The sequence below is a fragment of the Cenococcum geophilum genome, assembly GCF_001692895.1.
Source record: "Cenococcum geophilum 1.58 unplaced genomic scaffold K441scaffold_64, whole genome shotgun sequence".
Taxonomy (NCBI): Eukaryota; Fungi; Ascomycota; class Dothideomycetes; order Gloniales; family Gloniaceae; genus Cenococcum; species Cenococcum geophilum.
The window spans coordinates 716,213-780,475 of record NW_027137622.1 but is presented as its reverse complement, the minus strand read 5'-3'; the positions used below and the strand labels follow the sequence as shown (position 1 = coordinate 780,475).

The following is a 64,263-nucleotide window of genomic DNA, read 5'->3' as shown; positions in this document are numbered from 1 at the left end:
GGCCTATTAGTGATTCTTTATACTAGCGCTCTGTCCCTTATATATCCCAATATACTAGATTTCTTATCTAGTTTCTGTTCTTGCCATATAATAATTCTTTGCCTAAACTCTTCTATAGTTTCCTTTAGTTTGCGTCTTACGCTTAGATCCTTAAAGTTCTCTTACTTCTTAATTTTAGTATCAATTTTTTAATCTTTAATCTAAACACTATATTCTATTAGTAAATCTTCTAGGTTTATATATTCGTCTCTTAGTCTAATTACTGTTTATACTATAGATTCTCTAATCTGTATAGAAGCCTCTTGCCTCTTATTTATAGGTGTCCTTATTTATACTCCAAATTCTTAACCCCTTTAGATTCTTAATCCCAAGCTTACTTCTATCTTAAGCTTTGCTCCAGCCTTAGTTTAACTAGGCTTACTTAGTGTTCTTATCTTATCTTAAGAGTCTTAAATCTCACTTATTTTATCTTAAGAGTCTTATATCTTTAGGAAACTTCGTCCTAAGCTTATTTATATATTACTAAACTAAGCCATTACTCTGCTCTATCGGTTATCGTCCATTATAGGTCCTTAAGCTTGCCTTCTCTTATCTTAAGAATCTTAAGCCTTTAGCCTTTTACCTTTATCGAGTGCTAAAGTAATTCACTATCCTACTTCTCTTATATCTCGCGAAGCGATAGATATTATATCTAGTGGGGTTTTAATCCCTACTAATATTCCCTATTCTATAGTGGAATTATCCTCTACCTCTAGTATAATATCTCTAAGGTTTGCTCATTCCTAGTAAACGGCCCTTATTACCTTATCGTTATAAAATGTTTCGCCTACATTAAATTTATCGTCCTTAATGTCCGATTTATAAACTAGTTTATTAGTTCCTCTATATCCTATAGGTGCTAGCTCTTATAGCTAATAGCTTACGCTATACTTAGCGTCCTTATAAATTTAGTATGCGTTGTTATAATAAAACGCAAAACTTTTAATTAAACACTCTTTTGTTCCTTATAGTATACTATTATCCCTCTATATATATATATCGTCTACTAGTCTTATACCTTTTACTATATAGTAACTCTGCCTACTTCTACAGTCTCTAATATAATAACCCTATTTTCCGCAATTTATATAAGCTCCTTCTTTAAACCATTTTTCTTACTATAGAGTCCGCCTAAACGTCTTCTACTACTAAGATCCCTAATTTGGCCTCTGCTCCTTAGACCTTTAATTACTTAATCCTTGTCCTCTAGGTTTCTACGGTTTCTTACTCTATCCTTTATAGGCTTCTTTAGTACCACTTAGGTCTATTAGCTTTGCGCTATACTATAGTTTCTAACTTGGCTTTTATTATTATATACTCTACGCCTTATATAACTATAGAACTCTATCCTAGCCTTTTTTAGCCTGCTCCCTTTAGTAGATCTAATTGTTAATCTTAATTGCCTAATCTATTAGTTCCCTTAGGGTGTCCACATCTTCTATTAGGATAATCGCGTCCTAGACTTTAGCCTTAAGTTCTTGTTTATACTATACTATAAGCGCCCTATTATTCCACTCTACTTGCGTTACTAGCGTTTAGAACTACGTTATATACTTAATTACTAAGGTTCGTTACGTAATATCTTAGAGTTTTCTTTCCGCTGTGGTTACTGCCTTTAGGTCTCTAAATATTTATATAAGTCACTCTACAAATCTATTTTAGCTTAAGAACATAAACCATACCTTTTAGTTAGTGGTCGTTATGCCGTTCGCTTATATCTCTATAAGGTAAGGCTTAAACCATTTAAGTGCTCTTCCTGTCAAGAATAGTCCTATATAGGCTATTTAATCTATAGGTGTTGCCAGCTTTGCTCCTTCCTGTGCTACCTTAAAGTGCATTTATATAAGGAATCCTTTAAGCTTCGATCTCTCTCTTAAGTATCTTTTAATCGATAGTAACTTAACCTTTACTGCGCCTATCCCGTTAATCCTATTTTCTAACATTATATTATTTTCTATTAACTAGTCAACTATCTTTTATAGTTGTCCGACTATTACAGGTTGCTATAAGTTAGTGTCTACTATACTAGTATCGTTACCTAACCTTAAAGTAGTTGCCGCCGTTAATAGCGTCGTGGCTGGTGCTTTTAGTGGCATGTTGTTTAACTTTCTATACTTGTTACCGTAACTAGGTAGTAATTATATAACGGAACCTTGTAGCAAGAACTACGATGGGCTTATTATTGGGCTAGGTATATAGGTAAAGCAAGTTAAAGTTAATAAGTAATAATAACTGGTGGAGTGGTTGCCTAATAGATTAACTCTAATTATATTCTAAGAATTACTATAAGGAGGAAACTATCTAGGTAGGGACTAAGGGTCCTTAAATATACAACCGTACTCCTATAAAATCCTTCTTATATATAATATATATATGCTCTATCTAATCTGTTACGGATTATACAGATCCTATAGATTATATAGATTACCCTACGTGACCTCGGTTACTATTCCTCGTTATATAGCTCTACCGGCTCCATCCTGGACCGTGCTTAAATTAACTAACTAGCTTCTTCCGACTTCTCTCCTAGTAGTCGTAACATTGTACTTAAAGCGTCCGTAACACTTATCAGTAAGATTACTATTTAGATAATACCGTTAAATAAGCTTAGTGACGAGCAGTTAGATAATATTAAGAAGATAGATAGGTTTAATTCGGTTCTTATTAATGCTAAGATAAGAAGTTAGGAGAAGGATCTAATTACAAAAATTTAGAAAGGGGTGTATACGCATATACTTCTTAAACCTAAGTAGGTGTTAACAAAGTCATTTTAGGACGCCTTAAAGGGGCTAGAGCTATAGTCTTAGATTAGGCTAGTTGCAATTAATAAATATTATCTAGTAAAGGATTAGGAAAGCTTCTAACTAGCCTATTTAATGCTAGGCGAGCTACGGATAATCCTCTGTCTAAGTATTATCCGGTTTACCTATTCTGCGACACTTAACAAAAAGGTAGAGAGATTAGTCCTATTGCGCGCTAAGTTCTAAGTAGTTAGCGTTTATCTATACTAAACCGAGGTTATAAGAATATCTATTAATTATTTAGACGTATTTATATATATACAGCTAATTTCTAGGCAAAAGATAGACTTATAGGAGAACCTATATTTTCTATTAGATAACTATATAGACGGCAATAGAATACCTATACCTATACGTATACCAAAGATAATAGTCTTTATTAATAGTCAAATTTCTATTTAGGACGTAGCAGAATACCTCTAGAATATACTACTCTAGAAGTCTAAGGCGTATATAAAAGGGGCCAATAATAATAGCGAGGCCTTTTATATTAGTAGCGTAATTTAGAAGTTTACCGCTACTATATAGGAGTATAATCGCAACTAACGGTATGCAGAGTTTAAGAAGCCTTCTTCTATTATCTAAATTATAATAGCTATAACCTCCTTTAGCATAGGCGTAAATATTACTAATATTAAGCGCGTAATTGTTTAGGGGTTTCCAATTATAAAGAGCCTAGGTAACGCGTGGTAGCGGATTAGTTAAGGCGGATAAAAAAAGAATCGCACTAGTATAGGCTTTATCTTCTTACTATACTGGGCGTTTAATATAAAAGGAGTAAATAGGCTAGGATAGAAGCTACTACCACTGCGTATAAAGCCGCGGCCCACTTAAGCGCCTTAGAGAGGATATAATAGCCTACCTACTAGATATAGACAGAGTCAACTTATCTAGAGTTATACGCCTAGTGATATTAGTAATGTAAAAAGTATTGCCTTAGAGAAATTAGCTATAAGTTGCGATTCTATAGCTAATAGCGACCTTCTATTTTAGTTAAAGGCTAAAATAGCTAATTGCGAAAAGATATTAACTAAATGGAAGGAAATAGTAAATAGTAAATACCATTAAAAGGCCTTCCTTACCTTTTTAGGAGAGGATAGGTTACCACTAGCAGTCTTAAACTATATTATTCGCGCCCCAACTAATTAGTGCTGTAATCGATATAATCCCTTATTATTTCCTATATTTACGTCGGCCCCTAATACTTAGGCACCGCTTTATTAGCTAAGGGCTAGCACCCAGCCTAATATTATATTAGGGTTTATTAATAAGTAGGTAGTTAAGTAGGTAGAGTTAATATACGCTAGCAAATATTAACGCTTCCCTATACTATTATCTATGTTTATAAATAAGAAATATCGCTAGCAGCTTATATATCTATATAATAGGACCACGCCTAATACCTTCTAGGAGATACTTACGGCGGGTTTACTAAAAAGTGCGGCTCCCCTATTTATCTTATGGCGATATTATAATACCTATAGTAATTAGTTAATTAAGTGATTAAGGAGTATAGTTAAGACGGTTAGGACTACTTACGAAAGCAATTTAGCGTAAAAGAGACGGGTAAAAGCTACTTAGGGCGAGGCCTCTATAGTATATAAGTTGCTAAAGTAGCCGTCCATACTAGCAGAGTATACTGCGCATATTTGGTGACGGGATAATAGCCTTACCATCTAGGTTGCTATATAGGAGGTAGCGCGGAGCGTAATAGATATGCCAGCTTCGCTACTTAGAAGTTAAGTTACTAGTAGGATTAGCGCGCTAGGCTCTCTATCTAATACTCCACTTCTAGCTATACTAGAGGGTATTAAACGCGCAGCGTAAGTACTTAAGGATATTTAGAGACTAATCTCTACACCTATAACGCATAGTACGTCTACTATAGGCTCTTAGGATGTCGCTGCTCCTAACGCTTAAAATGCCGCAGTTCTTAACTCCTAGGATACGGCCGGTCTTAATTCTTAAGTCGTGGCTATTCTTAATTCTTAGCCTACCGTTCTAGTTGCATCTCGGTTATAGGTAGTCCTAACGCCTAGCTAAAAAAGATAAGCTAGTAACTAAAGGGACTCGCCTACTAAATATTAGATAGTTATATAAGAGAGAGATATAAATATAGATACTATACTTATATTTACTTTAAAAACTAGATCTAGGCGTATTAGGAAAGCTATACTAAGGGGTAAAAAGAATTTCCTTATAGAATTATAGATAGAGATAGCTTAGGGTTTTATATAATAGCGTGTTTTAATTAGTCTAAGAGTTAGCAGAAGTTAGTAAGAGTTAGTAGAAGTTAGCAGAAGTTAGTAGGAGTTGGTAGGAGTTTATATAGTAGATTTTATATAGAATCTTACCTATTAACCTGCGACCTCTACTTAAAATATTATAATATATTCTAATTAGCTTAGGAGTTTATAGGAGTCTTTTAATTAGTCTAAGAGTTTATAGAAGTTTTTAGAAGTTTTACGCTAGTGACTTAATTAATAATATAAGGTAAATAAGTGTTAAATTGCAGTAAATATTTATAAAAGTAAAGTAGATAAGCTAGTACTTATAGTTATCTACACCCCTTATTTCTCTCTAATACCAACACTAATAATTTTTTTAAAAATTGTTTATAATAACTTCCCCTATGGCCTAGGTGCTTTCGCACCTAGTAAACTTTCTAATTAATAAGGAGGTTATTCTTACCGCCGCCTCTATACTTTATCGCGGAGCCCTACGTTTAGGTCGCGTCCGGCGTCCTCTATAAGTATTTTCCTATGCTAGGTAGTTAATTAAAGCTTTAATAAATTAACCTAAGCTTCTAACTACTTCCCTACTTAAAGAGGCCGTTTACTAACCAATTCTATAGCCCTCCTCCTCGCCCTCGCCACACTTACGCTCGCGCTCCCCCTGTCCCCGTCCCCGTCCCCATCCCCATCCCTTATCCCCCTCTTATGCTGCCTCCTGGCAATAATAATAATAATAATAATAACGACGATGATAACGGTATTAGCTAGTGGCCTAATCTACTATATGTTTTATAATACCTTATATCTTAAACGTTAGCTAATATAGTATATAGATTACTATTACCATCACCACCACTACCGCCGCCGCCGCCGCTGCTACTGCCGCTGCCGCCGCCACTACCGCTCGCGGCCCCGCCGCTACCCCTTGCTTAGGCTAGCTTCGCGGCCGCCTAGTAGGCAGACTAATAGCAGCTTCTATGGAACTAGGCCCTTTATAAGAAGGCCACTGTTAACTATATACCTACGGTCGCGGGCAAATAGTAGTTAGACTTCCTGGCGTTGGTGGGCGCTAAGAACACCTTTTATATTAGGAGGATTATAGAGATAAAGCTAGGTAAGCAGCTGATGGGAGAGAATTAGTACTTAGCTTGCTAAGTAAGGGATAAGGAGTACTAGGCCTATTCTAGAAAGGGTTCCTAGTAGGTAAATAGGCCCGGTAATACCTATGCTTACTATTATATAGCGGCCCGCTCTAGTAAATATAGTTTATTAAAGCAGCGTAAGTCCTAGAGAGGCTTACGGTCGCTACCTCCTCCCCCTTAGTCTCTTCTTTTAAAGGGGCCGCTGCCGCCTCCTCTGGGAGCTAGGGGTTTAGGTATAATAGCGTAAGAAGGTATAGTATAGGATTAACGGCTACAGCGGAGACTGGTATCTCTTTATAGGTAAGCTTTAACCTTATTTTAGTTGGTTTAAATCCTATATAGGTAAAGAAGCCAGTGTTTTAGGCGGGCCTAACTGTAAGTTATCCTTTATAGGCAACTGTAAGGCGTTATAAAAGCCCTTATTCTACTTCCTATCTAGGTTTAAGTTAAAGGGGTAGATATAGCAGCTTTAGCATATCCTTTATAGGGTAAGCTTTAACCTCGTTTTAGTTAGTTTAGATCCTATATAGGTAAAGAAGCTAGTATCTTAGGCGGGCCTAATTATAAAGTATCCTTTATAGGTAAGCTTTAACCTCATTCTAGTAAAAGCTAGTGTCTTAGAAGGGCCTAACTATAAGGCGTTATAGGTTAGGATAAGTATAGTGGGCCTTTATCCTAGGGTAGGATAAGTAAAAAGAGTAAGTATAGCGGGCCTCTGCTCTGGTATAGATAGATAGAGAGAGTAAGTATAGTAGGCCTTTACTTTAGTGTAGATAAATGGAGAAAGTAAGTATAGCGGGCCTCTGCTCTAGTGTGGATGGATAAAGAAAGTAAGTATAATGGGCCTCTGCTCTAGTGTAGATAAATAGAGAGAGTAAGTATAGCGGGCCTCTACTCTAGTATAGATAGATAAAGAGAGTAAGCATAGTAGGCCCCTACTCTAGTGTAGATAAATAGAGAGAGTAAGTATAATAGGCCTTTACTTTAGAGTAGTAGTATTAGAATAAAGGTTATCTTTATTCTACCGCTTAAATATGCTATAACTATTCTTACCTACTTAAAGTATATAAGCTTATAGCCTGGCGCGTGCTCTAATTAGTCTAGAAGTATATAGCAGTTTACTAGGAGACCTTAGGGAATAATAATAATAGTAGGAAACTTAGCGCGCATTCTAATTGGCCTAGGAGTTTATAGTAGTTTGCTAGAAGACCCTAAGGAATAATAGTAGTAAGGGGCTTAGCACACACTTTAATTGGCCTAGAAGTTTATAGTAGTTTACTAAGAGACCTTAGGGAATAATAATAATAGTAGGGAACTTAGCGCGCGTTCTAATTAGCCTAGGAGTTTATAGCAGTTTGCTAGAAGACCTTAGGAAACAATAGTAGTAAGGGGCTTAGCGCGCGCTCTAATTAGCCTAGGAGTTTATAGTAGTTTAGGTAATATCTAGGCAAGGAGCTTAAGAGATATCTAGCTCCTAGCCTATATTTTAGTCGGAGGTAAGATCTACCTTATCTAACCTATCGCCAATAATATTAATAAACTCTTATATATCTATAAAGCTAGTTAGGTCATTAGTATCTAGAAGAGGATAGGAGGTAGTAGCTGAATGCGGGTCTTATACGTGGAGCTGGTTAAACTGCTTAATCCTTTCCGCTAAAACGTCTATACTAGTACGGAGAATATTATAAGAGTTAAATAGCTATAAGCCTGCTAGCTGCCCGGGGCTTCACGGTATAGCTAGATCACTTAAATAGATTGTATAAGTAAGTAGGAACATATTAAGTTCTATAGAAGCCCGCGTATAAGCACCCGATATCTCCTCATTATATATATACTTTATCTTACCACGCACTATCCTAACCGTCGCGTTTAATAGATATACTTAATTAAATATAATATTAGTATCGTGGGTAGAGTTCTTATAATACTTTATCTCAATTTTATAGCTACTATTTAGGTACTCTAGTCTAAAATTAACGGCCTTATATATATTAGAAGACCTAAGCTAGTTTATAACCCCTAAAGCTAGTATTATATGCTAGAGTTTAGGCGAATTTACTAAAGTAAGATTCTACCGATAGAACAGCATCTCGCGGCCATAATTATACTATAACGCGCCAAAGAAGTAGACAATAAGGGGGTTAATAAGCCGTCGTAGTATACCCACATTAGCATGTTTAACGGCATGCCAAATAGTAAGAAATAGCTCGGCTTCTTAAAGTAGGTAACACATTATCTAAAACTTAATATCGCTATACGCGCGCCTACTTAAGTCCACGCCGCTCTATACTTTAATAGTAAAAGTAGTAAACTAAATATCCTTAACTATTTCTAGGAACTACTCTAGTGTAAGGCAACTAATTGCCTAAGTGACATTCTCTATACGTTCTGACGATAACGAATTAGATAGGTTAAATAGTTTAGGTATTATAGTAAGGAGACCTTAGCACTATATAGCCGTATAGAAGAGGGCTATTATATACGCTATAAAGCCCTACTTAATAATTAGTACCACTTAATAGTACTTAGCATTCTCCCGTGTAAATGGTGTATAATTTTATAGAGTAACGTCGGATCTTAAACAGTAGTGCGCCTCCTCTTAATAGTCCTTAGGCGCTAAATGTGTGTATATAATAGTATTGTATAGATTTATCTCAATATAGAACTATGTAGGTATACTAAGGAGCCAGTTCTAATAATTAAAAGGACAACCCGCGTAGGCCTATTTTTATTTTATTAACCTAATATAATACGCAGTAAGCTAGTTACTATAGGCAAGCTAAAGCCGATTGGTAAAGTCGTTATGCGTAGAGCTATAGGGGTTATCTAGAGCCTAAAGTCCAAGCTAGTTAAGGAAGATATTCTTATAGACGCCGTATATACCCTAGATAGTACCCTTATCTTTTATTATAGTACCAAACTGCCAAAACTTAGTCTTCCTAGTATTAATATAGTATATACTTAGCATCTAAGGGAAAAGATCACTTTTAGCAAAAACGCGCTCCACCCTATATAGATAAACCCCCTTTATTACATTGGCGATAAGGTAATAGCTAATCTTTACTATTAACTCGTCTCTAATAAAGCCAGGTGACCAGAAGATATTATTAAGTTATAGCGGTTTTATTAGATTATATATTAACTAGCGTAGCCTAGATAAAGGCAATTCTGGATAGAATATAATAGTAGCAGTTATTAGCGAATGCATAACAGACGTATAACTAAGCAACTTATCGCGTTTTATGTCCTTAAAGTTTATATTATTGTATATAACCACCGTTTATAGGTTATACGCTAGAGTTTTGAGATGCCTCTATAAATATTAGCCCCTAATTAGCCTAGGAGTTTATAGAAGTTTATAAAAGCTAATCTAATTAGCTTAGAAGTTCGCAGAAGTTTATAGGAGTTACTTTTAAATAGAGATAAGACAGTTAACATACCTCTACCTCTTCTATAATACTGCCTATAATGTAATTTACTAAATAATAACTATAATATAGTCTAAAGCCCAATAATATTTTAAACACCCTTCTTTTTACACTAGAGCCTATAAGATAGATATCTACAAGCGAGATAAAGAAATTAGACCGCTTCTTTGCTCTAAAAGTATAGATTATACTAGTAATAGTATATACCCGCTTAGCTAAAGCGTCCTAAACTATAGCCTTCTAATCTCCTACTAGATAACTTGCTTTATATATACGCTAGTTACTAAGCAGCTGTAGTAAAGTTATATACTATATTAGGGCAACGTCCTATATAGTACAGAAGGTGACTTTAAAGTCTAGGTTCTTTATATTTAATGTCCTATTAAATATAGTAAAATAGGGTTCCTAAATAAGGCAATCCAACTCTATAATAAAAGACTCTGCTAGTATAACTGCCCCTTAAATATAACTAAGTTGCGGATTATCCCTAACTGCCTTTAATAACGCTTATCGTTAATATTAAACGCGAGCGTACCGGCGGTGCCTAATTATAATCTCCCTATCTCTTCTATTATTTACTCTAACCTAAGCAGATAAGAATTGCCCAAAGCTCTATTACATTCGTTTTAGTATATTAACTATAGCTTATAGCTTATATATACGCCCCTACTATCTCTTATATTAACGGGGTAAAGGAGGTTTAGGCTTGTTAGTATTAGTATTAGGTCGGCTATTATTATCTATTTAATTATCGCCATTAGATAAATCCTTAGATATATCGCTAAGGTTTACTAGCGGGCTAGAAAGGCCGGATAGAGGGTTAAAAAGGCTAAATAGAGGACTTTAAGCGTTCTGCTCGGATAGAGGCCCGTTAGGGGTACGGTTAGGTTCTATATTAGATGCAATATATAGAGTAAGAGATAAACTTTTAAATAAAGGTATTAGTAAGCTAACTAGGGCTATATTAGGGGGCGATATACGGCATTAAAGGCAAAACAGTAGTTGTCTACTAGTAAAAGTGGCACACTCTTACAAAACGCAACCATAATCCCTTAGACCCTCGGAGAGAAATCCACCTCGGCGCTCTGTAATTGGCTACTGAAGCTAGCGCAAGCACTAACGCCTACGGCGTATATTAGGCTGTAGCGCCGGTCGCTAATTAGCTCAGGAGTTTATAGGAGTCATAGGGGTTACAGAGGTATGGCGGTGCCAGTCGCTGATTGGCTTAGGAGTTTGCAGGAGGTGGATTTTCTCTCCGTGGGTCTGAGTCAACTGAGATAAACTCCGCCGTAGAGCTCCCGGGCGTGCACCCGAGTAAGGGTCAAAATAACCCTTACAGTAGGCCGTTAATAACGTTCTCATTTAACAGAGCTTTTCGTTTACTATTACCTCCTAAGAGTATTGTTCGGTTACCCCATAATACCCCATGTTGATGATGATGATGAAGTTTATTCCGCCCGGAGGCACTAAGCCTAGAGGGCACTAGTACTATATTACATAACTTCGCTTCTTTTAGTCTTGCNATATTCTCGCATAAGCCCATACATATGCCTTATTTAGTACTCCCTAGTACTATTTATGCCTTATTCTACGAGATCTCGTGGGTAGTTAGTAGCAGGTACTCCTGGGGGGCCGTTCCTCNAAGTNTTTAGTGTCCTATCTTCGGCGACTAAAGCGNGATCTGCTGGTGCACGAGGGTGCGTGGGTTAGTTACAGTGTAGGGGTATAATATCGCTTAGACCACGTCCACTTATAAACGCTGGTAGTATATATAATAGGAACTGTGCAATTGACTGAGCTGCTAGTAGTGGTAGTGGTAGTTATGGTTGTAGTTGTGGTTGTAGCTGTTGGAATTGGAATTGGAACGGAGACGGTTTACCCCGAAATCGTGCCATAAGGTCTTGAACTGTAAGTACTAGGCCTAGTGGTTTCTGGTGAGGTTGAACTGGTTATAGGGGTGAGGATGATGCTAGTACTGAGGCGTATGTACGTGGTTGTAGAGGTGGTAGGTAAGGCGATTGTGGCGATTGAGGTAGTGGTCTGCGTTTTGGTGATAGCCGAGGTATAGGGCTTGGAAGCGGTTTCTGAGGTATCTGAGGTATCTGAGGTATAGTAGGTGTAGGCGTAGGCTTAGGTAATAGCTGAGGTATATTAGGTGTAGTAGGCGTAGGCGTAGGCGTAGGCTTAGGCTTAGACTTAGGCTTAGGCTTAGGTGTAGGCGCAGGCATAAGATAGTTGTGGAAGTCGGCTTTGAGTTTTGGCCACGAGCAATCGTCGTCATGCTCTGTTATTAACTCTTCGATAGAGTAGTCTATATCGTTCCAGCTACACTTCTGTATACCACAGAAAGGGCATTGCGTAAAATCCTTATAGTCGTCGTTGAAGATTAGATGGTAGAAACCGGCACTAGCGAGTTTTATTGGGGAGAGACGTTGATGGGGCTAGTTTGTGTATGAGCTTATACGGGAGGATATCGTTATAAAGCTAGGGGCTAGGTTTAGTGAAGGCGGAGGCGAAGGCGAAGGCGAAGGCGAAGGCGAAGGCGAAGGCGATGGCGAAGGTATTAATGGAGGAGATGCAGCTGGGCATGGTGGGAGCGGCGATTTAGGGGGGGGGGTTNGAGTTGGAGTTGGTGAACGAGACGGTAGCGAAGGCTGTAAAGGAGGCTGTAATAGCGGAGAGAAAGGATTCAGGTCGTCTGTAAAAGAGGTCCGTTCCTTCTTCTTTCTCTTCCGTTCCTTCCTTTCTGTAGTCGCCCGCGTCTTTGGAGCCATCTTTCATCATATACCCCATGTTACCCCATGTGTTGGCGAGCAAGCTCACAACTATATCACGTGATGAGGCTTGGCGCCAAATGAGGAGGAACCTCGTCTACCACCTATAGAAGATAAACAATAACAGAGCTTTAGCCACATAACCTGCCAATATCAACACCATGGTAACCCCCGTGGTGCTCTTCTGAGACATCTCTACTTGCAGTTTTGAAGCCGCACGCGATAACTACTTGCCGCTTTGGATCGTACTTATCCGATCTTCCATTCGCAAGGCGCCCTTTCAAGTTCGCATCCAGCCGACCCGGTTATTGAGAAGAGCAATTGCCGGTGGATGAATGCTGATTGCTCAATGGGCGGCAGTGGCATTCATGCTCCAACTATCTTTTCCATGTCTATTTGGAAGTCTGTTTTACAAAGTGAATTACTTACACCTTAAGGTCCGAGCTGTTGGCTATGGCGTCATATGGCCCCCAGCAGCCATCTCACTATCGGCCTCCGACGCCAAGCAATCCTTTCCGTGCGGTGCGTAGGCGAAACCGTGGCGTCCAAAACGTTCGGCTGCTTCCCTCCCGAGCCCCACCGCTGCAGACATTGACGCCGAAAGGGCCCATTCCATGGTTAGGTCTATCCCCCATCCCATCTGTTGAGGCTTGCCCGAAGTGGCTGTCTGTAGCGAATTCATCTTCCTAAGCGCGCAATTATCTTGAACACCCCCGTCATAGTGAACCTCACAGGGCCGGCGGTACTGTCACTCATCGAGATGGCCGACATCGCCCATCATCCGACTGCGCCCGGCGGCGGGAGAGGCACTTCAAGATTTACTAGCGGGCAATTTCCGCAGCTTATCACTATGACGGGATGATGCAGATACAGGATTGATCAGGGTAACTCCACCAGAAGCCTCAGGTGTCGGTGCGCTGCATATACGAATCGATAACGGCTGATCCCGCCCGTCGAATGTACAGCGCACGCTCGTCGGAAAGTTTCAAGCCTTTTACGAATGTCTGCAGCTCCTTAGATGTTACAGGCAGGAGACCAAAAAAGCAAGAGATCTGAAAACAACCTGGGGAAATTTGGGGGCCCTAGAAAGGCTACGAGAATTAGATAGATAAATACTGTTCGCTGGTTACAGACGAAAATACCCGCGCAGCATATACTAAAGTATTCTCAAATTCAATATGTCATCCACACCACCACACCACGAATGGCCCACTTCATTGTCCCAAGTTCCGTCTGAAGGACCAGGCCAACGGACTCCTAAACTCCGTGCCTCCTGCGATTCCTGTGCCGCTGCCAAAGTCAAATGTGGTAAAGAGCATCCGCGCTGTGCTCGTTGTGTCTCATGCGGTACTACGTGTGTTTATGGTCCTTCCAGAAAACATGGCAAACCGGGTCGGCACCGGAGACGAAATCCAGATACAGGAAACTCGGCCAGAGGGATCGCGCGAGGAGTCTCTTCAACGTTGAATCAAGACCAGTATCCTGAATTGCAGCTAGCTTTCAAAGGGCTTATGCAGGATGTGGGTCACGGAGGGTGGAATCTAAACGGCGTTAGCAACATGGCGACCGACGGCCATCTTGGTGGATCTGCCTTCTCTTTCTTGGACGATGGCTCGATGCTCATTCCAGACCATTCAGCCGCCGGACGAATTGAATCCCTTGACACAGATTCTAGCTCAATCAAACATGCCTTCACAAAGTGCGATGAGTCTCAAGGCGGATTGTGCTTTTCTCCGGTCTCGATGGATTTCCAGGACTTTAAGACTTTCATAAACACAGACGCAATTCAGCCAATGGACACGTCCCTGGATAGGCCACATATTCTAGAACCTACCCAAGGCCACGTTGATTGCCTCTTCAGCCAACAGTTAGGAGGTGGCGAGGGCACCAATACCCATTGCTGCTACAACCTCGCCTACACGACATTAGAGAGCCTGCACTTCCGCTCATTAGGAGCAGGCAGTGCCAGCACTAGTAGTACCACTAGTAATGCATCTCCAGTCTCCCCCACCTCTTCTCCATTCTCGAATTTCTTCCATTCAGCTGCGCCATCCGGTCAAACGCTCGACAGTGTGCTCCGCAACAACAAGACGGCCATTAGCAATGTCTTGCAGCTGCTGACGTGCCCTTGCGCTCGCGATCCACACCTGGCCATGTTATACGCCTCGATAGCCTCCAAGATCTTGATATGGTACCAAATCGCCGGCGGGATTAAACCCTCGTACTCCACCCCTCCAACGATCCACTCTGCCTCCACCCCCTCCTCAATAGGTTCGGCAACCGGGTGTATGGGTGGCTCCACACCCACATCAAGAAGCGGTCTTGGATCTTCCACCCCTGCAGCGATTGCCCTCATGCCTATCACAATTGGCGCGTTCAGTCTGGACGAAGATGATCAGGAGCCGCTGAGGAGACAGTTTCTGTTGAGCGAGTTGCGGAAGGCTGGACAACTGATTGACGCACTAGCTACGTGGCATTCAGAAGGTGGGGATGAGGTCGATCACCTTTACGGGACCTTAGGCACTTGGCTTAAGTCGGAGCTGTTAAGAACGATAAGGGAGGTCAAGGAGGGACTGGGGGGCGTGGCTGGTGGGGGGGCTTAGTATGGTTTACTAGTGGTACATTGGATATTTTCGGCCTTGGTTGAGATTGGTCGGTAAACGCATTTACTTCGCACAGGTTTTTTTTTGCTGGTGATATCGGATATATGCGACAGATTATTGAAGCATGTGAGAAAATCTATCATTAGCGGGCGAAGCTTTTCTTGAGTTAGATAGTAAGCATATTCTTGATGTATAGGACCATTTGTGATCACAATTTTATCTGGAAATGTGGTTGAACGAGCCTCCAAGCTGGTGATAGATTTGTGGTGTTGATGAATGAAGCTTTCCACGAGTCATTATGACAGGGTAAGCAAACACCTTGTAATGGGCCCGAGCTCAAAATAGTCATATCACCAAGACGGAATTTCTGCAAATGAAATTCATGTCATGACTTTACTTGATCCAAGATTCCTTTAATATGAACGTAATTCCACTATATAAACTACTCTCAAGTGATTTGTTCCACTATGCCTTAATGTCACCGCCGTGACTTAATGTCACTGCCTAGTCTCTAAAATGCAGACCGCACTGCCGCAAGTTAGTTTAATTTGCCTTATTCTCCGCAATGCACGCCTATATTGGCCATCTGCTGATCTCTCTAGCTGCTCCAGGTTTGTCTGCTTGGCAACAGCACCCTGCAAATCCGAATACGCGATCGGTGCGGGAATAAAACGTTGGCGCATCATGTTCTTCTTTTTCACCTCTTCGCATCTCAAACTTGTACTCGAGGTATGGAGCAACCGTGTAGGTGCAGCCTTGGGCGCACTGACCGTGGTAGGCCTGTACAATCAAATTCAACAAGTCGTAGTGTCTTCATTTACAACTCTAGGTTTAGAAAGCACTTACCCTGGCGTAGAAGCATTGGCCAGCAATCGCGATGAGAACAAGCCCCTGGGGATAGAGTAGCGCAGAGATAGATGCATGGAATTTAAAGTTCAAACTTTGTCTGTTGCATCTGTAAGAGATACCCCCACGATGTTCAATCGTAGCCGCAAGATGCAGTATGCAACCATATCAGTGAAACAGACAACCAAAACTCTAGAAGCGGAAGGTTGGTGCTGGAGCAGTTTTAAGCACGACGCTACATCATTGGAGACACTCATAATTGGCTGATATGTATGAGAAGCTTACCTAAATCCTACTTAGATGAAAGTTGAGGAGCCATCAACGCACAGTGAAGCAGAGCGGCGGCACGTCATTCGGAACGGCCCAGCCACAACTAAAACAAGATTAGAGCGGAAAGAACAGTAGCCATCCTAGAGGAGATAAAATCCATCAGTGGTAGCTGAGAACCCTTTGCCGTAATGTTTTCCATCTTTGCCATGATCTGGAAGATCCTTATCGAGGGCATTGATTGCGATGACGAGCTGGAGGCTTGTTGGGGGTGTGGGTCTCACAGTTAAGATCGGGATGTCGGAGTCATCTTCCGGCTTCTCTTGTCGATCAAGGCTGCCCTCCATCCACCTTTTCCTCTGATGTCCAAGAGCCCTACCCGACCGACAGTTTCAAGCATTCCAAGCTTGTACCAGCCATCAGGGGATCGTCAATTCAGAGATATAGCGACGAATCCAAACCGCGAGAGTATCGATTACCCGATAGAGACCAGGTCTCACACCACATCGCCCTTCCAACGCACTCCCATGGCCTAAGGAAGGTAATTGCGTACCGCCTCTACTCCGAAACCACCGAGATGGTGCCAAGATGAAGTCCTAGCCGTTCGACCCACCTATGCTCACTGTACTGTAAATTTGCAATTGTATATCGCATTGTTTGGGATATTCTTCCTCTTTCTCGTGCGAAGCCGGCGCTATTGAGAGAAGTAAGCGATAGATGGGCGACGCCATTTTTAGTGAGATGTTGACAATGCAGATGCATTGCAGCTTACCAACATGTAGGTGAATGCAAGGGTTCTTCGGCCGAAGACGTATATCCCCCGACAATTCGATCAGATGACAGTGCTAATCAGTTCGCGCTGTAGGAGCAGGTGGAATGGGCTTTCGGCCGAATGTTCTCTGCCCGAGGGTGTCCTGCAAGGCAATTCGATCGTCGGTGCATCTTAAACGTCGAAAAAAATCCTGGCCGTCTATCACCCCCACTATTTCTTCCAGGGAAAGCTTCGGGCCCTTCGGACGCTCCCGTAGGCTTGGTTCTGCCGCTCTCAGCTTGGTCCACTCTTACCCACACCTCCTTCGGTTGGCTCTTCTGACAGCAAATCGCATGCGAAATGGATCCTGATGTTCAGCCTGTAGCGTGGCACTCTGGGCAAAATTGTTAGCTCCTGCTCTTGCAGCGCTAGCCTGATGAACTTGACGTCATCGACGATTGATAAAGATTCCGACGTCGCGCTATGTGCCTTGCATGATCGTGGTTCTGAGTCTCTGATGACCCCACACTAAAACCGAGTGGGCACCATCTCATGCTGAATAATCTCTGACAAAAATTGTCGGCCCTTTTCGGTGCAGTTCAGCTCGCCTGTGGATTCAGCTTTCGGTCTTCCTCATCCATGGCTTGAATCGCTCTAACGCTTTACTGGCTGTTAAGCAAGGACTTTCCATGACAAGAAATAATACGTACTCGTCCACGCACTGCGAGAGCTTTTTCGCTCGTGGGTTTCGGGAATCGGAACAAACGTATGAGGTGATACTGCATTGCTTCGTAGCAGGCCATTTTTAGGAGATCTAGTGGACTTCCATCTGAAACAGTCTTTACTCAAGGACCTTCGCTGTCGGTGTCGGGTCTTTCACGGCAGCAAGTATCCGAACAGGTCTCGTCGAAATCCCTGAGGGCATAAGCTCATGCCTTTCTCCCATATTTCTTCCGGGACACTGAAAAAAGAACCTTAATCATCTAAATTCGGTCTGGGTTATAACGGACACACAAGAAATATCAAATTCTACTGCATAGCTGATAATAGTGCTTGATGAAACCTCACAGTGTAAGGAGAGTTATTGTTTTCTCAAGACACAATCCGGAGAGGAAGCCAAGAAAGTACCATACCTGCATTCACCTTTCTCCTTGGGTGATATTCGCCTCCCGATATGGCACTATCATCACCCGAGCAATCGATCCGAAAGCCTGGCGCGATGCAGCTTCATAGACTCTTGGATCACTGACCCGAAGGCAATTCGGAAGTGATGTCGCAATGATAACTCCAAGCATGTTGATGCCTGCATGTAAATGCGAACCAAGATTGTGCACCATCGAAAGCTGGTCGACAGCACCTCTCCACTCTCGTTCAAAATTATTCGGAAGGCACCCAGAAACCTTGTGAAGTTTACTGTGGCACCATACCCCTCAGGACGCGTTGATCCAAGATTGAATGTCGTCTTGTAGTGCCCGAGGCCTGATACATCTTTAAGTTCGGTGATATTGGTCCACGATTATAGGCTATCGAGTTGAAGGCTGTGCCTGACTATCTTGGTGGTTGTGTTCGTTGCACCGGGCTGCCAGTCATCCACATCTAAGGACCATTTTTTCAGTTCCTGCGCAACGGGTGCTTTCCCAATACTGTCCAAATTTTCAAGCCGCTATCAAGTGTAGTTGTAAAAGTTCCGGCAACAGATGATCTCACAAGCAGATTATTCCCGTTACAACGCACGACAGGAGCGGTGCTTGTAGTTGCACACCTAACAAGTAGGTCACTCAGTAACCCAGGATTTGCGAGTATTATGAGTGTGCTTTGATCCGTTGCAAGACTCAGATTGAAGGCAGATACGGTCATCTTTTTCAATATTGTAAAGCGGGGTCTAAACAATCGAACACGGACCAAGGATCGAGAATAAACGGAGCTGCCCGACTGTCCGTCCGAGGGATCATGACGTCGGCGTCTACATATACAGTTGCGGATGAGCCCGAAAAAAAGCAATAGTCTATGCCGTTCTCAACCCGACGCAAATATAGAAGTTGACATTGATTGGAGTATGTGACACCTGGCTGCATGCCGAGTTTAGCAATCCCGGCTTCCATATCCACCCGAGTGACTACATTGACGACGCTTTTCTGTTTCAAGAGTTGTGCCACTGCGGATTCGATCTGCTTATTCTCCGATTGCTCCCCGTATCTGTATGCCGTAGCATTAGACCGATCCCCAGCAACGAGCATGGGGAGATCATCTTTTGCATATGAGAGAAGTTTCGTGGCAGAGTCTAGCGTGAGCACTGTTGCTCCACTCGCAAAGGAGTCTCCCTCAAAGCGCAAAAGCCCAAAGCCTAGCCCATCAGGTGCGAGTCTTTTGTTGCGGACATAGGCCGAAGGTAGTCGAAGCAAGCTTGGAGAAATGAAATTCAAGCTCCAGCCCTCGAACACTCCAGGAGTGGTAAAAAACGAAGCACCAGAACCTGACCCAACATAGCCTTTCTGTCGAAAAAAGGCTACATCATGCTTTGGTACCCCTCTACGTATGATGTACTGCGCGCGACCGATGTAACCGGATATGCCGGCTGCCATTAGCCACTAGGATTGCCTAGGTCCCCATGATTCGGCATAGCCAATGGCCCCGCTGTATAGTGTAAAAGCGGCAAAGCCAGACCATGCAGCTCCCTCCACATCTAAATACGAGAAACCATGTAGTACATGTTAGTTAACACCGGCAGCAAAGGTCGGATTAAGGGTCCGGATGACTTCCTCGAACGTTGTTGAATACGCTCCATTAGCAAACGCGGTAGCCTCGTTCGAGATGATCGTCTTAAGTACCATATTCACTCCACCAGCCAAAGACCGATAATCGTCAAGATTCTTAAATCCGAGAGATTCGCCTTCGGCAATAGTAAGGCCGCAACGGCACCCATGGCATTCATCGATAAGCCGAATGGCTGTACTCTTAAGCTCAGTCCAAATTCATTTGCCCAAGATTCGGTTGAGCCGATATGGTCGTTAATATATAGCTGGCCAAACACGTTCCAGTAATTTAAGGGCACCCCTCGCCATGTCGCTGTCAGCAAAAGTGAAGGGTTGTTTCTCTTTTTCGCGTATAATCACCGGTACACCATTCAGCACATTGTAGCCCATCCGCTCGACGAATTCTGCAGAGAAATTCAATGTCCAAAATGTTGTCGCATCTAGCTCGAGCGAATTCTCGAAAATTGACCTTCCAGTAGATTTCAGAAGATCTCGCATCTCGGAATTCATAACGATTTTATCCCAGTAGCCCGTTATCGAAGCACTACCAACTTGAGAGAAGTGATCAATCACGTAGCTTGGAGGGCCAGTGTGGGGGCCAGCTTCTAGTTGCTGTCCAGTACCATGCGTCCAATATGCCAGGAGAATCCAAGCGTTTCGGTTGGGGGGAAATCCATCGTAGGCTGACGTTGGTGACATTCGCAGTAAAGCCGACAAGGGTTTCTTGACCTAGACTCACAGTCTCCGCCGTCGAACTGCTTGCATTATTCATGCGTCACGCTCGGACTGCAAAGAGTGATTTGTTTGTTACCCCATCTCTCAGAGCTTAGAAGGAATCCGGGACTTTGCCATCAAAGATAGAACCGTTAATACCGACTGCACGGCCATCAACCAATTCCTTTGTGGCCCCTTTACTATCAGGCGTAATGGAGGGAACAGCAGCAGGCCAACAAGGTCCAATGGCAATATCGATATGCATTCCCCGGTCTTCGGCCTGCTCTAGAGCCGCAATAATTACATTTATCCACGGCGCTGTAGCCCAGCCATGGCCATTCAGATCGATCGGATCGATAATGCCGCTGCTGTGATGGACTGAGGATCTCCGTCAGATTATGTATGCAAAGCTGCCACATTATGGCACTACCATCGTCAATCTCTGCGCCTTCGAATCCTACGTCTACCATCTAGTCCGATCTCGCCGGCGGTTTCCGCTGTAGACCAGCCCTGGCAATAATCAAATAATCATAATCACCAACCTGATTCTAATTATTATATAATCACCGGCTTTCATTCTGATTGATTATATTAATTGTATAATTATACCTTAATTACCTAATATAGAAGTTGGTGAGGGTTTTGGTAAAAAAAGGGCCTTGGAAGTCTTACTAAAATACTTAACGCTGCGTGCCTACCTAATTTCCGCATTAGAAAGTCGGCGATAGCTTTCTAGAGTTATTTATACTCTAAATCCTTATTTGCTGCCTTATCTACTACCTTATTATTGCCTAAATCGTTATCCTATTCCCAATTAAGCCCTTTTTTAATAGCCTTTATTGTCACGGCACTGACCTAACGCATACTGTTTTATACTACCTCGTACTATCTCGTACTGTTTTCTACTATTGGCTGGCCCACCACTAGCGCCTTGGCGGCTGGCCCTACTAGGTGTTACGGATGCTTTAAGTACGATGTTACGACTACTAGGAGAGGAGTTGGAAGAAGCTAGTTGGCTGATATAGGCACGGTCCAAGATGGAGCCGATAGAACCATGTGACGAGGAATGGTAGCCGAGGTCACATAATATGCTACGTATTAAACGAGAGGAACGAAAGGAACTTACGTACCTTACGTACTATACGTACATCACGTACAAGGAGGATTTCTTAGGAGTACGGTCGTGTATTTAAGGAACCGCAGTCCCTACCTAGATAGTTCTTTCCTTATAGTAAATCTTAGAATATAATTGGAGTTAATCTGTTAGGTAACCACTCCACCAGTTATTATTATATTGTTAACTTCTTGTTTACCTATATACTCAGCCCAATAATAAGTCTACCGTAGTTCTTGCTATAAGGCTTTGTTATATATTTACTACTAAGGTTACAGTATTAATAAAGTTAAATAACGTGCTACTAAAAGCAGTAGCTAAAACGGCGTTAACGGTAGCAACTACCTCGGGATTAGGTAACGATACTAGTATAATAAACACTAACTCTTAGCTAGTTACCATTAGACAGCTATAGGAAATAGTTAATTAATTAACAGATAATAATAGGATATTTAAAGAAAGGATTAATAGAATTAGAGCAGTAAAGGTTAAGTTACCCTTAATTAAGCGATTCTTAGGGGAGAAGTTAAAGCTTAAGGGATTCCTTACGTAAATGCACTTTAAGGTTATGTAGGAAGGAGTTAAACTAGGAACGTCTATAGATTAAGTCGCTTACGTAAGATTATTTTTAACGGGAAGAACACTTAAGTAGTTTAAATCTTACCTTATAGAGGTATAGGAATACGGTATAATAACCACTAACTAGGAGGTATAATATATATTTTTAAGTTAAAATAGGTTTATAGAACGCTTAATATAGATATTTAAAGACCTAAAGGTAACTATAACGGTAGAAAGAAAGCTCTAAAACCTAGTATAAAGGACTTTAGTAATTAAGTATACGATATAGTTTTAAATATTAGTAATATAAGTTAAATAGAATAATAAGGCGCTTATAGCATAGTATATATAAGGGCTTAAGGCAAAAGTCTAAGATATAATTATCCTAATAAAATATACGGATACTCTTAGGAATTTAATTAATTAAGTAATTAAGATTAATAATAGGATTTACTAAAGAGAGTAGACTAAGAAGGGTTAGAATAGAGTTCTATAGTTGTATAAGGCGCAGGGCACGTAATAATAAAGTTAAAGTTAAAAACTATAGTATGGCGTAAAGCTAATAGACCTAAGTAGTACTAAAGAAAACTAAAAATAAAATAAATAACTATAGAAACCTAAAGAATAAGAATTAAGTAATTAAAGGTCTAAGAAGCAGAGGCTAAACTAGGAATCTTAGTAGTAGAAGATATTTAGGCGGACTCTATAGTAAGAAAAATGGTTTAAAGAAGTGTTAAGTAAAACCTAAGTAGATAGTTATATAGCCGCAAGGTATAGGCGACCCTAGGGCAACCTAGGGGTAACTTGCCTATAAGGTATGTGCTCTATATATACCTAGGGAAAACCCTTCCTACCTTATATATAGACTCCTCCTTTTCCCTTAAGGATTTGTCTCTATCTATACAATATACCTATTATTTTATTATTGGACTTCCTATCCATATTCTTACCTTATATTTAAATTCTTACTAATCCCCTTAAAAGGATAGCCGGTTTAATTTTTCTATAATACCTTTAAAAAGAAAACTAATACCTAAACCTAATAGTAATATACTAGCGATATAACTACAGAACGCCTTAAGATTTAGTATAAATGAAACCGCTAGAAGTATACTAGTAGTATTTAAGCCACCTTCTAAACCTTAAAACGATTAGATATCTATAAATACTAAAGACTAGTTTAATTTATATACCTAGGCTTAATAGGAGCTTAGTAAGGTTACTAGCGTCCTACCTAATACCGCTAATATAAAGGAGCTAGATAAGCTAGCTAAGAAAATAGCCAACTTATAAAGTATTATTAATTTAATAAAGCCCTCCTATTATCTCTTTAGTAAAGAGTATAAGTTATATAGTAAACGCATATGCTAATTAAATCTTAACGCCCTAGTTAAGAAGTCACTACCTAATATTAGCGGTACTACTTAACAGCATTTTAACCGGTAAATTATTGTAGTTAAGAACCGATTTAAGGTTAATAACGCTAACTATAACTATAAGCGACGTACGCGCTAGGCCATTAAAGGTCTTATAAAAGAAAAGATAATTACCTAACTAGTTTATTGCCGGTTAGGTACTAAGGATAAGGGTCTTTTACTATAGGATAAGTTTAAGACTATAGTCCAAGACTAGATTAGGAACCCTATAGTAAGACGCTTTAATAACGCTATAATATACTATATGGCTATTATAAAGGAGAACTAGAGGTTTAACGTCTTCCTAGTCCGTATACGTAGCTTAAAGGACCTCTTCTTTTATACCCCTTTTATTAATCCTAAATAATAGGTAAACTTTTAGTTCTTATATCTTCTAGCCTACCTATAAGTAGAGCTCTTTTGCTAGAACTTTGCCTAATGGGTAAGAACTGCTAAAGACCTCTTTAATAAAATCCGCTATATAGAGTAATTACTTAATACTATAAAGCTTGTAGAAGATCGCGTAAGTAGTAGTAGCAAATTATCGCGTATAAAGCGCGGTCGTAGTATAGGCTTTATAAACTTAGGCTTAGGAAATAAAACCTAAAAAGGGCGACGCTTTTTTAAGTAAACTCCTAGGGAGATTACCTAAAAGCTAGATAGCTTAGGGGACCCCCTAAACGCTAGTACTACGTAGGCGAGTTAAAGGACCGTAGGTGGCTACTATAAGGAATACTAAAAGTAGGCTAATAAAAAGAAGTTAACCCAGCCTTTAGAAAACCTAAAGCCCTAGTAGTATATCTCTCTTAACTATAACTAGGGCCTAATATGTTACGGACGCTTTAAGTACAATATTATGACTACTTAGAGAAGAGACGGAAGAAGCTAGTTGGTTGATATAGGCACGGTCTAGGATAGAGCCAATAGAACTATGTGACGAGGAATGGTAACTAAGGTCACATGATGTGATCTGTATAATCTGCGTAATCTATGGGATCTGTAACAGATCAGATAGAGCGCACGTACATTATATATAAGAAGGATTTTATAGGAGTACGGTTGTGTATTTAAGGACCCTTAGTCCCTACCTAGATAGTTTCTTCCTTGTAGTGATTCTTAGAATATAATTAGAGTTAATCTATTAGGCAACCACTCCACCAGTTGTTATTACGTTATTAACTTTTATACTTGCATTTCCTACACACCTAGCCTAATAACGAGCCTATCGTAGTTCTTACTACAAGGTTCCGTTACACAATCACTACCTAGTTACGGTATTAATATAAGAAGTCAAATAATATGCCACCAAAAGTAGCCACTATAATACTATTGACGGCAGCAACTACTTTAGGGACAGGAGGTGATACTAGTATAGTAGATACTAACTTATAGTAACCTGTGACGGTCGGATAGCTATAGGAGATAGTTAACTAGCTAACAGCTAATAGTATAGTGTTGGAAGAAAGACTTAACGGGATAGGAGCAGCAAAGATTAAGCTACTATTAATTAAGAGATTTATAGGAGAGAGGTTAAAACTTAAAGGGTTCCTTACGTAGATGCACTTTAAGGTCTTACAGGAAGAAGTAAAGTTACCTATACCTATAGATTGGATAGCCTACGCAGGACTATTCTTATTAGGAAAAGCACTTAAGTAGTTTAAACCTTACCTTATAGAGATACAGGCAAATAGAATAATGACCACTAACCAAGACGTGCGATTTATGTTCTTAAGTTAGGAAGAATTTATAGAGTGACTTACGCAGATGTTTGGAGACCTAGAAGAAACAATTATAGCGGAAAGAAAACTCTAGAACCTTATATAACGAACTTTAGTAATTAAATATATAATATAGTTCCAGATACTAGCAATATAAGTAGAGTGGAATAATAGGGCGCTTATGGTATAGTATAAATAGGGACTTAAGGCTAAAGTTTAGGACGCGATTATCCTAATAGAAGATGCGGATACCCTAAGGGAACTAATAGATTAGATAATTAAGATTAATAATTAGATCTACTAAAGGGAATAGGCTAAGAGAGGCTAGGATAAAGTTCTATAGTTATATAAGGCGCAAAGTACGCAACAATAAAAGCTAAGTTAGAAACTATGGTATGGTGCAGAGCTAATAGACCTAAGTAGTACTAAAGAAGCCTATAAGGGAAGGAGTAAACTATAGAAACCTAAAGGATAAGGATTAAGTAATTAAAGGTCTAAAGAGTAGAGGCTAAATTAGGGATCTTAATAGCAGAAGACATTTAGGCGGACTCTATAGCAAGAGAAATGGTTTAAAGAAGGAGCTTATATAAATTGCGGAAAATAGGGTTATTATATTAGAGACTATAGAAGTGGGCAGAGTTACTATATAGTAAAAGGCATGAGACTAGTAGACAATATATACGTATAGAGGGACGATAATGTACTGTAAGGGATAAAAGAATATTTAATTAGAAGTTTTGCGTTTTGTTATAATAACATATACCAAATTTATAAGGACGCTAAATACGGCGTAAGCTATTAGCTATAAGAGCTAGTACTTATAGAATATAGAGAAACTAACGAACTAGTTCGCAGATCGGATATTAAGGATGATAAATTTAACCTAGGCGAAATATTCCGTAATAATAAGGTAATAAAGGCCGCTTACTAGAAGCGAGTAGACCTTAAAGATATTATACTAAAAGTAGAGGATAATTCCACTATAGAATAGGAAATATTAGTAGGGATCGAAACCCCACTAGATACGATGTCTATCGCTTTACGAGACGTAAAAGAAGTAGGATAGTGAACTACTTTAGCACTCGATAAAGGTAAAAGGCTAAAGGCTTAAGATTCTTAAGACGAGATAAGAGATAACTAAGACTCTTAAGAAGAGATGAGGCATACCTAAGGACCCACAACGGACGAAAACCGATGGAGTAGGGTAGTAGCTTAGTTTAAAAATATATAAATGAGCTTGGGATAGAGTTTCCCACAGGTATAAGACTCTTAAGACGAGATAAGTGAGATTTAAGACTCTTAAGACGAGATAAGAACACTATGGACGCCTAGTTAAACTAAGGCGGGAGCTAAGCTTAAGTTAGAAGTAAGCTCAGGATTAAAGAATCCAAGGGACCAAGATTTCGGAGTACGAATGAGGACACCCATAGGTAAGAGGTAAGGAGCTTCTTTATAGATTAGAGAATCTATAATATAAACAGCAGTTAGACTAAAAGACAGATATATAAACCTAGAAGACTTACTAGGGGAATATAGTGTTTAGCCTAAAGATTAAAAGTTTAATACTAAGATTAAGAAGTAAGATAACTTTAAGGATTAGAGCGTAAGGCGTAAACTAAAAGAAACTATAAAAGAGTTTAGGTAAAGAATTATTATATAGTAAGAATAGAAACTAGATAAGAGATTTAGTATATTAGAACATATAAAGGATAGAGCACTAGTACAAAGAATTACTAATAGGCTAAAAGTAGGCATATTAAGAGCTAAGTGGCTTACTAAACTAGAAAATAAAGAGGATCTAGGGATTCTAATTAGGTTTAAGAAACGATATATAAAGGGCTGTTATAATATAGTAATAAGAAGATACTTCTTTATGGACAAGCTGTATATACTCCAGTAGCTGTACTAAAAGTAGTATAGGTAGAGGCATAATAATAAATGGAAAGATTTCTATATATAGTTGGATAAAAAAGTTATCTAGGACTACCTAATTATAGAGAAAGCTATAACGCATATTAAAGGAGCCTTAATTATAACGGTAAAGGATCTAAAGGAACGTTTAGAGGACTAGAGAAGCAAAAGACGTATCTTAATACCTGCAAATAAAGTTACAACGTTTAGATTAGCACGATAAAGGTTTAAACTTAGGAATAAAAACGAGTTAAGAGTTAACCTAAAGCACCTAGTATACCACACGTTATTATAGATTACGTATATAGACGATATATGCGACATATATAAGAATCCAAAGGAAAAAAATCGGAAATACCCTATAAGGATGTACTAGATAACGAATAAGTAATAGTATAGAAATGCTAAATATATACATAGATGGCATCCAGCAGAGGTCTAAGAGGAAGAAAGTTTAGTACTTTAACTAGGAAGATTCCTTACGGAAGAATGCTTAGACGGACAATAGTAGTGGGAATGCCTAGAAAACACATATTTATAGTATATTAAAGATAAAAAGCGAACTAGGTATTGGCTAAAGAACGAGCCAAGTGCACTAGGATTAAGTAGCTAATAGTTAGGAAAAGTAGAGGCTTATGGGACTAGAGGGAGCTAGTAGTAGAGCCTTAGACCCTTAAAGGAATTTAAGGACAACACCTAAATTTATAAATTAATTAGCAAGATTAGCAGTTTAAAGCGCTAATAGATAGTGGAGCAACACGAAACTATATCTTACTAGTAGCAGTTAAGAGAATAGGACTACCTTACAAACAAAAGGAGCAACCTTACCTATTAGTTACGATTTTAGGAGATCTAATAACCTATAGAGGAGGAATTATTAATCTTGAAATAGGACCTATTTAAATAACTATTAAAGGGAGATAAATTAAGATGTCTTTTAATATCCTACCATTAGGACGGGATAAGGTAGTATTAGGCATGCCTTAGTTATAGGAATATAATTTAAGGATTAATTAGATTATAGGTTAGGTTAATATTAAAAATACTTAACGCCGTAAGATGCGATAATAAGCTAAGTTGGTATAGTACTAAGTAGGAGCAACCTATAAAGAAATAGAAAAGGGACTAAGTTACGTACTAAAGAGATACTATAAGTATAGTAAAAAACTATAGTTACCGGAAGGCGAAAAGCTGTTAGAATATGCAGTATAGGACTATAAGATAGAGTTAAAACCAGGAATAAGTCTAAGGTTCTTTCCAATCTATAAGCTTACCGAAGAAGAAGGTAGAGCGTTAAAAGAGTTTGTTTAGGAAAATCTATAAAAGGGATATATTAGACCATTATAGTTATTAGCGGGTTATCCAGTACTATTTGTACTAAAGAAAAATGGTAAACTAAGGCTATGTATTAATTATAGATAGTTAAACAGCATTACTAGGAAGGATAGGTATCCTTTACCCTTAATTAGCAAAATCTAAGACAGGATAAGTAATACGCAAATCTTTATAAAGATAGATCTAAGATAGGCGTACTATTAGATTAGGATTAAGGAAGGTAATAAATAAAAGGCAGCCTTTAGGTTAAAGGAAGGACTGTATAAACTATTAGTTATGCAATTTAGGCTTATAAACGCACTAGTAACGTTCTAAAAGCGTATTAATAATATGTTAGGAGAATACTTAAATAAATTTGTTATGGTATATCTTAACGATATTATTATTTACTTAATAATAGAGGAAGAATATAGAGAATATGTTAAATGGGTTTTAAAGAGACTATAAGAAGAACAGATGCTAGTAGCAATTAAGAAATACGAGTTCTTTACTAGGAAGACCGATTTTGTTAGATTTATTATTAAACTAGGCTAACTTAATATAGATCTAAAGAAGATCGAGGCTATAGTGAATTAGTAGGAACTAGAGAACGTTATATAGTTAAGATCGTTTTTAGGGTTTTATAATTACTGCAGAAGGTTTATAGCGTAGTGGTTAAAAGATATTAAGCCATTTACGCGGTTAATAAAGAAAGAAAAACTATGGGTATAGGGAGAGGAGTAAAGGGAACTCTTTAAAAGAGTTAAAAGGTTATTTACCTAGGAGCTAGTTCTTAAGATCTATTAACTAGGACTAGAGACGGTTGTAGAAATAAATACATTAGACTATATACTAGGGGCGTGCTTTATATAAAGGTATTAAAACGGATAGCACCTAGTAGTATACTATAGTCGGAAGATAATACTACTAGAGTTAAACTATAACATCTATAATAAGGAGTTATTAGGTATAGTTATAGTATTAAAGGAATAGAGAGTATTCTTATAAGGTATAGAGAAACTATTTATAGTTAAGACGGATTATAAGAACCTAATAGGATTCCTAATAATAAAGGAACTTAACTAAAGACAGGTTAGATGGGCAGAGATGCTTACGGAATATTATTTTGAGATTTAGTATACTAAAGGTATAGATAATACGTAGGCAGATGCTTTAAGCCGTAAAGCTAAACTATAAAATAAGGAAAAGCCATTAGGGGCTTTATTACGAAAAGATACAGATAGATTAATTAGGTATAATCATCCGAAAATCGCAGCAACTTAAGAAAATAATAAACTAGAGAAAGTCTACGAGATACCGGAAAGCTTTTAGGTATAGAGAATTCTAGAAGTATAGCTAGAAGATCTATAAACGGATATATACGAAAATTAAGAAGTAAGGTATATCCTAAGAAGCATAGCAGAGTAGTTTATAGAAGACTTCTATAAGGGACTAACTTAAGGACACAATAGAGCTACGAGCTTAGTGTTAAGACTTTAGGAGGAGTACATTATTGACGGAATCTGGAGGATAGCTAGAAAAGTTATAAAGAAATGTTTAGATTGCTAAAGGAATAAACCGATAAGGTATAAGCTATATAGAGGGCTATAACCTGTCAAAATATTAAAAAGACTATAGGAGGTTATATTATAGGACTTTATTATTAAGTTACTAAAGTTAAAAGATCCTATTACCGGATAAGATTATGACGCGATCTTAGTAATAGTGGATAAGCTTATAAAGTAGGGATACTTTATAGCATGTACAGAAGAAATCTTAGCGGAAGATATCGCTAGAATCTACGTTAAAGAAGTGTTTATAAGATATAGAGCACTAAGTAAGATTATATTAGATAGAGATCTAAGATTTATAGCAGTATTCTAGGAAGTGTTCTTAGCGGAGCAAGGAGTTTAAGTAGCAACTTCCACTATATATTATTTATAGACAGACAGTTAAACGGAAAGACTAAATTAGACACTAGAATAGTATTTAAGGTATTATATTAATTATATACAGAACAATTGGGTATTATTATTACCAGTTATACAGTTTATATATAATGCAACACCTTAAGAAGGGATAGGCATATTACTATTTAAGGCAAATTACGGATATAAGCTAAGGACATCATTATTACTACGGTAAGCGAAGAAAACGAGTAGTACAGCTAAAGAAAGAATAAAGACGTTAATGAATCTTTATATAGACCTTATGGAATTAGTAAAGAAAGTATAAAAGAGAATAAAAAAGTACTATAATGCGAAGAGATCTAAGGGACCAGATTTTAAGGAGGGAGATAAAGTATAGCTACTACACAAAAATTTTAAGAGTTAACGACTAAGTAAGAAATTGGACTACGTTAGACTAGGACCTTTTAAAATTACGCAGAAGATTTTATTGGTCACGTTTAAGTTAAACCTACTAGCTAAAATGAAAATCTACCCTATACAGCATATCGCAATGCTAGAGCCAGCATATAGGAATGTTAAGCCACCGGTCTATAAAGCAGATATATATAGAGGATAAGAAGAAGACAAATAGCAAGTTTCGAAGATCGTTAGTTATAAGGATATTAACAATAAAACATGGTACAAGGTTAAGTGCATAGGCTACACTAAAACTACCTAGGAGCCACTAGAGAATTTAAAGAATGCTATAAGAAAGGTATAGGAGTATTAGAAGAGATTAGGTTAGGTAGTATTAATAAAGAAGGATTACTAAAGAATAAGTTACCTAAGGGGGACCTAAGAAGAGTAGTTGCCGAACTACTTAGATCTATTTCCTTCTCTATTAAAGGAGAATCCGTTCTTTTATTACCTAGTTTCTGCAAACCTTATTTTATAAGTTTCCACTCCTTAAAATAAACCTTCTTATATACCTTCTTAAGATAGATTAGCCGAGTGGACGCTGCCAAACGAGACTTAAGAGCTCGCTGCTGAGCATTAGCAGCCTCCTATTTAGCATTTTAAGATTATTACAATTTAGTAAGAGCAATAGACAGTTTATTATCTAGCCGCGTAGCAGTAGATTAAATATAAGACCCTAAGATAAATTAATTAGGGAACCAGACGACTATTAAGAGTAATAGGTTGCGTATATTTAGCATTAGAAGTAGAGCGAACGTTATAGGATAAACGAATATTCGCTTTAGTATACTCTAAGCAAGAGGACAGTTGTCGCGAAGATAGGTTTACTAACGCAATATAGACTAACCCTTCTTTCGAACAATGGGAATATAAAGACGGTATAATCTTACTAAGAGACAATATCGCAGCAATAGTGCGAGCACGACGAGCAGTTAAGGAAGAGGAAATTGCTTTAGATATAATGAGTAATAATATTAACTAAATTAATTAGACGGATATTATACCTCTAGTAAACGACTTAGAGATTTTTTAAATCTTTAAGGACAAAGATAAAGAGGAGGGAGATGGTGTTACGGACGCTTTAAGTATAATATTATAACTACTTGGAGAAGAGACGGAAGAAGCTAGTTAGTTAATATAGGCACGGTCTAGGATAGAGCCGATAGAACTATATAACGAGGAATAGTAACTAAGGTCACATAATATAATCTGTATAATCTGCGTAATCTATAGGATCTATAATAGATTAAATAGAGCGCACGTATATTACGTACAAGAAGGATTTTATAGGAGTACGGTTGTGTATTTAAGGACCCTTAGTCCCTACCTAGATAGTTCCTTCCTTGTAGTAATTCTTAGAATATAATTGGAGTTAATCTGTTAGGCAACCACTCCACCAGTTATTATTACGTTGTTAACTTTTGTACTTGCATTTCCTACACACCTAGCCCAATAACGAGCCCATCGTAGTTCTTGCTATAAGGTTCCGTTATATAATATAAAGGGAGAGAAAAATATATTATGGTATATATTGCGATAGACACGCCCTAGGGTAAAGTCCGCCTATATACTTTATATAATAATAGGTGCCAAATTAACCTTATTAATTAAGACATTGTCTATAGATTTAACCTGCCTATATACTACGCGCTATATTTACGTAAACCTATTATACGTTTCCTTAGTAACAACTAGATAATAATTTAGGATGCTTATAATCTAATAGTTACCACTAGCGACTCCTAGGGTACCTTTTGCACTATCGGCCCGTAGACCATTTAGGGTGGCTTATTTAATAGTTACAATATAGTCCTTAAATAGGATTAGCTCGCGGAAGCAGATCTATTAATTAGCTTCTATTTTAGATAGTTTATCTAAGGTACTTTAGACCTTAAACGCCTCTAGATAATTACCCTTAATGCTCTTTTACTAGATATTAAGGTTAGCAAAATAGTCTATTTACTATAGCCAGAAGACTCCTTTTCTATACTAGTTATAAATATAATAGAGGGCCTATTGTTACTAGCAGCGAGTACCTATATAGACCCTCTAGACGTAAAGACACTAGTTATAAATATAGTAGAGGACCTGCCGTCACTAGTAGCGAGTACCTATAGAGACCCTCTAGTGCCGGCGCAGATTACCTATATATAAGGGGGAGGTAATTAAAACCCTAAAACTATTAAGTATACTATAGTAGAGCTATATACACTCTTAGTATAAGTATACCTACGAAACGTATATTAGCTATATCCTTCTCTTTACTAGCTCCTAGAAGTATACTACTATATAATAGTCACTTCGACCTTTATAGCCCCTAGCCTACTAAATGTATATAAGGAAGTTCTTAAGTAGGTACCTATATATAAGCGCCTATCTACTACGCTAGCTCCCGCTATAGCGGGTTTAAGAGCAATAGTAGGATAATTTAAAGGTCTAGATATTAATTACTACTAGTAGATATAATAGGTAAGCGTAAGACGCCCCGTCTATATATTGGGTAAGCTATAGTTCCCTTACTCTATCTATAGCAAAACAGTCCCTAAAGTAAGCGTTTAACTTAATATTTAATAGACTATCTCCTAGACTCTTTAGCCGATAATTATTTACAGCTCTAATAAGGTTCTTTAAATCTAAAATTATTCTTATCTTAGTAATAGAATCCTATTAATACTAAGCTAGTCTATATAATTTTTTTTAAATATAAATAGTGCTCTAAATAGTAGTGGAATGGGTTTAGGAACTTATTTATAGGCGTAGGAATATAAGTATATGGTTTTATTTATCGGTTAGTACTATTAAACTTCTTAAGTAAGTGGATTTTCTATTTAAAATCGAATATTTTCCTATACGAAAATATCTATATCTGGCGTAAAGCAATCTAGAATTTGTAAAGTCTCCCTTAGAAGCTCTAAATATGACTATAGTTACTCTTCCTTATCTAAAAAATATTGTAAAATAATCTATAAGACCTATGCCATCCTAAACAATGTTATATTCTTAGAGGCTGATTTAGGACTATATATATACCTCCGCTTAACTATAGAACCTACTAATACTTTCTCTTTAGCAAGCCTTTAGTATTCTATAGCACCTAGATATAGGTCTGCTTTATATCACTATATCTATACCTTATAGCCTATAAAAAGGCCTATAATATCGCACCTATATAGCTCCTAGTAATAGTTGTATTAGCACTTATCTAATTGCCTCTATATCTACTATATATAAATACGCACTTTTTTTTAGCCTTCTAGTCCTTTATAAAGTGCTCCTTACTAAATCTATCCTTATTAATGGGGTTGTTTATACACTATAGGCTTTTAAAGAAGCTCTACGCGCTAGTAAGTAGCTTATGCGTATTATTAACCTTGTTATAAGTAAAGCCTCCTTTAAGGAGATGTGAAGCGGTAGATATACGGTATATACCCTACTTAACATTATTAACTAAATTAATGTTACCGTCCTTATTAGCGCGATATATAAAGGGTAACTTAATAGCTAAGCTGGAGTAATAGTAGTTAAATATAATAAAGAGCGTGCTGCTTAGTGGTAATGCACTAACTAGATAATAGTATAGGGTATTGCTATTAATCTACCCGTTTATCTCGTAATCTACCGGTATAATGGTGTCGTTAAAACCCAAGTCTTAATTACCGTCCAGATCCTAGACCTACCCGCCGTACCTACTATAGCGCAGGAAATAGTATGTGTTAGGCTCGTTAACAAGCCAATCCATAGTGGCGAGGGTATTACGGCCAGTGGGGAAGAACGGGCCTCTTAGGTCGCGGTCGTTACTTTAGATCGCAAGTCGGTAGGGTAGCTTTTTTTAGCCAAGAAGGAGAGCATATTATACATATCTTGGTAATAGCCTTAAAGTTAGTAAGATGAGCCGGTGTAATCTGCTCTATATATAAGTCATCAGCTAAAGGACAGGGTGGGTATGGGAGTAAGCGCACTAATGCCAATAAGTAGGGACTTGCGGCGCATTATTGGATGTTTATAAACAGATATAAAGCTTTCAGGGTCCACGAGGAACAAGAGATGGCGTACTGCTGTTTTGGGACCGGCCTACGTATCAATAGTAGATTACCAGGAGCTTTGGGTGGATTGGATTGTGGAACCTGGTGTATTTCAACACTCTCCGAGTCTCGGACTCCGCCCAAGTCGTCTAGAGCTTGGTGCTTCATTAGCGTCTTGGCGAATTTGGCTTATCTGGTTAACTCGGTTCTAGGATTCCAAAACACTTTCATGGCGGAGGAGGTTCCGTGGAGTTGTTCTTCACTGTCAGCATAACTGCTTATGTGCTCACCACCAAGATGACGCCACTTATAACTCATACAATTATGTAACGTCGTTGGTAAGATAGTAGGCATCTATATAGCCCTTTCCTTGTTCTCTGCGCGGAGATTATCGTTACACCCTCGGCAATACCTGACACCGAATCCATCCCACATTTCATAGATGATATTCTAAATCCTTCGTCTTGCTGTTCACCAGAGCAAAAGTCTTTGATAAAATCTTCTTCTCGCCTTTCTAAGGATCTTTCCGCCTAATATTTCAAATTAGCTTTTCCCTTGGACTTCTCGAAATATATTTCCCGGATAAACTCAACCCGCTTGCATTTAGCAATTGGCGTTCTCTTCGGTCTGCCAGCAATTCTATATCTCATAAACTTCAACTGCTTGCATACCGCTAATAAAAACTCTTTGAAAATTACTGGAATCAATGTCTCGTATTCTCGCCAAAAGCTTGCAATGGACTCAATCTCCGCTAATCATTAATGCCCCAATGGGCGGTTTCGCAGGCGGAGACTTAGCTGCTGCAGTCACTAAGGCCGGAGGGCTTGGAATGATTGGTGGGGTGTTCGATATGAATGAATTGCATGACAATCTTGCAAAGGCGACGGCAACACTCCATGTAGATCAAAGTCTCGACTCCAGCAAAACCCTTCCTGTAGGTGTTGGACTCCTGCCATTTGTTTCGAAGCTCGAAGAAGCACTGCCGGTCATTAAGGAGTTTAAGCCGCACGTTCTATGGCTCTTTGCAGCGAAGGAGTTTGAAGACTATACAACGTGGGCTCAGCGGATCCGAGAAGTCAGCCCCGATACCCAGATCTGGATTCAATGCGGAAGTGTAACCGCGGCACTGCACATCGCAGAGGCGTGCAAACCAGATGTCCTGGTCATGCAAGGCGTAGACGCTGGCGGTCACGGCTTCGAAAAGGGCGCCGGTATCATCTCACTCCTGCCTGAGACAGCCGATGCGCTGCAGAGGCATGATTTTGCGCACATTCCACTCGTAGCAGCGGGCGGGATCATGGACGGCCGTGGCACAGCTGCAGCTCTTGCGCTAGGAGCTCAAGGTGTGGTAATGGGCACTCGCTTCCTCGCTGCAAAGGAGACCATCGTGCACGGGAAGTACCAATCTACCTTACTGGATGCGGAGGATGGTGGGCAGAGTACTGTTCGCTCGAAACTGTTTGATGAGTTGAGGGGCCCAAACATTTGGCCAGAGGCTTATAATGGGCGGAGTCTAGTCATCGATAGCTATAGGGATCACGTAAATGGAGTTGGGATTGAAGAAATTAGAAGATTGCATGGAGAAGCAGTCAAGGGAGAGGATGCAGGGTTCGGTGAGAGTAAAAGAGCTGCGATATGGGCTGGGACTGGTGTTGGGCTTGTCAAAAAGGTGGAAGGAGCTGCTGATATAGTGGTTGAAGTCAGGAATGGCGCGCGCGAGGTCCTGCAGAGAGCGGCTAAAATCTAAGCTTCATAAATACATCTCGGTCCGCGCTTCAACTATACCTGCAGTGTCAATTTTTATCATTTCACGTTAAATAGCCTCGCCACTACGCAAGCATCCATCGACGTGACTTCGGCAGCTTACAAACTCCGTCTTACAGCTCCCCAGACCGGAACTCTCCACCGAAGTGAGCGAGTGCGACTACGTATGTCCACAGAGGTAGAGAGTAGATAGTTTTATCATGGATATTGTAGGCTGCATATGCGCGTACGATAGTTGAAAGGAGTTTCCACGTGCCAAATAGACACAACGCGAGAGGTGTTTATCCCAGTTGACTCATTACCTCAGCAAAGCTCATTACCTCAGCAAGCTCAGACCATAGAATCAGGTATTGGAGGTCTGGGTTAGGCTTGGTATAACCTTGGGTTACGCATGACCCCCTAAGGTCCGCGACATATCGTCTAAATATTACCCCCCCCCTTTGGTGGTGGCCCCTACTTTTTAGACGCGTTTTTGAGGCCTAGGTTAGTACTAGGTTAGTATAGAGGGCCTCTACGCGCCTTTAACCTCACCATTGCCTTAACAATACATTTTCCAACCCTCTCCTATCTTTATGCCCGCGCTAGCTCGCGTAGGGCTTCTGATTTTATATAGAATGGCCTATCGTAATTCTAATTGTATAATATAGAGCCCTCTTCTTCTCCTTCTCCTTTAATATTTACGCGTTCGGTGACTTTATTTACCTACGCTACGCTTACGCGTCTCCCCCCTTACCTCTTGCGGATATGGAATCCTTTAAGAATCTCCTTACCCTATAGTCTACTTTATGGTCAATAGAAGCCCCCCTAAGCCCTTTACCCTATAGCCTTTAGAGCGAATTTAAGGCCTAGATAGTACGGCTATAGAATATTTATAAGGCCTAGCGCTTAAAGAATACTATAAGGGCGTACGAGCTAAAGTAGAAAGAGTGGGAAGACTAGTGTATAAGACTGGAAGGTAATATAGACGGCGCCTAGGTAATAGAAGATAAGCTTTACTTATTTTTAGAGTAGTAAGTTATTAACTAAGAATTGCAGGCCGCTAGCTATTAAAAACGGAAGTTAAAACGGAAAGAGATATAGAAAGATAGCGAGTGGGTAAAGAAGAGGTAGAAGACGGCTAGCTGGCCAAAAGGGCAGCTAGGGGGGAGGGTAGCTATAGGGGTAGTTATAGGGGCAGCTATAGCCGTAGAGGAAGCTATAAAGGATAAAGAGGAGATATAGGATAAGGACGCCTTAGACGCCCTATTTAATAAGACGGTCCAATACTTAGTTATAAATAGCTACGTCTCTACTATTACCGAGCTTTACGTATAGTAGTTAGAAGGTAAGGCCTTATAGCCACTGCGGGGGGCAAAGCTCTTAGTGATACTAGACAGCGTCTACCGCGATAAGGACTATATTTAACGCGTTAACTTTATTAATTAGGGCCTATTTATAATTACTAGCAGCTATAACGTTAAAGGGCTTAAAAAGGCAATTACTTAATACTAGGAGACGGGCTCTAAGATGCCAGGTTTAGTTAAGTCTTACCTTTAAACTACGGCTAAGCATTTATTAGGTTTATATCCCGTCTATATAGCTACCGTTTTCTAACCTATTTATTAGGCTATAGTACTGTTACCTAGGGTAAAAGTAGACGGGACGTTTAGCTTACTAATCTTATCCTTATTAAACTAGAGAATAAAGGGCCTAAATTAGATAAGCTAGCGCTGTATATAATTATATTAATAATATAGGGGAAGCAGAATTAATACGGTAAGGTTAAGTATATAGGCTATATACGCAATACTGACCCTATTCTCTACCCTCTCTCTATAATAGCCTTCTACTTTTTTAACTACTAGGGTAAAAATAGTGCTAAGAGCTTTCTATCCTTTTAGCAGCTAGAGAACTACTACAACCTATATATCTTCCCTAGTAGCATTAAAGTACTATAACGGCCGTTAAGTTATTATATGCAGTTTAAATAGAATAAAAAGATGTTCTAGGGGGTAGGAATTTACTTAAAGGAGAAGACCTATAGCGCCTGTAAGTAGAGCGTTTGGTATGCCGAGCTTAGCGGCGTTAAGGAAACCTAAATTAGATAGGCTAGACGCTAGAATATAGACGCAATAATAGGAGCCTACCTTAGCTATCTACTCTATATATTTATACGGTTAATTACTAGCTTCCTAAAGAAGGGAAAGGGCTACTTTTTCCCCTACGCGCGAGAGGTGCTAGAGAAGGCCCTTTGCTTAAAGATATAGCCTAAGACTAATATCTAGCTAAAATATATAGAGACCTACTACCTAAAGAGGGCCGATAATAAGGTCGTATGGCTTAACCTTATAGGCTTAGGATTTCTATACCTCCTTTATACGCTTAGGGTAATCCTATTATAGAACTTAGTAATCCTATATAAGCAGTTCCCGCTCTACCCCCTATAAAAGGACTCCCTCTTTAGCTATAAGGAGTACTAGAGGTTTACTACGTAGGTAAAAAGCTTACTAGCTAGCATAATTACGCTAAATAAGATAATAATACGGAAATACTGGCCCGCCTATAAGGCCGTAGCTAAGCTAAAATATAAGGCCGCAATCTTAGAAATAAAGGGGGTTTAATTACGCGTATAGACGATCTTAGAACGCCTTAGTAAAATAAAAAGGTTATTAGCAATATTCGCACCTATATAGATCTAGTAAGGGAAGATAGGTATCTAAATAGGGCCTATAGAGTCTATATAGCCGTCTTTAGACGGCCCCATACCCTTACCTTTGCCTATACCTATACCTATACCTATACCCGCGTCCGTTCCTAAACGTATTAATAGCTAAATTCCGTCTTTAGATAAACCCTCTCCCATATATCTAACCCCTAGGAAGATACTAAGGGGTCCTTAACTATCTACTGCCGTAGAGCCTACTTAGCCGTCTACTATAACGTCTACTATACCCCTCTAGCAGCTGCCGCAAGCTTTTACTATACCCCCGCCGTAGCTACCGTAAGCTAACACTTAACCTCTCCCATTTATCCTTAACTTATAGGCACCGCTAAAGAAATATAAGATGCTTTAGGGCGGTAATTTAGTATTCTAGCTTTAGGTTAAGTGGACTTTAGGGCTAGCAAGTAGGCCGTTAATTAAAGCTCTTAATCGCTGCTAAGGGGCGCGCTAGCGGGTTAACGGCGAGGCTATATTCTATAGCCGTCGCCGTAGAATAATTAAGGATATAAGACGGCGCGTAGAAGACGGTATGGTAAAAGATAAAAGATAGGCTATTAACCAGCTGGAACAGCTACAGGGTTAGCATTCTTTAAATTGGCTTTATAAGAATATCTAAATAGTTATTTTACTATAGTAACTAAAACGCCTTAATATACAACTATACTAGTAACTAAGACGCCTTAATATATAACTGCATTGCAGTAACCAAGACGCCTTAATATAGGACTATAGTAACTAAGACGCCTTAATATAGGACTGTAGTAACTATAGTGCAGTCTTATATTAAGACGTCTCGGTCACTAGAGTATAGTCCTATATTAAGGCGTCTCGGTTACTATAGTATAAGTATTTTAAATTTAGAGCAATATTACGCGACCGCCTAAAAGTATTAATTAAACTTAAATTATATACCTTTTCGCCTAAAATCGCGTGCAAAAATACTTGGGGGCGGTCGCTACATGACCTCGTATGGGGTTCGGGGGCGTTATTAACAGGGGTGGCCCTAACCTCGTATTAACCCAGGTCGTAACCGCGCCAAATAACCCCCCCTAATATATAATAGTTATTGGTATAGGTTACTACTAGTGGGTTACTAGTAGGTTATAAACCTTAGTTAGATGGACCTTGGTTATAAATAGGCCTATTCTCTAATATATAAACAATCTGCTTAGCTAGTATAGAGTAATAAACTAGGTTTAGGAAGGGTACTTTTTAAATTAAGGCTGCAGTTCTTACAGCAATTATTACTTATTCTTTAATCCCTTAGGATATCCTCTGCTCCGCTTTAATATAGGTTATATTTTAATAGCGGCGCTTATTTTTCGCCTGCGCTTTAGCTATAAGGCTAGGGTATTTTACTTACGGTACTCATCTAACAGTTATTAACAATTCTTAAGTTCTATCTCGTATTTCCATTTATTATACTTATTTAGCCATCCTAGCTATTTAATAAGGTACTATAGTTGTCTAGCACAATCCTAGTAGGCGATAATTACTTCTACTTCCCAGCTGCCTTCCTTAAGCTCTTTTACTACTAGGGGTTAAAACCTAGAGCGTGACCTATAAGGCTCTAGTAGGGAGATATAAAAGACTAGGTAGAGCCGTACTATAGTAGGTAAAAGCTCTAACTTATATACTTACTACCCTATACGCTCTAGGATCTAAAATAGTCCTATAAACTTATAGTTAAGCTTTTTATAGGGACGTTTAATATAGATATTCTTGGAGGAGAGTAGGACTTGTTTACTGACGGCAAAGTATTTAGCTAGGTAGTAACGATTATAGTATTTTACCTAAAGCTTTTAGGCGTGCATTATTAACGCCGCCGCTGCCTTATATATAAGGCGTAGGCGTTATAAATACATCTCTACAAGTTGGATATTTGTTAACTTAGACCCCTCCCTACCTTACTAGGCGTCTTAGACGCTATCTAGGACTCCGTCCGGGACGTTTAGTAGCTAGCTATAGGCGAGCTTAATAGGGGAATGCTTTATTATAGTATAGACCTTAGAGTTATAGGTAAAGGCTACTTCTTTAAGTAGGGAGGCCTAATTAGACTGTTCCTAGTTTATAAATATACACAGGTATACCTTAAGCTCCTAGTTCTAACGCTCCATCTAACTATCTATCTATAGGTAGAATATAATGCTAAGTTTATATTAAACGCGGAGATAGTAGCATATAGTGCTCTAGTACTCGCTTATAAATATACTACCCCTATTAGAGACGATATTATCTAAAGGCCCTATTTATACAAAGACTCTAAATAAGAGTTCTGCGAGTTGCGTAGTATCAATTATCTTACACACTAGATAGTAGCGTATTAGCTTCGTAAAACGGTCTATAAGGATAAGGATAGAGTTATACTCTACGCTATTAGGAGTCTTAGACTTTAAAAAATCTATAATAAAATTAAGTAAATAATGCCGCTAGGCTTAGGTAGGGGCCTAAAGAGGCTATAGCTTACTATAGGGTTTATAGCGGCGCGATTTAGAGCGTTAGTAAATATTATAATTATCTAGGTATTTACAGAGGTCTTAGGTAAGGCTATTCCAAGCATACTTTTATATAATTACCTTAAAAGTATAGTTAAAACCATAGTGGCCGCCTATAGGATCGTTATAATTCCGCTTAAGGATCTCCTATTATAGTAGTATATAATTCAGCACCCAGACCTTATTATTTTGCCTTAGGAGTCCTTAATTATTAAGGGTATAGTTCTTATTACCGGCAGGAACTCGTTCCTAGGTCAACTAATTATATATAGAGCGTATAAAGGCGTCCCTTTTTTATACTCTATAAATAAAATTAACTAGTAACTTAGGGGGTTATTCCATAAACGCTGTTTCGGCTAAAGTAGCTACTACTACTTCTTACTATAGCACAAGACTCTACGCAAAGTTAGTGCCAATAAAGTAATATATAATGCGTAGGTAACTCACCAAGTCATTACGGGGGACCGTAGCCTAGGCTAAGGGGTCTTCCCTAGGGTTAAGCGCTATTAGGTTAGTTGGAGTAGTCTTAAAGAGAATAGCAGGACGCTCTAGTCCGCCGGCGCTAAGTTTATAAAAGTCGCTCGTATACTACACACATGCTACTTACTAGTTTGGTATAGTAGCACTAGGGCCGCCCACAAGGCCTATAACCCGTAACTTTTGCTACAATATAGGCAGTATAGCATTAAGGATTATCCTCTTACTGTTATCTTTAAAGCCTTTAGTATAATCTAGGCGCTAGGATAGTATATTAGCAGGATTTGTCTTACCTAGCTTATATTTAATCTTAAAATCAAACTTAGCTAGTTTCTTAGCATACTAGGCCTAGTAAGCAGATAAGCTCTTAGTGGTTATAAAGTACCTAAGATTATTATAATTATAGAGCACGCGCGTTACATATACGGCGTATTTAAGGTAATAGCGCCACGTCTTAAAGTATTGTACTATAGCGAGTAGTTCTTTATTATATATATTATACCATACTTCTAGACTAGTAAGCTTCTAACTATAATAAGCGATTAGGTACTAGTGAAGTTAATCTTCTTACCCTAAAGGCTATAGGAGTATACCGCTATAGGTATAATTAGAAGCGTTAGTAATCACTATTAGGGGTAAATTAGGGTTAAAGTGGCGAAGTAGAGGAGCCTATATAAACGCAGCGCGTAGCTTTATCGGCAAAATATAGTACCCTTTCAATGGCCTCAATGGTTGGTGGTTGACGCAATTAGTGCGCAGTTAAGGGCATTTGGCAACTCGACCGACTAGCCTATGTCGTGTTTTTTTGACACGCAGCCTGCGCGTAGCCTACGCGCAACCTACGCGCAACCTGCCAGTAATCTGCGCATTTGGCAACCATAATTATATTTACCTCTTTTATACTAATAATATATTTTAAATAAATAAAAGCTATTTTAAAGCTATTTATAAGGCTAGTAAAATAAATATTATTATTTTAGATAATTTAATATAATACAGCGATGGTTCTCTTCTACCTATTTACCTATTGACTTACCTACCTACCTGCATCGCCTACCTATTTACATCGCCTACCTATCTACATCTACCTGTCTACATTTGCCTACCTATCTATATCTACCTACCTATCTATATTTACCTACCCGTTAGCATCTACCTACCTATTTATATCTACTTGTCTACATCTGCCTACCTATCTATATCTGCCTACCCGTTAGCATCTACCTACCTATCTATATCTACTTGCCTATCTGCATTTACTTACCTATCTACATCTGCCTGCCTATCTATATCTGCTTACCTGTCTGCATCTACCTACCTGTCTACATCTACCTACCCGTCAGCATCTACCTNTTTATGCCTACCTGTCTGTGCTACCTTAATTCGATCGATCGATCGAATCGTTTATAGTGTTGGCTGGCTAGTCGTTGTCGTCTGGCTCTGGCGACGGTTGTCTGGTTCTGGCGACGGTCGTCTGGTTCTGGCGACGGTCGTCTGGCTCTGTTCTGGTAACGTTCGTCTGGGTTCTGGCGACGGTCGTCTGGTTCTAGTAACGGTTCGTCTGGCTGGCGACGGTCGTCTGGTTCTGGCGACGGTCGTCTGGTTCTGGTAACGGTCGTCTGGCTGGCGAGCGGTCGTCTGGTTTCTGGCGACAGTCGTCTGGTTCTGGTAACGGTTGTTCTGGCTGCGACGGTCGTCTGGTTCTGGTAACGGTCGTCTTGCTGGCGACGGTCGTCGTCTGGTTCTGGCGACGATCGTCTGGCTCTGGCAACGGTCGGTCTGGTTTCTGGTAACGGTCGTCTGGCTGGCGACGGTCGTCTGGTTCTGGCGGGACGTCGTCTGGTTCTGGTGACAGTCGTCTGTTCTTAGCGACGGTCGTCTGGCTCTGGCAACACGGTCGTCTGGTTCTGTTAACGGTCGTCTGGCTGGCGACCGGTCTTCGTCTGGTTCTGGCGACAGTCGTCTGGTTCTGTAACGGTCGTCTGGCTGGCGACGGTCGTCTGGTTCTGGTATCGGTCGTCTGGCTGGCGACGGTCGTCTGGTTCTGGCGACGATCGTCTGGCTCTGGCAACGGTCGTCTGGTTCTGGGCGACGGTTTGTCTGGCTGGCGATGGTCGTCTGGTTCTGGTAACGGTCATCTGGTTTCTGGCGACGGTCGTCTAGTTCTAGCAACGGTCCTCTGCTGGCTGCCGTTCTGGTGCCCTCCCTAGGTAGGGGAGGATATAAAGAAGGAAGGAAGGGTAAAAAATAAGGTGGCTATATAGGGTAGAGGCACGTGTAGAGGCTATCGGGAATATAGCGGGGCCCGATGCAGAGCTTCGTGTAGAGCCTCTGTTACGCAGAGCTTCGCGCAGGCCTCGTGCAGAGCCTCTTAGTACGCAGAGCTTCTCGCAGAGCCTCTGTACGCAGAGCTTCGCGCAGACCCTCGCGCAGACCCTCGCGCAGACCCTCGTGCAGAGCTTCGTGCAGAGCTTCGTGCAGAGCCTCTAAGTTACGTACGTAGAGCTTCGTTGGTAGAGCTTCGTGTAGAGCCTCATGCAGAGCCTCCAAGTAATAAGACTATAAGATTGTATAAGATTGTATAAGATTGTATAAGATTATATTATAATAGTTAAATATATAGTATATTAACTTTCACCTATTGTACGGTAAGAATATATACAGTTAGCTTTTAAAGTTGTTAAGTAGGTTACTGTATATTAAGTTGTTAAATTATATGTTAAGTAGGTTAACTGCGTATTAAGTTAGTTAAATTGCATGTTAAGTAGGTCAACTGCGTGTTAGTTAGTTAAATTGCATATTAAGTAGGTTAAAAACTGCGTGTTAAGTTAGTTAAATTGCATGTCAAGTAGGTCAACTACGTGTTAAGTTAGTTAAATTACATATTAAGTAGGTCAACTGCGTGTCGAGTTAGTTAAATTGCATGTTAAGTAGGTCAACTGCGTGTTAAGTTAGTTAAATTGCATATTAAGTAGGTTAACTGCGTGTCGAGTTAATTAAATTGCATGTTAAGTAGGTTAACTGCGTATTAAATTAGTTAAATTACATATTAAGTAGGTTAACTGCGTGTTGAGTTGGTTAAATTACATGTTAAGTAGGTCAACTGCGTATTAAGTTAGTTAATTGCGTGTTGAGTTAGTTAAATTGCATGTCAATTACGCGAAACGCGAAAACCAAAGTCTACTTAAATCTCATCCTGCGAATATTTTCCCGATGTTATAGAACGCCTACTACGCGTTATTAGGCTAGGACTAGGGTTAATACTATTTAGTAGGCCCTTTTAACTTACGCTTCTTCTTCTTTTCCCTATCTAATATTAGGTCGTGATATGCCTATATAAGATATATATATAGGGAGTATACGGTATCTAAGTAGTTCTAGATAAATCGCCTATAGAAGTTAGCAAAGCTAAGGAAGACCTAGATATCCCTATAGGACTTGGGCTCAGGCCATTCCTTAATAGCTTTTACGCGGTTAGGGTCTATTATAATACCCCTAGGGGTAATAATAAAGCCTAGAAACTTAACGTTCTTAGTATAAAAAATATATTTTAATAGTTTAGCGTATAGGCCCTAAGCGCGGAGCTGTCGCAGTACCTACTTAACGTGCTCGACATACTTATCCTTATTATTTAAGTAGATAAGAATATTATCTAGGTAGACTATATAGATAGTATTTACTAGAGTTTTTAGAGCTTTATAAATATAGCTCTAAAACATTATAAGGGTATTAGTAAGACTAAAGGGTATTACTAGGTACTTAAAGTAACTATAGTATATCTTAAATACGGTCTTCTATTTGTCTCCCTTTTTAATACAAATCCTATAGTACGTATTACGAAGATCTAGCTTTATAAATATCTTTGTATAGCTAAGCCTATTAAAGAGTTTACCGACTAGCAGTAGGGGGTACCGATTTTTGATTATAATCTTATTTAGGCGTCTATAGTCAACACATAGCCATATTATACCGTCTGCTTTTGGCACAAAGAGGATAGGCACTCTAATAGGCGACTTACTAGGCCTAATCCAGCCCTTCTTAAGAGTACTGTCTAGGTACTTCTATAAGATCTGCAACTCTTTCTATAAGAGGTTATAGAGGGGCATTTATAGTAGCGTCTTGCCTTCTTCTAAGTTAATTATATAGTCGTACTTAGAGTTCTGCGGTAGTATACTTGCTAGCTTATTAGAGAAGATATTAATTTCCTCCTTATATACATCTAGCAGGCCAGGGGCTACAGAGGTCAAAGCGACTATTATATAGTAGTGTGCTTTTAGGAGCTAGTAAAGAAAAGGGTACAGCCGATATACGTTTTGTAGATATACTTACATAGAGAGTATATACAGCTCTACTATAGTATACTTAATAGTTTTGGGGTTTTAATTACCTCCCCCTTATATATAGGTAATCTGCGTTAGCACCAGAGGGTCTCTATAGGTACTCGCTGCCAGTAACGGTAGGTCCTTTACTATATTTATAACCGGTATCTCTACGTCTAGAGGGTTTACACGGGTACTCGCTACTAGTAATAATAGGTCCTCTATTATATTTATAACTAGCATAAAAAAAAAGTCTTCTAGCTATAGCAAATAGACTATTTCGCCAGCCTTAATATCTACTAGGAGAGTATTAAGGGTAACTATTTAGAGGCGTCTGGGGTCTAAAGTACCCTAAATAAATTATCTAAAACGGAAGCTAATTAATAGATCTACTTTCGCGAGCTAATCCTATCTAAGAACTATATTATAACTATTAAATAAGCCGCCCTAAAAGGTCTGCGGGCCAATAGTGCGAGAGGTACCCTAGGAGTCGCTAGTAGTGACTATTAAATTATAATATCCTAGATTATTATCTAGTTACTATTAAGGAAACGTATAATAGGTTTATATAAACGTAGCGCGTAGCGTATAGGCAGGTTAAACCTATAGACGATATCTTAATTAATAAGGTTAATTTGGCACCCATTATTATATAAAGCATATAGGCGGACTTCGCCCTAGGGCATATCTATCGCAACATATACTATAATACGTTTCTTCTCTCCCTCTATATTAGGCCCTAGTTGCAGTTAAGAGAGATACGCTACTAGGGCTTCGGGTTTTCTAAAGCCCGCACTAACTTCTTTTTAGCCTACTTCCAGTATTCCTTATAATGGCCGCCTATAGTTCTTTAACTCGCCTATATAGCGCCAGTATCTAGGGGGTCCCCTAAGCTATCTAGCTTTTAGGTAGTCTCCCTAGGAGTTTACTTAAAAAAGCGTTACCCTTTTTAGGTTCTATTCCCTAAGCCTAACTCTATAAAGCCTATACTACAACCGCGCTTCATACGCGATAATTTGCCGCTACTACTTACGTGATCTTCTATAAGCTTCGTAGTATTAAGTAATTGCTTTACGCGGCAGATTTCGTTAAAGAGGTCTTTAGCGGTTCTTACCCGTTAGGCAAAGTTCTAGCGGAAGAGCTCTACTTATAAGTACAGTAAAAACTGGTTAGTACAATATCTGATTACAACGATATACTCTATATTACGATCTACACCCCTTAATCAAATTATTTTTGGTGTAATATTACGATATTCTGACTTTTGATGATATCGTTAAGTCTCCCCTACCAAAATCGTTATAACCAGTAGAGATTTTATATGGGAGGGAGTTGTAACGTGTCCCGCTCCACGTNGCTATATAGCCAAAAAGATAGAGAGTACTCGCGAACTTGTATAACTCTTGCGGGATCTAATATATATGCTCTTATACGAGCCTAATTTAGCCGGTAAGGTAGACGCCTTAAGCCTTTTTAAGTATAAAGCCCCCCCTCTTATTACTTATTAACCAAACACGTGACTCTTTATATAACAATACCATTGGTATAACGATACGCTTGGCCGTACGAACCGTATCGTACTAACCAGTTTTTACTGTAGGCTAGAAGATATAAGAACTAAAAGTCTACCTATTGTTTAGGATTAACAAAAGGGGTATATAAGAAGAGGTTTTCTAAGCTATATATATACGGGCTAGGAAGACATTAAACCTCTAATTCTCCTTTATAATAGCCGTATAGTACATTATAGCGTTATTAAAGCGTCTTACTATAGGGTTCCTAATCTAGTCTTAGACTATAGTCTTAAATTCGTCCTATAGTAAAGGACCCTTATCCTTAGTGCCTAACCGGCGATAAACCAGTTAGGCGATTATCTTCTCTTTTATAAGACCTTTAATAGCCTAGCATATGCGTCGCTTACAGTCGTAGTCAGCGTCATTAACCTTAAATTGGTTCTTAACTGCGGCAATCTAGCGGTTGAAATGCTATTAAGTAGTACCGCTAATATTAGGTAGTAACTTCTTAACTAAGGCGTTAAGATTTATTCGGCGTATACGTTCGCTATATAACTTGTGCTCTTTACTAGAGAGGTAACGGGAGGGCTTTATTAAATCAATAATGCTCTATAAGTTGGCTATTTTCTTAGCCAGCTCATCTAGCTCCTTTATATTAGCGGTATTAGGTAGGACACTAGTAACCTTACTAAGCTCCTATTAAGCCTAGGTATATAAGTTAAACTAGTCTCTAGCGTTTGTAGATGTCTAATCATTTTAAGATTTAGAAAATGGCTTAAATGCTACTAGTATGCTTTTAGCGGTTTCGTTTACACTAGATCCTAAGGCGTTTTATAGTCGCATCACTAGCGTATTACCGTTAGGTATAGGCGTTGGTTTTCTTTTCAGAGGCATTATAGAAAAATTAAACCGGCTATCCTCCTAAGGGGATTAGTAAGGATTTAAATATAAGGTAAGGATATAGATAGGGAGTCCAATGATAGAATAATAGGTATATTATATAGACAGAGACAAATCCTTAAGGGAAAAGGAGAAGTCCGTGTGCGAAGTAGGAAGGGTTTTCCCTAGGCATGTATAGAGCACGTGCCTCACAGGCGAGTCACCCCTAGGTTGCCCTAGGGTCGCCTATACCTTACGGCTATATAACTATCTACTTAGGTTTCACCTAACACTATAGATAGAGCTAATCCGTAAGGCCCACTATTAAGTCTTAATAGCGTATCCTAGTTAGGATAAGACCTACTAACTACTAGCGCCCTATTATTATTAGTAAGGACTCCTATCTAATATAAAACAATTTATTAGAAACTGCCACGCCTATAAACGCGCAGATACCCCTAGGGATTAAACTCCTAGGTAGTTACGTCTATTGCTAGTTCTAGAACGCCCTTAGTAATATATTATAATAGACTTTAAGTCATTTTTAAAGGATGCCTATAGCCACGACGTGGCCTTTATAGTAATTAACCGACTATATAAGCAATCCGTCTCCCTCCTTTACTTTAAGACTATAATTATAAAGGATATAGCTCGCCTTTATATTAACAATATCTATTAATTCTACGGCGCTCCTAAATTAATTATCTCTAACTATGGTCCCTAGTTTATATTAGACTTCTAGAATAAATTCTACCGTATCCTTAGGATTAAGATTAAGCTCTCTACCGTATTTTACCCTTAAACTAACGGCTAAACTAAGATTATAAACTAGTACCTTAACTAGCAACTATATCCCTTTATAAACTACTATTAGGACAACTAGTTGGAATTACTACCTATAATAGACTACGCGCAGCTACGCTCCCTTATAATAGCATAGGGATATCGCTATTTAAACTACTTAACGGGTATGCACCATAAATGTCCTTTAATTGGGATAGGCCTACTAAACCCGCTACGGCTCGCGAACGCCTTAGCTATAAAGAGGCTTAGGCATTTGCCGAGAGAATGCATAGGGCCTAAGAGACTGCTTAAATAATTATAAAAAAGGCGTAAGAGAAGAAAGAGGCTAACGTGAATTAGTATTGTCGCGAAGTAGACTTTTAAGTAGAAGATAAGGTATAAGTGTTAATAAAGAACTAGAAAACCTAGAGGCTAAGCTATAAGTTAAACCACTAAATAGCTAGTCTATATAAGATTTTAGAGAAGGTAGGACACTCCTTTAGGGTTAAACTACCAGATTTAATAAAGATCCACCCTGTTTTCTCCTTAGACTAATTATAAAAGGCTGCAAACAACCTACTGCCTAGATAGTATAACGACCCTCCGCCGCCAATTTAGATTGTAGAGGATAAGAAATGGGAAGTTAAAGAGATCCTAGTAGTTAAGAAGGTCTATAGTGTCTTAAAATACTATATAAGCTAGGTTGGCTACGACAAGGACCTAAAATAGTATCCTGCATCTAATTTTAAGTACTCCCCCTATAAACTATAAGACTTTTACCTAGCTTACCTAGACCTCCCCGGACTACTAAGTAAGTTAGATAGCTAGATTAAATACTAGGAAGAGGGGTTAGATAATTATAATAATCTAGACAATAATAAGGAACTTAGACAACGCCTAAGGGTAGGCTTTTTTAAGAGGGGGGGGTAATATAACGGTGCTGGTGCGCGTTACCTACTACATTTAACCAATTAGGATTTTCCATGCCCGGTATGGAAAATCGCTATTGGCTCGCTTACCACTAGCGCCTTAGCGGCCCTCGCGATATATCTACCTACTGCCCCTAAACGATTCTCCTTAGCTTAGTATCTTTACTAGATAGCAATCTACAAGCTTTAGTTTAGAGGCATTTGTGCAAGCCGTTACAATTTTAATACTTTATATATTTTAACTACCTATAGATACTAAATATAATTAAAGAACTTTATATTAACAATTTAAGCGGGCTAGCTTATAATAGCGGAGCTAAGTACTATAAGTAATTAATTTATAATCTAAGAACCTCCGGGGGCAAAGGGCTGCGAAAAAACCAATTTATTAGCCTTACGGCCGACTTTAAAGCTAAAACCCACTACGTAGATATCCTTAATATACTATAAAAACTACTTAGGCGTTAAGGATCTAATATATCTTTTAACTATACCTTCTTTATAGATATTAAGCCTATCGCAGATATATATTAAGAAGAGTGCAATAATACGGGTATTAAAACTATACAGTACTAGCTTCTTAAGATGGTAAAAGGGAGGGCATTCTATAGAAATATTTTATCGCTTAAGGTAATTTATATTTATATAAATATAAAGTATAGAGTACTACTATATATATTACTTACTACCAAAGAAAGTCCTTATAATTATATATAGGAAGTTTAATTAAAGGTGCTAAAGACCTAGAATAGGTAGTACCTAATAATAGCTATTATATAAAAGCGTAGCCTCCGCTTACTTCCGCTTATAGGTATAAATAAGCTTTATAGTTTTTTAATCACCGCATACTAGATATAATTAGTCCTAAAAATTATTATTATAATTAAGCTATAGTTACTTTAAAAAGATTATCTTAAGTATATAGTAGTTACTATTTATAAAAGCCTTACTCTCTATAATAGGGCCTAAGTTTATATAGATTATCTTTATAAATAGTAGAATATTAATCTCTAGTATACGCAGATATTTAAGTTTAGTGTTAGATTTAAAAATACTATTTATAGCGGCCAGATACACGCTTTAGAGAGTATTTATAATTATAAAAATTAATATATAATTTTAAACGCTATTATATATATTACCTAGCGCCTTAGTAATATCCTTAATTTAAAGCTATACCTGGTTATATAGTATACTTTAAAAAAGGCTATTAGGGGGAATATAAGATCCGCAGATAAGTTTTCTAGTAGTATAGGAATGGAAAATACTAATATCTTTAACCAACTAATATCGCGATCGCTTAAGGTAGTTAAAATTGTTATATATAATATAGATATTATTAAAAGCGGATATTAATTAGAGGTAAGTCTTTAATAATATTAGCACCAGTATATCTGCCGCTAGTATTATAACCTTCCTTAAAGCATTTAGCCAATCCTATCTTCTAGGAGTTAAGTATTTAATATCCGTTAATAAGTCCTAGTCTATAAAGCAGTAATAAAACCTAATACTTTATACCTATACCTTAAAGATAAAGACTAAGAAGCTAAGTAAAATAGTTAATAGAGCTTTAAGCGCGGCCTAATAAAATAATAGATATAAGAAGAATAACCCGCCCTAGGTACGGATTTTATAAGTTATTACTTCTTAATTATACTAATAATCCTTCTATTAGTTAGTAAAGTAGAGGGGTATATTAGCTAATTGTCTTATAGCCCTATAAGAGTTAAACATCTTTAAACTCTAGATCTAACTTTTATAGGCTAAAGATAACTACTTTCTACTAAAGATTACAAAGCTCTTTATAGAGGATATTTATAACTATTTTAACCAGTTCCAAATAATTACATTACAGATTTTTTTATTCCTTAAAAGGGTAGTAATAATATCCTTTACCTTCTTCTTTTTAAAGCCCTATCTTTTACTAGAACCTAGTTATAGCCACTTTTAAAAAAATGGTTACTAAAGGACTAATACTAGTCCCGTAAATACTCTGTAATAAATAAAACTTTCTCTTCCCTTATTACCGGGGGCGATATCCACTTAGCGGATACTCTAGTTAGTGTTTAGATAGGCGTCCGCTAGTTAACTAGTATTGTGTTTATAGTAGGAGCGGGCGATTTAATTATTAACATATTACCCGTTTAGCGGCGCTTTCTGCTTAATATCGCGGGAGCTAATAAGGTAGATATATTAATCGATTATAAAGCTGCTTCTGCGGATTAATTTAACGGTATTTTTAAGATGGTAGCTATTATGGAGGTATAGATTACTTTTGTTAAAGAAGGTAACTGCTTTATATATAAAATAAGTTAGATCGCCTAAGAAACCTTACAAAAGTCTCTTAGACCATAGAATCAACTTTTTGATAAAAAAGGTTAGCGATATCCGCTTGCGGATATACGTATGTCCGCTAACTATTACATATCGGGGGGGGTTATTTGGCGCGGTTACGACCCGGGTTAATACGAGGTTAGGGCTACCCCTGCTAATAACGCCCCCGAACCCCGCACGAGGTCGCGCAGCGATCGCCCCTAAGTATTTTCGCACGCGATTTTGGGCGAAAAGGTATATAATTTAAGTTTAATTAATACTTTTAAGCGGTCGCGTAATATTGCTCTAAATTTAAAATACTTATACTATAGTAACTAAGACGCCTTAATATAGGACTATACTCTAGTAACCGAGACGTCTTAATATAGGACTGCACTATAGTTACTATAGTCCTATATTAAGGCGTCTTAGTTACTATAGTATAGTTATATATTAAGGCGTCTTAGTTACTAGTGTAGTTATATATTAAGGCGTCTTGGTTACTATAGTAAAATAACTATTTAGATATTCTTATAAAGCTAATCTAAAGAATGCTAACCCCGTAGCTGTTCTAGCTAGTTAATAGCCTATCTTTTATTTCTTACCATACCGTTTTCTACGCGCCGTCTTATATCCTTAATTATTTTATGGCGACGGCTATAGAATATAGCCTCGCTGTTAACCCGCTAGTGCGCCCCCTAGCAGCAATTAAGAGCTTTAATTAACGGCCTACCCGCTAGCCCTAAAGTCCACTTAGCCTAGAGCTAAAATACCAAATTACTACCCTAAAGCATCTTGTATTTCTTTAGCAGTGCCTATAAGTTAAGGATAAATAGAAGAGGTTAAGTATTAGTTTACGGCAGCTGCGGTAGGGGTATAGTAGAAGCTTACGGCAGCTGCTATAGGGGTATCATAGATATTATAGTAGACGGCTAAGTAGGCTCTACGGCAGTAGATAGTTAAGGACCCCTTAGTATCTCCCTAGGGGTTAGATATACGGGAGAGGGTTTATCTAAAGACGGAATCTAGCCGTTAATGCGTTTAGGAACGGACGCGGGTATAGGTATAAGTATAGGTATAGATAAAGGTAAAGGTACGGGGCCGTCTAAAGACGGCTATACGGACTTTATAGGCCCTATTTAGATACCTGTCTTCCCTTACTAAATTTATATAGGTGCGAATGTTGCTAATAACCTTTTTATTTTATTAAGGCGTTTTAAGATCGTCTATACGCGTAATTAAACCCCCTTTATTTCTAAGATTGCGGCCTTATATCTTAGCTTAGCTACGGCCTTATAGGCGGGCTAGTATTTCCACATTATTATCTTATTTAGCGTAACTACGCTAGCTAGCAAGCTTTCTACCTACGCGGTAAACCTCTAGTACTCCTTATAGCTAAAGAGGGAGTCCTTTTATAGGGGGTAGAGCGGGAACTGCTTACGTAGGATTACTAAATTCTATAATAGGATTACCCTAAATACGCGGAGGAGGTATAGAAATCCTAAGCCTATAAGGTTAAGCTATATAACCTTATTATCGGCCCTCTCTAGGTAGTAGGTCTCTATATATTTTAGCTAGATATTAGTCTTAGGCCATATCTTTAAGTAGAGGGCCTTCTCTAGCACCTCTCGCGCGTAGGGAAGAAAGTAGCCCTTTCCCTTCTTTAGGAAGCCGGTAATTAACCGTATAAACGTATAGGGTAGATAGCTAAGGTAGGCTCCTATTATTACGTCTATATTCTAGCGTCCGGCCCATCTAATTTAGGTTTCCTTAACGCCGCTAAGCTTAGTATACTGGACGCTCTACTTATAGGCGCTATAGGTCTTCTTCTTTAAGTAAATTCCTACCCCCTAGAATATCTTTTTATTTTATTTAAACTGTATATAATAGCTTAACGGCCGTTATAGTACTTTAATGCTACTAGGGAAGATATATAGGTTATAGTAGTTCTCTAGCTACCGAAAGGATAGGAAGCTCTTAGCACTATTCTTACCCTAACGGTTAAAGAAATAAAAGGCTATTATAGAGAGAGGGTAGATAATAGGGTTAGTATTACGTATATAGCCTATATACTTAACCTTACTATATTAATTTTGCTTCCCCTATATTATTAATATAATTATATACGGCGCTAGCTTATCTAGTTTAGGCCCTTTATTCTTTAGTTTAATAAGGATAAGATTAGTAAGCTAAATATCTCGTCTACTTTTACCCTAGGTAATAGTACTATAGCCTAATAAATAGGTTAGAAAACGGTAGCTATATGGACGGGATATAAACCTAATAAATGCTTAGCCGTAGTTTAAAGGTAAGACTTAACTAAACCCGGTATCTTAGAGCCCGTCTTCTAGTACTAAGTAATTACCTTTTTAAGCCCTTTAACGTTATAGCTGCTAGTAATTATAAATAGGCCCTAATTAATAAAGTTAACGCGTTAAATATAGTCCTTATTATAGCGGACGCTGTCTAGTATTACTAAGAGCTTCGCCCCCCGCAGCGGCTATAAGGCCTTACCTTCTAACTACCACGCGTAAAGCTTAGTAATAGTAAAGACGTAGCTATTTATAACTAAGTATTAGACTATCTTGTTAAATAGGGCGTCTAGGGCGTCCTTATCCTATATCTCCTCTTTATCCTTTATAGCTTCCTCTACGGCTATAGCTGCCCCTATAACTACCCCTATAGCTGCCCTCCCCCCTAGCTACCCTTTTGGCCGGCTAGCCGTCTTCTACCTCTTCTTTACCCGCTTACTATCTTTCTATATCTCTTTCCGTTTTAACTTCCGTTTTTAATAGCTAGCGGCCCGTAATTCTTAGTTAATAACTTACTACTTTAAAAATAAGTAAAGCTTATCTTCTATTACCTAGGCGCCGTCTATATTACCTTTTAGTCTTATATACTAGTCTTCCTACTCTTTCTACTTTAGCTTATACGCCCTTATAGTATTCTTTAAGCGCTAGGCCTTATAAATATTCTATAGCCGTACTATCTGGGCCTTAAATTTACTCTAGAGGCTATAGGGTAAGGGGCCTAGGGGGGCTTCTATTAACTATAAAGTGGACTATAGGGTAAGGAGATTCTTAAAGGATTCTATATCCGTAAGAGGTAAGGGGGGAGACGCGTAAGCGTGGTGTAGGTAAATAAAGTCACCAAACGCGTAAATATTAAAGGAGAAGGAGAAGAAGAGGGCTCTATATTATATAATTATAATTATAATAGGCCATTCTATATAAAATTAGAAGCCTTATATAAGCTAGCGCGGGCATAAGGATAGGAGAGGGTTAGAAAATGTATTATTAAGGCGACGGTAAGGTCAAAGGCGCGTAAAGGCCCTTTATACTAACCTAGTACTAACCTAGGCCTTAAAAACACGTCCAAAAAGTAGGGGCCACTACTAAAGGGGGGGGGTAATATTTAGACGATATGTTGCGGACCTTAGGGGGTTATACGTAACCTAAGGTTATGCTAAGCCTAACCTAGACCTCCGATACCCGCTTGCGGATATATATATGTCCACTAATTGATTCTAAGCTTGCTGATTACCTTAGCAGGCTTAGACGTGATTCTGTTAGTGCGGATTTTCAATTAGTCCGCAAGCTGACTAACTACGTTTATGCGAAACTACTAGAATTACTTACCTTAGTAGGCTTAGACGTAATTCTATTAGTGCGGATTTTTAATCGGTCCGCAAGCTAACTAACTACGTTTGTACGAAACTACCAGAATTACGTCTAAGCCACATTTACGATGGTTCTTACGCGCTCTGATAATATCCGCGTTGCGGATATTACGGATATTAAAATAACTCGACACTAATATTTTATATTATTTCCTAAAGTTTATTAATTATATAATAGAACCTAGGCTTTTAGAATATATTATTTTTATTACTAAGGTATTTTTAGGTCTTATGATTATTTTCGTTAAAAAAAACGCGTTATTAGGAATCCCAGAACTATATATAACTTTATTAAACGCTAGCTAATATATATAAAACCTACATAGATCTATAATAGCCACCCTAAAGAACCGATTATAGCCTAGCGGATATATAGCACCTACTAGCACCTACTAAAACCTTATTGCGCGCCGACTACTAAGTTATAGATATCTAAGTAAATCTACTATATACCGCCACCAAAACCCGCTAGGCGGAGAGGGAAGAAGTTAAATAAAGTGCTAAAACAGCCGCGGCCGTATTAGGTGTTAGATAATTGGACTTAGAGGAGTTATAGAACGGACTAGGAGCGATAGCTATGGGACCTTTAAGATTAGCTTCTTATACTTCGCGGAGAGAGTAAGGCCCGGTAGCTAAGTAAGGTTAATAAGGCTATTACTTTTTTATATCCGTATCACGGACGTACGGAGCAACTTAAAACCCTTAGGTAGCTGCTGTTTAAGAAAAAAGATATAATACTTATTATAAAAACCTTATTTGGCAAGAGTATAATAATGCAAGCAATGCTATGTCTTCTTTAGGCCTTAGTAGTAATTATTATCTTACTACTTAATGCGATTGGTACAGAGCAGAAGGTAAAGATTGAGGAGCTTTTTAGAATAAGGCCGGTTTACGTATACGCCAAGACAATATCTATACGTCTTTTACAGGAAATCCGCATTGGAGTATATACCTATATTTTAATATCACCAGAGCTGTTGGTTGGTAAAAGGTTCTATAAAACTCTTACTAACCCTACCTTTCGTGCGTATGTTAGCTTAGTAGTAATTAATAAGGTGCACCTTATAGCTAATTAGGGGAGTTTGTTCCGGAATTCGTATATATAGCTATAAAAAGTGCGATCGTTATTAGGGTAGAAGCCTTGGTTTGCTTATACTGCAACGCTTAATAATATAACGTTTAAGATTGTTTAAGAGTTGGCAGGCTTTTAAAATAATATTAATATAGTGCAGATATTAATTAACCGGCTAGATCTATTAATTATTAGAGAATACGTTAAATAAGGAAGTAAGAAGTTCTTTAAGAGCTTATACTTTGTTATAGACTACGCGTATACCGCTATATCCGCTAAGTAGAGAATCTAATATATGCTAACTCCCCACCGGATCCTAAAGATAATTATCTTTCTTAATTTAAAGGACCTGATATTACTAGGCAGAAACTTAATTTATTTATAGTTGGTATATTACGGGTACTAAGAAGCGTAGGCTAGAAGAGCTGTTTAGCTTTATTATATATCGTTAGCTATTATAGATAAAGATAGACTATATAAGGAGTTTAGAAAGCCTAACTCGGAAATCCGTATTCTGCTCTCCTCTAACGCGCTTGCCTATAGCGCTAATATTCCTAATATTAACTATATTACGTAGTATTGTATGTATAAAGACAAGTCTACTAATATAATGTAGCAACGACTTAGACGCGGTACTTATAATAGTGGTTAAATAGGTAAGGCGATATTTCTAATTAAGGATTGGTATAAAGGTCTATATAAGGATATTGCTAGGCCAGCTAAAAATCGCGGTTATACTGGTAGAGCCTTCCGATCTTAGCTAAGTCAACTTAGCCGTAAATATTGTGTTAAGCAATAGGTGCTATAAGAGGACGGGGCTACTGATTTTGCTAGCGATATATCTTTAAGAGTGTCTGTATATAGTAATGCTAATTCTAATCTATCCGTATCTAATATAGGGCAAGAGCTTAGTCTAGGTAGAACATCCGTAGTTTTACCTATAGATATTCTACTAAAGAAGCTAGTATAGCGCCTAAAGACTAAAGCTAAGAAAAGAGTAGCTCTCTCCTATTATATATATACTCTTATAAATAAGGAAAAGGGCTGCTTATAAAAGATTATATTAGAGAACTATAAGGAATAGTCTCCGTCCACTAGTGGCTAGGGTTATTACTTTAACTATAATCCTACTTTACGGGCTTTTAAAGAGTTTGATATCCGTAAGCCGCATATAGAGGGGATTCTAAGGAAAATGCACTAAAAGGCCTTTGCTATAAGCATAAAAAACTAGTTCTGTAACTAAATAGAGAAGAAATATTAGTATGCTATTTGGAATCTAACCTTAAGCTACATTATATCTAATAAGCAAATTGCCGCCCTTTATAGCTACGCCTAGTATATAACCAGCTATAAGGCGCTTAAGAAAAACCTACCTAATTAGAATTGTAATTAGCTTAGTAATAATCTAGATAAGTTTATTACCTTTATTTAAGCGGAGGTAGAAAAGGTAAATTAGGCAGAGATCTAGCTATTAGCGTTAGTAAGCAAATTAAAAGATAGCGTAGAGCGGATATTACTACAGCCTAGGGTAGCGGAAAGGCGTATAGTATTGGCAGCTTAACGTCTGTAAATATAAGTAGCCTAGCTACCTTAATTAATATCCGCCGAAAATCCGTATGCGGGGCTGCCAACACTATTACCTTCTTAGCCTATATCTAGCAGGAGCGCGTAGCTGGCTAGTTTAAACTCTAGCTAGCAGAACACCTCTAGGCCAAGTACACTAACACCCTATAACGGATATTAGTCCTAGTAATATAACGGTTAGGTCTAGTTTTTAATATAGGGCGGATATCTAGGATTCTAAAGTTAGGCCGGGTATTAATAGCCCTAGGGTAACAATTAGCGTCAGTTATTATTAGGTATTAAGTATCGGCCTCTTAGATATTAGGGTTTATACTATAATAATAGATATTAACTCCCTATAGCTCCTGGATATTTAAGCCTACACTATAGTATTAGAAACCAGTCTTTAGGGTAAGTTAGGTATTATAGCTTATAAGGCAGCTCTATATCTTAACCCTTAGAATAATCCGAATATTAGAGCTTATAGTATAGTATTAGGTCTTAGCCCTTAGAGTAATCCGGATATTAAAGCTTATAGCGCAGCATTAAATCCGAATCTTTAGGGTAGTCTAAGTATTAGAGCTTATAGTATAACACTAAGTCTTAACTTTTAGATAAGTCTAAGGTTTAATATTTGTAATATAGCACTAGATCTCCAATTACGAAAGGTTTTAGAGTTTAAGATCTATAATATAGCACTAGTTCCTAGGTAGTAGGAAATCCAAAAATTTAGAATTTATAATATAGTATTAGATCTCCGCTCCTAGAGAAACCTAAGGCTTAGGATTTAAGTTATAATACTAAATCTCCGCTCCTAGGAAACTTTAAGGCTTAGGGTTTGTAGGCTAATGCTTAATCTCCGCCCTCTAAACTGGGCGTAGTTTAGAATTCGCGTGCTAATACTTAATCCCCGTCTTCTAAATTGGGTGCGGCTTAGAATTTATAGTCTAATATTTGATCTCCGCTCTCTAAACTAGGCGCAGCTTAGAACCTGCGGCCTAGTGCTTAATCTCCGCCCTCAGTTTTGGATATAACGCAGCTTTAGCAGGTTAGTATTTAATATTCCTTGGCGTTCCGCTTATTTCTTAATTTAACTAAGACTAGGGTAGAGCTCTAATTAATATCTAGGTGTTAAGTGTCGATCTCTATATGCGTATTTAAATAGTCTATTAAATTCTTATCTAAAGAGATACTAGGGTTCGTACTAAAAGCTCTTAAAACCTATAGAACCTATATTATATTAGCTATTCCGTTTAAGTGTCTTATAATCCTTTTAACTAGATATTATCCGTTCTTCTTAAGCTACTATACCTTAAGCCTTTTAGCCAATATTAGATCCACCTCGCAGTAAAAAAAAACGAAAGGACGTATCTACGTACTTTAAAAGTAAGAAATCCGCTCACTAAGTAAACCTAATATTTACTTACAACCCTTCTCTAGCACCTTAATTAAGCAGTAATTCTATATTAATGTCACTTCGTAAGTCAACTAGACGGCGCCTACTTACTTTAATTAGTAGTAACTTAACTATAAAGGATTTGCGCGTTATAAATAAGCGTATAAGAGGTAGTTAATATTTACTAAGGTAAGTCACCATAATAGTGATTATTTGTTAGTAAGCTAATTCGATAAAATTTACAGCGCGGATATTTACCTTTAATTAACCTTCGCACCTTCTACCTTACAGCATTACACCGCAAACTTTATTATTATTGTTTTATCTACTATCTATTAGCATACTACTATTTATAATGTCTTCTTTTATACCTCTAAATACGTCCGATAGCTATTTAGTTAAGGAACTTAATACGCGCGACGTTAATAATAAAATAATTAAGAACGCTTTTAAGGACGCTCTTTCTTTTACTAATCCTTTAGAATCTCTACCTAGAGAGTAAGCTTTCTAATACTAAATTATGCCTGCAGCTAATATAATTTTAGGAAATACGTACCAAAGCACTCTTTATCGGATCTAGCAGAGCACTATAATAAGGTTATTACGAAATCCGCCGGAAATCCGCTTACCTCTTTACTGCCTACCTCTTTACCGCCTACTTCTTTACTGCTTACCTCTTCGCCGCCTGCCTTTAAGCCGCTTATTTCTTCGTCGCCTACTACTTTTAAGAAGTTTAATCCTCGCCGTACTTCTACTTCTCTTAAGAGGCAGGCTAATAGAATTACTGCGCAAAATTTTCAGTCTAAGATAGCCTTTAAATCGTATATGTTAACTATACTCTTTTAGTATCTTATTTACTAATTTACCTCTTATAGTAACCTAATAGAAATGTTAGAGATTTTAGATAACGATAAAGAGAATAATCTTAATAACGCCGACTCTCCTAAAAGCCCTCCTTTATCCTTTTATAATCTCCGCAGCCCTTATAAGCTTCGCAGTATATAAACGGCCTAAGCTATAATGTTGGATATTAATACAAACGAGCGCCTTTCTATTTAAGTGCTGTTAGTAAATAAATAGTACACCCTAAAAGCTGGTGCTTGGGAGAATATAAAGGAAGCTTGCTAGCGGATATATACCTATATCTAGAATATTAAGAGTAGCTCCGGTATGCTGCGCGATTCGCTATATACTCTATATATTAAGCAAGACTATAAATATCGCGTTTATAAGCAGAACTCTAGGCCATATTTTAGAGGTGCGTGCTTAAGATATTACTCAAGTAGTAGGTTATACGAAAAGGTATATACTAATAGTATACTATTATTCTATTAGCTAATACGCATATAGAATAGTTTGCTAAGACTAGAGCCGGTTATACCTTAGCGCAAAAAACATACATAATTAGCTTCTGCTAGTAGTCTAGCTGGAACGCCTACTAAGAAGGTATAATATCTGCATCTTAATAATACGGATATTGCTGATATCCGCATAGCTTTATACCCGCACTATCCCCCCTCTAGAGACCTCTCCTTCCCCTAAGACTTTTACTTACAGTAATATGCACAGCCGTAAGGGCACCCGTTTTGCCGCTGCTCCTCCTACTCTTTTACTAATTCCTAGTACGCCTAGTGCTGCTTCTGGTACTACTACCGCTCCCATTAGCACGGAAAATGTTAGGGTGTATTTAGTAATTGCTATTTCCGCACGCGTTAATATAGTTTGTAAATAGGTAACTAAGATAGCGAAAAATGGTTAGGCTATAGATCGCCGGTTAAGTAAGCTTAAAGATTCTCTAAGTAAGATAAAGGATAGGCTTACGTTTATAAGGCGTAGTATTATAGCACTTATACGTAACACTGGGTTGCTAGATATAGAATTTAAGTAAATGCCGGTTAGCTATTACTGCGGGTTAGCTGTTACTGCGGGTTAACTATTATTATGGGTCTAGAGTAATAAAATAGTAGCTTTTACCTCTCTACTACTACGTATGTAGGAATTAAGTCTCTACCTTATATTTAATAGATGTAATTAATATTATAATATCCGTATAAGCTAAGATAAAGATATCCGTATAATATCCGTATAAGCTAAGATAAAGATACTTATATATCCGCACCGTTAATAATTACTAAGGTGAGTTACTATAGTAGTAATTATTTGTTAGTGAGCTAATTTAATAAAATAGGTAGCGTGGATATTTACCTTTAATTAACCTCTGCACCTCTTCTTCCTCTACTAACCTTCTACCTTATAGCACCGCACCGTAAACTTTATTATTATTGTTTTATCTACTATCCCTTAGCATTCTTCTATCTACGATGCCTTTATTTACACCTGTAAACGATATTAATGCGAATAATAGTAGCTAGGTAGTTGAGGAGCTTAATATACGCGAAATGAACGAGGATGCTGTTGAGCACGCTATAGCTGCTCTTACTAAGCCTTTGGACTCTGTTCCTAAAGAGTAAGCTTTCTAATACTAAATTGTACCTATAGCTAATGTAATTGTAGAAAATATGTACTAAAGCGCTCTTTATAGGATTTAGTAGATGATAAAAATATGGATAGAGCGAAATCCGCTAAAAATCCGCGTACCTTTTTGCTGCCTGCTTTTCCGTTGCCTGCATCTTTGCTATGGGCCACTTTGCCGTCCACTTCTTCGCCGTTTGCCTCTCTGCTGCTGCTACCTAATACTTCTAAAAGGAGGCTTAATAAGGCTCGTTTATCTTCTTTTCTTAAAAAGTAGGCTAAAAAGGCTGCTAATACGAATCTGAAGGCTAAGATAGCCATTAAATCGTATATATTAGTTATACTGTTTTAATATCTTGTCTACTAATTTACCTCTTATAGTGACCTAAATATTTATAAGGTTTCTTTAGATAGCGAATCTTTAGACAGCGGTAAAGATAAAGATCTTAATAATGCCGACTCTTATAATCTCCGCAGCCCTTATAATCTCCGCAGTACCATAAATATAAATAAGCGCCTTCCTATCTAAGTGCCGTTAGCGAATAAATAGTATACTCTAAAAGCTAGTGCTTAGGAGAATATAAAGGAAAGTTGCTAGCGGATATTAATATACGTCTAGAATATTAAGGGTAGCTTTAGTAAGCTGCGTAACCCGCTATATACTCTATATAAGAAGTATAGCCACAAATGTCGCGTTTATAAGAAGGACTCTAGGCCTTATTTTAAGGGTGCGTGCTTAAGATATTATGTAGGTGGCAGGCCGTGCGGAAAGGTACGTGCTAATAGTATACTGTTATTCTGTCAGCTAACACATATATAGAAAAGTTTACTAAATCTAGAGCCGGTTATACTTTAGGGCAAAAAACGTATAAAGTTAGCTTCTACCAATAGTCTAGCTAAAACTCCTACTAAGAAGGTATAATATCCGCGTGTTAATAATATAGATATTACTAATATCCGCATAGCTTCGTTCTCGCACTATCCCCACCCGCGCCACTACGCCCCCCCCCCCCCCACTAAGACCTCCCCCCTAATTAAGACTCCTACTTATAGTAGTACGCGCGGCCGTAGAGGTACCCGCTCTACTGCTGCTCCTCTAACTCTCTCGCTAATTGCTAGCACGCTAGGTGCTGC

General features: G+C 38.4%; 4 protein-coding genes across 4 annotated transcripts; 2 read left to right on the top strand and 2 right to left on the bottom strand.

The window, feature by feature from the left end:
* Positions 1 to 11,400: 11,400 nt before the first annotated feature.
* Positions 11,401 to 12,005, bottom strand: K441DRAFT_304198 (uncharacterized protein). Its single transcript, XM_067641059.1, has one exon. It carries the CDS (start codon positions 11,923 to 11,925, stop codon positions 11,614 to 11,616), a length of 312 nt encoding a protein of 103 aa, XP_067498292.1. The 5' UTR covers positions 11,926 to 12,005; the 3' UTR covers positions 11,401 to 11,613.
* A 1,347-nt stretch (positions 12,006 to 13,352) lies between these two features.
* On the top strand, positions 13,353 to 15,271 carry K441DRAFT_304191 (uncharacterized protein). Its single transcript, XM_067641058.1, has one exon. It carries the CDS (start codon positions 13,597 to 13,599, stop codon positions 15,019 to 15,021), a length of 1,425 nt encoding a protein of 474 aa, XP_067498291.1. The 5' UTR covers positions 13,353 to 13,596; the 3' UTR covers positions 15,022 to 15,271.
* A 4,431-nt stretch (positions 15,272 to 19,702) lies between these two features.
* Positions 19,703 to 20,337, bottom strand: K441DRAFT_700326 (uncharacterized protein; the record flags this gene model as incomplete). Its single annotated transcript, XM_067653242.1, has 1 exon — positions 19,703 to 20,337. The coding sequence occupies one exon, from the start codon at positions 20,335 to 20,337 to the stop codon at positions 19,894 to 19,896; it is 444 nt and encodes a 147-aa protein (XP_067498290.1). The 3' UTR covers positions 19,703 to 19,893.
* A 14,841-nt stretch (positions 20,338 to 35,178) lies between these two features.
* On the top strand, positions 35,179 to 36,764 carry K441DRAFT_668642 (inosine monophosphate dehydrogenase). The gene has a single exon (XM_067650027.1). The coding sequence runs from the start codon at positions 35,480 to 35,482 to the stop codon at positions 36,518 to 36,520; it is 1,041 nt and encodes a 346-aa protein (XP_067498289.1). The 5' UTR covers positions 35,179 to 35,479; the 3' UTR covers positions 36,521 to 36,764.
* The last annotated feature ends 27,499 nt before the right edge of the window (positions 36,765 to 64,263 follow it).

Bases quoted from the DNA above. Each gene is read 5' to 3' on its own strand.
- K441DRAFT_668642 (XM_067650027.1), top strand. From the start codon at position 35,480: ATGTCTCGTATTCTCGCCAAAAGCTTGCAATGGACTCAATCTCCGCTA.
- K441DRAFT_304198 (XM_067641059.1), bottom strand. From the start codon at position 11,925: ATGACGACGATTGCTCGTGGCCAAAACTCAAAGCCGACTTCCACAACT.
- K441DRAFT_304191 (XM_067641058.1), top strand. From the start codon at position 13,597: ATGTCATCCACACCACCACACCACGAATGGCCCACTTCATTGTCCCAA.